The following is a 67,924-nucleotide window of genomic DNA, read 5'->3' on the forward strand; positions in this document are numbered from 1 at the left end:
ATCTATAAAAGGTGGGACATTTTTTTCCATCTCTAGGAGAAAAGGAAAACTTCTTGTGCTGGCAGCAGTTGTCAAAGGGATGTGCATGGCAACAGGCAAGAACAAAGATCTGGACTCCAGCTCAGAAACTGGAGGCCCTACACATCCTAAAGCCTGACATCTCAGTTAAAATGTAGCACAGCCAAATAAAATAAGTGACCAAGGTCTGATGGGTCCATTTAATGCAGCCAAGGAGAGGTGAAGAAGAGAGGAAGGACCCTGAGGTCCATCCCTTTGTCATATCGCACCAGCATCCAGCAGATGCCCTAAGCAGCAGATTGGGGCCGTGTTCAGTAGCCACAGATGGGCTGTTTTGAACCTGTTTGTCATCTCAGTCCCCACAATGGCCTGAAGCACTGAGTTCCAGTTTCACTGAGCATTGCAGGGCTAAGTATTACCTTTGGTTTGCCTGAAACCCACTTTCTGGCCATTGCACTGGGCTCTCCCCAGCTCCTGTGAGACGAGAGAAGGTGAATAATTGGATCCCACTCACCATTTCCACATTCTGATAATTTTCTGAATCTCTCTCCATCCCTCTTCTGTTTACAACCTGAACCTTACAGCTCATTCCTTGACACTCCCTGAATCACCAGCTGGGCTTAATGCTTCTTTGCATTTTTCAGCAGCGATCTGGGTGCATTTTGCAGCAGCAACAATGAACAGCCTGCCCCCAACATGGGGAAGTGCTGCTAGACACATTTCAGAGTGATTTGCCCAAGGTAATGCAGTGAGTCATTGCTGGAGCCAGGAATAACACCGGAGCAGGGCCCTGCTTCAGCTGCTGCACCCTGGCTCAAGCATCACTTGGCCCCATGGACATGGATGCAGGCTCTGCTGCACATCCCAACAGATCTGGCCTTCCAGCAAAGGCTGTACGCACATGCAGGCAGGGAAAACACGCAGGTAGGGGAGCTGGGGAGAGATTCCCTCCTCCTCTCTAGCTTCTTTGCACCCCACAGCTTCTCCTGCAGACCCCATTGCAGAGTTCACCTTCTCATTGGCCACCTTGCACTGAGAAATGGTGGTTTTGTGCCTGCTACAGTTTTTATAGATGTGTTTTACAGTGGGCACTGAACCCAACAGCCATATTGCCCAGAGAAAACCTTCCCCTCCCCCTCCAAACTGCTTGTGCTGGGTGCCAGTGGCAACTGGCTCTCCAAATCATCACTGCTCACCCAGGATCATCCCTGAATCAATGCTGGAAAACTGGAAATCTCCAAACAATCAAGCAGGGAAAGCAACAGCTTCCAGCCTTGCTTCACTGGAGGTTTCACCCCACTGCAGCGACCGGAGCAGATGCTCAGGGCACTGCAACGGGGTTGGAAGCTCTGCCAGGATCCTTCTGAATCACTGCTTGTGTTGAGTCTGCTCTTAAAACATACCCTTTTGACGAGCTGGTGGGATTTGCAGTATGGATCTGCCCCCTCCCAGCCCAAATCCATGCTTATTGCACACCGGCCTGGGTAGGAGCCATGAACTTGGATGACTGAAACACGGCGAGGGAGCTGGCTGCAGCCTTGCCTTCTCTTTTTGGCCGCTTGCTCGATCGCAGGAGGAGCTGGCATCCGCTTCACGGCTCCAAATCAAAGCAAATACGAAATGCCAGCAGAAAGTATTGCAAAATCAGGCACAGAAAGGAGAGAAGGGAGGAGGGGAATAGCAAACCCAGCACCTTTCACACTTCTAGAAGGAACAAGAGCAACAAAAGGCATTCACAGGGGAAAAAATAGCATAAGGCAAATAAGAGCCTGGGGAGATGTAAATCTGGAAGAACAGCAGCCCACGTCGGAGGGAAGCCAAAGCCCCAGTTCGTTGCTGTGGTGCAAGGGCCAGATCCGGAGGGGTGCCCAGCATCCCCCCAGCCCAGCCCAGCCGTGGGAACTGCAGGGACAAAGCTGAACCCGGCAGGCGGAGCGCAGGCTGCGTGCAGCTGCCTGTGCGGGCCAGCCTGTGCGCAGCCATGTGCAGGGGGTGCTGATGGAGGGGGTGCCGCGGGGGGCTGCGGGCAGGATGGCAAGGGGTGTGGGGGGGGTGCTGTGCACACACACACAGAGCAGCAGCCTCGGGGCCTGCAGCGGTTTCTTAAAAATATCGCGATTATTAGTTTAAAAGAGAGAGAAAAGGTGGGGGGAGAAAAACACAGAGGGAGAGAAAAGGGGGAGGGGAAGGGAGGGGGAGGGGGAGGGAGGGGGGCAGCGCGTCACGGGAGAGATTTCCTTATTGGGACTCCCTAGCCTACATCCTGAGTCCATATATGGGCATTTACGTCACGGCAGCCTCACTGGGGACTCCAGAAATGGCTGCGGCGGAAGGTCGGAGCAGCCCCGCTGCAGATATAAAAGAGGCGGCGGGGAGGGAGAGCCGGGTGTCCGCACGGGTTGCCGCTGCTGCCTGCCTCTGCCTGCCCCCGCCTGCCCCCCGAGGCACAGCACCCCCCGGGGCACAGCACGCCCCGGATCGCTCCCGGCACCCAGCTCGAGCATCCCCCGGATTGCCCCAAGCACTCCGCAGCAGCCCCCGAACGGCCCCTGGCACCTACCCCGAGCATACCCCGGCTCAGTCTGGGTACCCCGAGCATCCCCCGGCTCAGTCCGGTACTCCGCAGCATCTCTCGGCTCGCCCCGAGCATCCCCCGGCTCAGCCCGGTACCCCGCAGCATCCTTCGGCTCGCCCCGAGCATCCCCCGGCTTAGTCTGGGTACCCCGCAGCATCCCCCGGCTCGCCCTGAGCATCCCCCAGCTCGCCCCAGCCCGGCCCCTCCACTCCGGCCGTGCCTCCAGGGAAGATGCTCAACGTTATGGATTTCTCCTGCCCGGACCCGCTTTACTCCAAGTACGAGGAGAGCTGCGAGATGAAAACCGGAGACCTGCAGGGCTTGGGGCAGCCTGAGCAGCAACTTCTGGCAGAGGCCGATTTCCTCGGAGGTAAGGGCGCGGGGGGAGCCGGGCGGGGATGGAGGACCCTGCTGGGAGTGATAGCTGCAGCCAGGAATCGGGCATCTCGCTCTCCTCTGCCCCCAGCCTGCTCCCAGCCCGTGGCTGTGGGTCCAACAGTCCCCCGTAGCCGAGGGAGAGGGTCCTGCCGGGAAAGGGAGGTGAAGCCCAGGGCTCCCTCTGCGGTCCCGGGGACACGGCTAGGATGGGGACTTCGCAGTGACGCAACATCAGCCTCCCGCTGTTCCCCTGTATCCCGCCCCCCCCACCCCCCAACAAGCCCTGCATCCCTTCATCCCTCTAACCACTGTCCCCTCTGTGTCCCCAGGTGAGCTGCTGGACACCCCGATGAGCGAGGGGGCAGTGGATTACCCCCTCCTGGGCAGCCAGCCCTCCCCTTCGCTCAGCTACACCGGCAGCTTCTTCATCAAGGCAGTGCCAGAGCATCCCCAGGACCAGGAATCCCTCTTCAACCTGATGTCAGGGATCCTGGGCATCTCCCCCTTCACCTCCTCTGAGGGCCACCAAAGGCACCTGGATGCTCTTTACCCCTGTCCCGAGGTGGCTCAGAGCCAGCTGGACCTTTACACTGCCTGCCAGCCTGAAATGAATGGATCCACCCAAACACCCTTCCCGGAGCAGGGCTACAGCAGCTTCCCCACGGCAGAGGGTACTCCACCCCTCCAGGCACAACCCACCTTAGGAAACACCTCGCAGTGCTTCTTCCAGCCCAAGCTCCTGGACAACAAGCAGGACATCAAGCTGCCCTCTGGTTCCCCACCCCTGGACAAGTTTAAAGCCTCCTGCACCCAGTGGGAGCCCATCACCCAGCATCAGGCCTACTTGCCCGCTGGCTACCATTCTCCTGAAGCCTTCCTGGCTGGGGAGAGTGGCCAGGGGCTGTTCCACCCGCTGGGTTCCAAGATGGAGAGCGTCTTGTCCATCAGCTGCCAGTCAGAGCTCGGCAGCCTGGCAGAGGATGCTGCCTGCTTTGGCACCCATCTGGGCTTTGGCTGCGAGCCAGAAAACTTCCCGGCCCATGGGGACTTTGCCGACACCAAGATCCACAACCTCCCTCCTCCATTAATGCCGGAGTTCAATGCTTCCATGGCCCAGCCCGAAGTCCTGCCGGGTCTGATGAGCTCTGCCGAGCTCCTCCATCCTCACCCCTCACCCTCTGTCCCCACCACGGACTTTTTGGGCCACGCCACCGCTTCCTCCATCCCTCCCCTGCTGCCCACCAACCCTCCTGCCTTGGCTGAGCCCAAGAAGAAGACTCGCCGGACCAAGTGCTCTTCCAAATGCTTCTGCCCGAAACCCCATGAGAAGGCTTTCGCCTGCCCAGTGGAGAACTGTATCCGGAGCTTCGCCCGCTCGGATGAGCTCAACAGGCACCTCCGCATCCACACGGGCCACAAACCCTTCCAGTGCCGCATCTGCCTGAGGAACTTCAGCCGCAGCGACCACCTCACCACCCACATCCGCACCCACACTGGTGAGAAGCCCTTCTCCTGTGACACCTGCGGCCGCCGCTTTGCCAGGAGCGATGAGAAGAAACGCCACAGCAAGGTCCACCTGAAGCAGAAAGCCCGGACAGAGGAGAAGCTCAAAGGTTTGGGGTTCTTCTCAGTGGGTCTCTCCTTCGGGACACTGTGAAGCCACTGAACATTGGGAGACAGTGTTTCCCAAGGTCCCCTGAGCATCTCACGGGAGAGTCGGGGTGGGAATATCATTCTTCTGGGGTGGCCCCTGAGAAGATGACGACAGATCAGGCCATGCCGGGGAGGAGAGGGCCACACGGGAAGCAGAGGTGATGCTGTGGTGCTGGACTGCTCGCTGTGGAGGTGGGATGTGGCAGCTCTGGCCGCCTGGAGCCATCTCCAAACTGCAGGGACTGAGTCATTTTTATAGCTCCTGTTCCAAGGAGGGGAAAGAAAAAAACATGTACAGAAAGAAATCACCACTGAGGTGGGGTTTTTATATACCCAAACCCATGGACATCCTGCGTTTGTAGCAAGCTGACTGTGATTTCCCCTGCCAGCACTTTACACGATGCTCCCGACTGGTTATTTACCAGCCGGCACAGTCGGGGGCTGCGGCTGCACCGGTCCTTTCTCCCGAAGGAGAGAGATGCTGCCAGGCTTTGGCAGCTGGTGTGTAACGGTCCCTTTGGAAAGGTGATGTCATTATTATTATTATGATTATGATGATGATGATGATGATTATGATTATTATTATTATTATTATTTTCCTGTTTGTAAAAAGAAAAAGCCTCTATCGGGAATATTAGAAAATTGTGTCTATTTTTCTAATTAAAAATTTGAGCTTATCTAAGACCATGCTGGGGTTGCTCTCTGCCTTTCAATCCCGTGTAGCAGCCAACACCAGGAGTATTTCTGTTTGTGTTTTTGACCTCTAGCTGCCACGGATGGGGAAAAAGGTGCTTAAATAATGAGCAGGGAGAGAAAAATCAATCAGTGCAGCAAGGGGGTTGGCGATCCTCCTCCTGAGCATCCCCAAATCCCCAGGATGGGTGGCTCATTCTGGGAGAAGGGTCTTGTCCTGGGGCAGAGCAGGGAAGGGACACCTTCTACAAAAAGATGGATATTGCTCTGGGTTTATTCCAATGAGGCCAAGCCCTGGAAGGATCTGCCCTACTTGGATCCAGAGCTGTGGGGCCCACTGTGGGGACCCTGAAACTTAGCCCAGAGCCCCCACCCTCGGCTCCTGGTCCCCCATGGGGTGCAGATGCCTGGCATGCCCTCGGGCAAGCTTCACCCACAAGAAATGGGGTGAATTACAGCCCTGCTCCTCATTTTCAACCTGGCACATGCCCAGGGCGGGAGATCCAGGCACCATGAGGCAGAGGCAGCCAGGCAGGATACAGCCCCCTGCGAAGCCGAGGGGGGTTGTTTGCTTCCCTCCCTTTTGGTGATTTGAATGGTTGAGAAATGCCACTTCCCTTCTCCTGGGAACAACCAGTGGCCAGACGGCTCTGGAGAAGATGTTGCAGCCTAGAAGGTGCCACCAATAGCAGAGCCTCCCTCCTCTGGTGGTTAAAAATCAGTTAAAACCATACAACCCCAAAATCTCATCCTTCTGATAGGAGATGCTTGCTTGAATGGGGCTCACTGATCTTTGGTTTTAATTAATCAGGAGGAGAAGGTGCCTGTGGGAACAAGGGAGCTGGGCAGTGGGGATGGGCTGTCATATCCCTGGCTCAGGTCTCGGCAGCTGTCATCGATGCTTGGGCATTTTGGGGATGATCGGCCTTTTCTTGCAGAGGGAGAAACTGAGGCAGGAAAGGGGCATGGTTGCATGTCTGCTCTCTCTGACAGATTTTTCCCCCTCCACCTTGGAGAGCCTTGGAGAGAGGCGATATGTCCCCCAACCATGTTATGGAGGAAAGGGAGGGTCTCCCTACCTCACCCCCTCATGTCCGCCAGCCCTTTGCTGGCATGTGGACTGAAGCATCCCAGGGCTAAACCCCAGTTATACCACTGTCCCGGGAAAATCTACTGCCCCACACTGAGCTTGCTATGGGGTGGGAGGACCGCGTGGAGTTGGGTGGAAAGCTGGGCAGGGGACACGGGGTCCCCAAGGGCTGCTAGCAGAGATGGGATGAGGGAAGGAGCCAGAAGGAAACCTGTTGAGAGTGAAATCCTAAATGACTCCTTGGACCTGTTCCTAAGAGCTCAAACCTCTGATGGTACCCAAGGGTGCTCGTGTCCCTCAGGTGAGCACCCAGCAGCCCCAAGCACTGCTGGCCCCAGCAGCTGAACTATCCCATGTGTGTGGGAGCCAGATCCTGAGCAAGGACCACTCTGTGGGATGCAGATGACCCCAAGCACCAGAAAAAAAACCCACAGCTTTTCCAGGGGGACACCCCAGATATCATTAACAAGGAGCTCAGCACCCGTGTTTCCTTTGGAAAGAGCCATCTTTTGGGCACCTTTCAGTGGGACGTCAGCTCTCACCGGGCAGTAAACAGCCCTGCTTTCCCCTGCGCCGCTGGCCATGCATGATGCATGAGATCTTTATTAATACCCCTCTGAAAGTGCATCTATTATTGATGCTGAGCCTGAAAGCTCTGCGGAGACACCCGGGCTCGAGCCTTCACCCTCTGCTTCCCGGGCCACCACTGCCAAGCGAAGAGAGCACCTACCACAGCAGCTGGGTGCAGCTGCTTCTGGGGTGGGATGGGACTGAGCACGTTTATAGGAGGGGAGGATCAGTGGCACCCCAAACCCCAGGGCTACACTGGGGTGGGGACTTCTCCCAGGCCAGCAGCATCCTGGGCCAAATGCTGCCGTCTGCCCCCATGTCCCCATCAGAGACAAGAAAACATGTCAGTGCTGGATGGCTTTGACACTGGGGACTGAGCTGAGGGGCTCGGGGACCACATCAGGGCCAAGGCAGGGACCAAGCCAGGGTGCTCGAAGACTGGATCAGGACCCAGCCAGCACCAAGCCAAGGTACTCAGGGACCAGAACAGGATCAAGCCAGGGTGCTCAGGGATCAGATCAGGACTAAGCCAGGGACCAAACCAGGATTAATCGGGACCCAATCAGGACCAAGCCAGGGTGCTCAGGGAACGTCTCAGGACCAAGCCTGGGTCCTTGCAACCGTGGGTCTAGCCCAGTATGGGGAAGGATAGCGCAGGTGCCCAGGCTCAGCCACATACCCCATGCCAGCTGCTCTCCTGGCAGGGATGCTCTGGGATGATCCCAGCCAGGAGCCTGCCAGGGCCAGGGACTGCGCAGGGTGGGCTCGGGGGGCAGGGGGGCTGCAGGATGAGGCCGGCGGGCTGCCGCATGGCAGCAAGGCCCGGCGGAGGACCCGCGGTGTTCGTGGGGAGACAGGCAGAGGGAGCTGTGAAGGAGGAAAGCGGCAGAGAGAAGCAGTCCGGGCTCAGGCTGCAAAGGAGGAGGAGGCGGCTGCTAGCGCTTGCCCTCCCTCTTTCCATCCCTCCATCCCTCCCTCCCTCTCCCCTGCCTTCACCATGCATAGTCCCCCCTGAGCCCTGCAGCGCCCGGGGACCCTCCGTCCCCAGGGTGCCCAGCAGCCTTCACCCTCCCACCGCCCCACCAGGGCCTTCAGCCTCTGCTTCCTTCCTCCTCCTTCTACTCCTACTCCTCCTCCTCCTCCCATAGCCACCACCCTCCCTCCTTCCCCAGGGCCTGGCTGGCATGGAGGTGCTGGCTGCAGGGAGCCGGATGCTTCCCGCGGCTCTTGCCTCCTCCTTGGGCTGCATCCCTCCTGCCCAGCATCCTTCCTCCCCCACAAAGCCCTGAGCCGCTCAGCAGCCGCCTCCTTTGTGCACGGGAGCGAGTGTGCGTGCTCTGTCCCCCCAGCCCGGAGCCCCCCCGGTTCCTTGCCCGGTGGTTTGCCAGTGGGGAAGCCGGAGAGATGCTGCCCTCGCCGGAGGATCCAAACGCGGGAGGTCGGCGGCCAGAAGCAGGTATGGGGAGAAGCGGGATGCTGCGCTGGGGGCGGGGGCTTGTCCCCAGGCTGCTGCTCGCCCAGGGGCTCCGGTGAGCAAAGGGGACGCAGCAGGGACAAAGCCACTGCCAGAAGGTGAGGAGGGACCCGCTGCTCCTTGCGCCAGGTGCTGGGGGGCTAGGTGAACCCCGGCTTTTCATGCCCTCCTCCCACAAGCCCCCTGTGAGTCCTCCCCAGCCACTCTCACCCACCGCGGGGCCCCCACCCCGCTGCAGCCTCAGCCAGGGATGGATGGGGACCAGCAGGCACACGGCACCAGCAGCATCTGCCACCCTAGCAGCATCCACCACCGCCACCCCTCTTCTCCATCCCCCCTTCCCTCTTCAAACAGGCAGTGGAGCTGCCTGCTGGTTATTTTTTTTTAATTATTTTTTTTTATTATTTTTTTGGGAGGGGGGAAGGAAAAATGTTAAACAATGCGAAGAAAGGATCCATGATGAATCGCAGGTAGTGGCACTGAAACAGCCCAGGGATGGATTTCACCGGCTGCTGCAGTCTCCCGGCGGCCAGGAGCATTTCCCGGCTCCGGATGCCTGTGGGTTTTATTAGTGTGGCCGCCGTAGTAATGACTCCACTAATAATTTCCTTAAATCCTGGTCATTGCTGGGTGGGTGGGAGGAGAGGAGAGGTTTTGTGGTCAGGGTAGGACCTGCCCAGGATGGGGACTGGGCGATGTGTGTATTCGGACCCGCCTGGGCCAGATCCTGCCTTGGCTTATGGATAAGAAATACAGACTGAGGCTGATCGGGTACCCCAGGAGACATGGGCAGCGATCCAGGCCTGAGGGATCAGCGGCATGATGCTGTGGCCACATCCCTACGGTGGAAAAGCGCTTTCTCATCCCATCGGCAGCAGCCGAAGTTGCCAGCTGTGCTTTGTGTTCACCAGGTTTCATCCAAGCTGGCACCGGTGGTCGCCCAGGTGGGGTTGATGTGCAAGGGTGCATTTTGTAACGACCTCAAAACACCGCCAGGCAGTTCCAGAAATCCTCCCAGTCACACCTGATATATATTTTTTGCATGGATTTCTTGCCTTTACTGATTTTTCCCTAAGAAATGGTTTCCCAAACCTCATGACCTGGTTGTGCCCTCCGAGAGGGATGCTGAGCCATGGGGGATGCTGCCCTGGGGATGAGCGTGGATGGAGGGCTCAGTGCTGGTTTAGTGCTCACCAAGGCTGGTGGTTACGGGGCGCAGGGGGCCTCGGAGGGGTTTAGGGTGGTGGGAAGAGCCCTCTGTGAGGTATTGCAGAGGGATGAGCAAGGGATGCTCCCACCCATGGGTGCCCTCAGTGCTTTGGGGTGAAAGCATTGCAGCAATGTACCCTGACGCCTGCTCGTGCCTCACAGGCTGGAGACCATGGTGACCTCCCAGGCTGGATTTTTGCTGGCTTATCCCATTTCACAAGGGTGGGATTCCCAGCCCCCTGCGATGTCATGCGTGATAAAACCAGATCCTCATGGGGACCCTCCCTTGCCTGGCCACGGGACATCATGCATCAGACAGCGTAGGGGTCCCACAGCCCCAGAAGGGGACACTATTGAGACGTAACTCTTGGACATGAATCCTGCTGTGAGGCTGCATGGGCTGATCTAGTAGGAGTGGGTCATCCTTTGCTTGGAGAAGGTGGCTCCCAGCAACCCAGACACTGTGCCTGGGTTGTCCCCTGGAGACCCCTGGCACTGCAGAGGCTCGTTGCCTGGTGGTTGGGTAAGAAAGCACATGGGTCACCCTTCTGTGGCAAGCTCAGGGCACATGGGGAGAGACTGCCCATGGGTTGTCCACCTTCATGATGGCTGTGCTCCCAAATGCTTGTGCACCTTCCCAAGGCGGGGGGACCTTCCCAATGGTTATGGATCTTCCTAAGGGCTGCACACCTTTCCAAGTGTTGTGGATCCTCCCAAGGGCTGTGGAGCTTCCCAAAGATTGTGGATCCTCCCAATGGTTGTGCACATTCCCATGGACTGTGCAACTTCCTGAGCATTGTGCACCCTCCCAAGGGTCGTGCATCAGTGAGAGGAGCACAGGATGGTAGGATGGAGGCAGAAAGGGGACAAAGAAGAAGGATCAAGGAGGGACTTTTGGGGACCCACTGTCCCTATATCACTAACCCCCCTATCTCTTCCAGTGCCTGGCACCGGCCGATGTTGACATACCCCCCAGAATTGCCGGAGCCCCTACTTCCATCCCAGATCTCTCACCCCGCCATGCCCCAGCGGAGCCACGGCCCCACCTCCCGGGGCTCCCCAACCCATTCTGCCTGCCACCAGTCCATCCATCCCGCGCCATGAGCGGGGCTGTGCGGTTCCCCTGCATTGGGGCACATAGCTGAGGGATGGCCTCGCTGGACCTGCCCTACCGATGTCCGCGGTGTGGGGAGCACAAGCGCTTCCGCAGCCTCTCCTCGCTGCGGGCGCACCTGGAGTACAACCACACCTATGAGACTCTCTACGTCCTCTCCAAGACCAACAGCATCTGCGATGCTGCCGTCTTCCCCCTGGCCACCGATGGGGCCCTTCTGACACCAGCCGCCCGGCGGGACTACTTTGAGAGCACCTCCTTCCAAGGCAAGGACCAACGCTTCTCCTGCGACCTTGTCCCCGCTGAGGAGCTGGAGCCGGCCCCATCCTCCTCCCCCTCACCCCGCTATGTCCACGAGATTGAGATCCCACTGACAGAGATCTTCACCCGGGGAAAAGCCGTGGCACCAGCCCCCACACCGCCAGCCACTATGGACGCGGCCTATGAGGAAGGCTTGGCCCGCCTGAAGATCCGCGCCTTTGAGAAGCTGGAGGTGGACAAGAGGCTGGAGAAGCTGACGGAGGAGGTGGAGCAGAAGATTGCCTCTCAGGTGGGCCGGCTCCAGGTGGAGCTGGACCGCAAGAGCTCAGAGCTGGAGAAGGCTAAGCAGGAAAGCCTGCGGCTCAGCCGGGAGAAGCAGGAGCTAGAGGACCGGGCATCTGAACTGTCCCGCCAGGTGGACGTCAGTGTGGAGATGCTGGCCTCCCTCAAGCAGGACCTGGTGCAGAAGGAGCAGGAGCTCACCCGCAAGCAACAGTGAGTCCTTTGCCCCCTCTCCCAGCTGCAGGGTGGGGGGAAATTGGTCCCTGGTGGTGAGCCCTGATGAGTCCAACACCACCACCAAACCCTCAGATGAAGTGCTAGGGGACAATCCCCTTGGCAATGCCCAATGGCATCATCTTGCATCAGGTTTTGCATCTTCTCCCAGACCTTGTCCCAGAGCCACCGGTGCCCCCCAGGATGTGGTCAAGCTGGGGATGCACATGGCCATCGTGCTGTCCTGCCAAGGGAAGTGGTGGTGACCATGTTCTAGAGCCCATCTCTAGTACCAAAGAGTGTCCCCCCAACACCAGGGCTGGGCTCCACAGCCACATTGGCCAGCCCTATACAACCTGAGCCATCCCCTCAACCTGTCCATGGTCATAAATATGAGGGAGGCTACCTTGACCATGCCTGATTCCAGATTTTTCTCCCAGAAGGAGGGGGGATAGCCCAAGCAGTATGACCTCCATTTGCTGTTGGGATTGTGGCACTGTCATCTTCATTTTCATCCTATGTTCCCCACTCAACAACCCCTTCCCACCCCAGTGCTACTCCCAAGTTTCCCTCCAGTCAAGCACTGGGACATTTTGCCCATCAGTGTTGCTCAAGCAAACTAGACCTTGATCCTCAGGAGTTTCTTAGCAAAGCTGGAGGTCACCACAGGGTCCAGAAAGTCAGTGAGGAGAGGTTACTGGGGGACAGTCATGGCTGGGCTGAGCTGGGAGCACTGGTGGGACTCCTCAAGGGCTTGTCTTGATCCCCACCATTCTCAGCAAGTTCATTAATGCTTTTGACTCCAAAATGACTGTGGCTCAAAAATGAGGGTCACAGGATTTGCTGGTGGGGGTGATGGTCCTGGGGTGAGGAGTGGGATGATGCTGGAGCTGGGTAAGGGCAACACCTCTTGGTTTGGATGCATGCATATGGGACAGGCAATGGTGAGGATTGCGGGCTGCCATCAGCTGCCTCCTGGGCATCTTGGGGGTGCGTGGTGGCAGGATGAGGGCCCCCAGACTGGAGCAGAGCCTGGAGACATGTAAGACAGGGCAGAGAGGGTGACCATCGGGTCAAACATGTCTTGTTCGGCCCATGGTGGAGCTTGCACACTGCTACCACCTAAGAACTTGATTTTACACCCCAAAACTACCTCCTGACCTTTTCCTTAGAGAAACCCTCCTGCTTCTTCACTGTCCCCATCAGTCCTCAAACTCCTCCAGCCAGAGTGACAAAATCACTTGCCAGGCTGAAGACAGAGCAATGAACAGGGATGTGTTTTTCTTAGATGTGGGGAAATCATTGGAAATCATTTTCCTCAGCAAATCCAGTTTCACCCTTCCTCAAGAGCAGGGGTCCTCAAACTACGGCCCGCAGGCCAGATACGGCCCCCAGGGTCCTCAATCCGGCCCCCGGTATTTACAGACACCCCCCCCCCGCCGGGGGTTGGGGGGAGAAACCAAGCAGTCACAGATGACTGCCTGCCACTGCATCCGCGCGCCGGCCCCCTGGTTAAAAAGTTTGAGGACCCCTGCTCAAGAGCAAAACATTGCCCGAGACATTTTCCAGCCCTGCCAGCCCCACCACCATGAGGCCGTTGTCTCCATGGGGGGGCTTATTTGCTTCTGGGTTCCGTTTGCTTTGCCGGGGGTGTTTTTCCACCCAGTCCATGAAGATGAGAGAGATGCAGATGATAACCACCAGCATCACCTTACACTCACTGTGCCAGCACCCCATTTGCCTTCCAAATCTCCTGGGGCCTCTCGCCAGGAGCCTTCCCAAATCGTTACTGGGGAGCTCCCACTCTCACTCTGCAAATGACAGGTTGGGAGGCAATTAATTGGTAATTAAATGGCAATTAATAATCAGCAATGGGTATTATGTCGCTAAGGGCTGCCCCCTCCCTTTCCTTCATGCTCCTGTGCAGATCGGTGTGGCTGGGTGTGCGCAGTCGGGTGTGCACAGTTGGGTGTGCACATGACAGACATGCAGAGCTGTGTTGTGCATCTGCAGGGGTTCACGGATGCTGATGGAACGTGTGAGAGTGGTTGTGCCTGTGCGTGTGTGCACCATCAACCGTGCAAGTGTGCACGCAACCAACTGTAGGTGTGTCTGGGGGTGTATGCTCATGATGCTGCCGGTACTTGTGTGCCAGTTGTCTCTGGCTATGCGTGTGTGTCAGGGTGAACATCTGCATTTGTGTTTTCATGGTGTTTGTGCATGTAAGGGTGGCTTGTGCATGTGCGTGTGGTGCACTTGGGGGTGCGCACGACAGCTCCGTGTGTGTGTATACCTGGGTGCACACATGTGCGTTCATGTGGCACATTTTCAGGGGTGTGATGGCTACACATGTTTTCGGCACGTGTGTTTGCAGGGGTGCGAAGGCCACATGTGTTTTTGGGATGTGTGTGCCTGCAGGGGTGTGATGGCTGCATGTGCCCATGTTTTTGGGAAGTAGATGAGGTCAGTGGGTGGGTGCGTGCCTGGGTGCACGCGTGTGCAGGGCAAAATGGGGCCGCCTTGGGTCACTGGCATGGTCCATCCCAAAGCAGGCCACATTTTGGGGATAACATCTCAGTGCCTCAGCAGGGCAAACCCTGCCCATTCACAGGCTTGAAGCTCCCGAGCACCTGCTAATTAATATGTTAACGAAGGAGCCAGGGCCCTGCAGCCACTGGGCTTGACTTGGTATGGGGCTCAGCAGGGTTTAAGGACTTCAGGCTGCCCTTAGGATCTTTAAGTCTGCCCCAAATGAGGCAGGGTACCACTGCCATCCTCCTCCATCATCCCGCTGTACCATCATCATCATCATCCTCCCTCTTCTCCATCATGCTCAGGCATCACTGATGCCAGTCCTGGCAGTGATATACAGCCCAGCAAAGGTGCTGGGGATGTCGTCTCCCCCAAAACAAGGTGCTGACACCCACCCTGCATGTTGGGAGCATCCCTTGGCCACTGCTCTGCCCTGAACTATGCCGAGGAGCCATCTGGGCTGATCATCCCAGATCAGGCTGGTGATGGGAATGGTCTGGATGTGCACAAGCATCCCGGACCCCCAGCTTGCAGAAAGGGATGGAGGTGCTTAACAGGGGTAGGTGGGAAGTGATTGGAGTGTCACCTGCTGGTCCCTCCACGTAGGGAGGTGCTGCAGATCGACCAGTTCCTGAAGGAGACAGCCGCCCGTGAGGCCAACGCCAAGGTCCGCCTCCAACACTTCATCGAGGAGCTGCTGGACCGGGCAGACCGGGCCGAGAAGCAGCTCCAGATCATCAGCAGCAGCTGTGGCACCACCCCAAATGGCAGCTTGGGACGCTGTGGCACGCCGGGGGCCAAGGCTGCCGGCCGACTGGTACCTCCGCGAGCACAGGCACGAGCACCCCAACAGCTTTGGGCATGCACCCATGTGGCATCTCTGATGGTTGCAAAGGGTTCAGCGGGGAGGTGTAGGGCCCCGCATCTTGTTCCTGTGTGGGGAAATGGATAATCCTGGGTGGGGGGATCCCAAAAAGAAGTTGCTTTTTGGTGGGTCTGTGTTTCCATGGCAAGTGTGGGCAAGGCATTGGCATGATGCTGGAGATGCTCTCTGCATCCCACTTGGGTGTGGCCTCACTCCAAAACGCAGCTGGCACTGGGTGGGTTATCGGGGTCACCTTCCCCAGCTGCACAGCCCACATTTTGGGTTTTGCCATGTTGGCTTCTCTTGTTCCATCTCCCCACAGAGAGACCGGCACCCGGGGCCAGGGGCGGCCGTGCATGGTCCTTACGGCATATCCAACCAGCGCTCCTCCTCCAGCACCGGGTGAGTCCCCTCTCCGTGCTGTCCATTGGGGATTTTAGTGGGATGCTCATTTTTTGGTGGGCAAGGGGCTGATGAGAAGGAGACGCACACCCCGTCAAGCACTGAGGTTGGACATCCTTGTCCCCTAGGGCCTCAAGCCGGGCAAAAGCTGTGTCACAGAGCTCGGGCTGCTATGACAGTGACAGTGCAGAGCCGTGCCCCACCGATGACACCGCCGACGGGCATCCCTACCCAGCGCGGGATGGCACCCGGGGCTCAGGGCTGCGCCGGCAAGCCATCCAAAACTGGCACCGCCGGCCCTACCGCAACAGCACTGAGGGCGAGGAGGGTGACGTCTCCGATGTGGGCTCCCGCACCACCGAGTCGGAGGCTGAGGGCTGGGAGCCGGAGGCACCTGGATCCGCTGGATCCCGACCTGCCGGCAGCTGCCGGCTGACAGGTGAGATGGCACCTGGCTCTTCTGGTGGGGTGGGAGGGTGGGGAGGCTGGGAGGTGGGGGATGGGATGGCTCCTGGGCTCTGCGGGGAGCATTCCTTCCCCTCCTGTCTTCCCCGGCCACCAGTGGCAACTGACAGTGCGTGTCCCACAGCCAGGACCGAGGGGGCCGGGGGCAAGGGGGTCCGTCTGGACAGGGGCAGCCCAGGCCACTCCAGCGAGGTGATCAGCCCTGAGATCCTCAAGATGCGGGCGGCTCTTTTCTGCATCTTCACCTACCTGGACACAAAGACCCTGCTGCGGGCGGCTGAGGTGTGCAAGGACTGGAAGTTCGTGGCCCGGCACCCGGCTGTGTGGACACGGGTTCTGTTGGAGAATGCCAGGGTGTCCTCCAAGGTACCGGGGATGGGGGTGGCACCACTAGGGGTGACAGCTTTCTTCCAGAAAGGTGAAAATGCACAAGCATCTCACTTGTGTGGATTGTCATAGAATCATAGAATTGCTTAGGTCGGCAAAGATCTTTAAGATCATTGAGTCCAAGTGTTAACCCAGCACTGCCAAGGCCACCACTGAACCATGTCCCCAAGCACCACAGCCACATGGTTTTTGAACACCCCCAGGGATGATGACACCCCCGTCCCCGGGCAGCCTGTGCCAGCGCCTGCCAGCCCTCTCGGTGCAGAATGTTCCCTCACACCCAATCTCACCCTCCCCTGGCGCAACGTGAGGCCGTTTGCTCTCGTCCTGTCGCTGGTTCCTGGGGAGCAGAGACCGACCCCCCTGGCTACAGCCTCCTGCCAGGCCGTTGCAGAGCCACCGGGTCCCCCCCAGCCCCCTTCTCTCCAGGCTGACCCCCCCGCCCCCCCAGGCTGGTGCCCCAGCCCCTGCCCCAGCCCCTGCCCGGCTCTGGACACGCTCCAGCCCCTCAGTGTCTGTCTGGCCGTGAGGGGCCCAACGCTGAGCCCAGGCCCCGCGGGGCGGCCCCACCAGTGCCCAGGGCAGGGGGACAGGCGCTGCCCCGGCCCTGCCGGCCACACCGTTTCGGACACCGGCCGGGACGCTGCTGGCCTCCTGGGCCACCTGGGCACGCTGGGGGCTCATGCCCAGCCGCTGCCGCCCAGCCCCCCCGGGCCCTGTCCCGCCGGGCAGTTCCCAGCCCCCTGCCCCCAGCCCGCAGCTGCCGGGGGCTGGTGTGACCCAGGGGCAGGGCCCGGCACTCGGCCCTGGGGACCCCCACACCACCGGCCCCGGCCCCTCGGCCCGGCCTGCCCGGAGCCTCTGGAATGTCACGCCATTATGGCCATGGGAACACAGGTGCTCACAGCTGCGGGCACGGGTGGCTGGATGCGTTACACTTCGCATGTGCGTGTTTGTGGGTGTGAGCTCACGTGCACACATTGTCAAGTGCTTTTGTGGTGACACTTGTGATTTTGTTGCACACACTCCTGTGTGACCTCATATGTGCATTTTCACATATTTATGGGAGGGGAGGTATGCAGAAATGCATATGTGTGTGCACAGATCTGCCCAAAAAGAGCTGAGTATGGGTGGCACAGGGCATGCTGAGGGTGTCCCCCTCAGTGATGGTCACTCCTGTCCCTCCAGTTCCTGGCCATGTTGTCTCAGTGGTGCACCCAGATGCATTCCCTCACCCTCCAAAACCTCAAGCCACGCCAGCGAGGGAAGAAGGAGAGCAAGGAGGACTACATGAAGAGCACGAGGTGAGTCCCCGCATCCCAGGCACCCTCCCACAGCAGGAGCTGCTGGTCCTCAGAGATGACAATGCTCCATGAGCCCCAATGTCCTGTTTCCACTGATGGACATTCATCGCACACCAGCTCCTGCTGTGGATTTTGGGCATCCTGGAGCCACAGATCCCCATGGGACATGTCACCTTCCTGGGGTGACCCCAGGGCAGCCATAAGGGAGTGTGAGCGTGGGTGCCCATGCCTGACCCTGCTTCCATCCCCCGGCAGGGGCTGCCTGGAAGCCGGGCTGGAGTCCCTGCTGAAGGCAACAGGCAGCAACCTGCTCATCCTCCGCATCTCGCACTGCCCCAACGTGCTGACGGACCGCTCGCTCTGGCTTGCCAGCTGCTACTGCCGGGCCCTGCAGGCTGTCACATACCGGTAAGGATGGCCACCAGCATCCCCACCTTGCCCATGGGGACCATGGGGTTCCCTGGCTGGGAGAAGGCTGGGAACATCCATGGGATGTGCTGGAACTCCTCTGATGCCCATCCCCATTCCCTGTCAGAACACAGTCCATCCAGCCAGATGCAAAGGATCCACCTTTCCATGTCCCCAGCCCAAGCAGCAACCCCAGTATCCAGTGTCCCCAGTGCAAGGTGTCCTTGCAGCTCTCATCCTCTACTGGCCTGTTCCCATGCAGATATTTCCCTTCCAGCTCTATTCCCATCGTTCTGATACCGATCTCATCCCAGCTGGAGGTGTGACCAGGGTCTTGATATGGGGACACTGTTTTATGTTAGAGAAGGGTGAAGAAGAGGTGCACCAACACCGGGGCCCAGTGAGGTCCCACGTGACTGTCATGCCCTGATGAAGCTTTCTAATGGGGAGAAGAGACCTCAGGATCCCTCTGCCCTGAGAGGGAGGAACAGCTGTGCCATGGGACCGCTAAGACCCAACTGGGAGACCTAGCTGAAGGTCAAGGACACATGATGGTGTAGGTTCTGGAGGAGGCCACAGGTCCTGGAGGAGATCACTGGCTGCTCCTTGGTTTTGGCCACCTTCTGAAGAGGCTCTGCCTCCTGTGGAGACAGGATTTACCTTTCCTACATACTCAAAGAGGATGATTCTTCCTCTGCTGCACCCTGCAGATGACCGTTTCAGCCTTGGTGGCCATTTCACCTGCATCCCATGGGTGTCCCCATCCAGCCCAGGATGGAGTCCTTCAGGTGGGAAAGCACACCCAGCTGGCTCCTCTGTTGTGGACCAAGTGAGCTTAGGCATGGCTCTGATCTGGGGATCCTACACCATGAGGCAGCCCAATGCTGCTAGGTTTAACCCAAAGACTCCTCCATTGACCCTTCCAAGGGTGTTACAGCAAGCCCAAGCGCTCCTGGTGCGTTGCTAACCTGTGACTCTGACTCATGCTCTAATTAACCCGCCACACTCGCAAGGGGCTCTTGGCAGACTTCTTCAGTGGAGATGTGTGAAACACTGACAGTAACACACATCACTTATTTTTAGGCTTGCCTGAAGTTTTGAAGTAGGTAATTTAGAGTGAGGAAGCACGGCCTCAGTCTTCAGGAGGCAGCCTGGTGCAGTGAAAAGGCCAGGGTCCTCTGTTTGGTCTGGTGGCATCACAACATCTCTTCTCCATTGACTTGGTGCTGGGAGCTGATGGCATTAGCGAAAGCTCCTCTGAACCAGCAGCACAAATGCCAGGTGGGCGGGCAGTGTGACTCGTGACAAACCTCCACCTCCACCATGCCCCTGCATGAATCCAGCAGCATTCCATGAGGACTTACCTCCCAAAACACCAAGGAGGAGCCCACAACAGTGACATGTGGCCAACAGCCACCTACAGTTGTGGTGGCACAATTGCAGAGCTGGTACAAAGGCCATGGAGAAGACGCTGCCCTTGGCTGGAAGTTACCACCCATCAGCTGAAAGGTCCTTACCTGGCATCTTCCCCAGGCTGGGCAGGTGGCAGGTGAAACCAATCCAGTGGGATCTGCAGGGATGTTGTATTTGCTCTGCAAGGGTACACGGCCTGGCAATCTCAGTTCAATCACTTGCCACCTTTGCATCTGGAAGACTTCTGCCTTCACCTCCAACCTCACCTTCAACCACCAACCTCACCTTCAGCCTTGCTTCATCTTCAGTCTCACTTTCAACCTCACCTTCTTCCATTTTTCTTGACATTGCACATCCGTAGGCACAACTCCAAATAGAAATGCCTTCAGCCTACCTGCATGGGTTGGTGTTGGGACCGTCTGTTTCATGGACAGGTGGTGGGTTATCAGTAATGACCAGATTTGTCTGCACCCCGAGGTGCAGAGAGATGTAGTGGCATGGAGGCTGCTGACATAGCCCCCGGGGTGGCATCACTGCTGCTGGGGGCCACCACATGTCCTCTGTGTTGTTCCAGGAGCTCTACGGACCCCGTGGGTCATGAAGTCATCTGGGCCCTTGGAGCAGGTTGCAGGGACATCATCTCCCTCCAGGTCGCACCTCTGCATCCGTGGTAAGAATCATGTCAGGATGAGTGTGAGGGGCACCACTGGGCTGGAAAGAAATTGAGTGCCAGATCCAGATTTGCTTGGGGAGTGGGGAGGTCTTTGTGGGATGAGGCTGGTTTGAGAGACCAGGAGCTTAGCCCCATCTCTCCCTGTGAAGGCTGGGAGCTGTTGGGTGTAGGCACGTATGGGCCGAGTGAGGAATGTTTCCAGGGAGGCTGCTAACACCAGAGATGAAAGAGGAGCCGTGATGGGTCTGGTAGGCGACACTGAACATCAAAGGCTTGTCTGAGCTCCTCACTGCTCATACAACAGCAGCCGTGAAGGGCCTGGATGTTTTTAAAAGGATGTTGAGTCGCTGCTTAGGGAGATGACTGCAGATGCTCTTGCTTTGGAAAAGCATTCTGGGGGCGTGAAGGTGCTGGTGGATCTCCGCCCCACAATGTCAGGGTGCTCAGGAGTTCGTGGCTCACAGAGCAGGTCACCTGGCTCCTCACCTCCGTGCCATGGGGCTGCCTCCTGGGCATTTCTTCTTGTCCTGGGATGTTTGTTGCAATGTCATGTCCCTTGTCAGCCTAGATCAAGATGTACAGAGGGGGATGTCTCTTAGGAAGAGAAGATGTCAAGTCCCTGATGACTCGTTTCATCCCTGGGGGAAACACCATATGGCGTGTAGGGTTCTCCACCTGAGCCAGAGGTGCAGGCTCCTGCTGCTGATTTGATCACTGCAAGTAACAGAGTTCAGGGCCTGATTCAGACCTCCAGAGGTGGAGGGTTTGGGGCAGAGGGACTCAGAATGCATGAACGTGCTCTGTCCTGATTGCAGCAGAGCCCAGGGTGGTTGCTCAGATGGAGACACCTGCTCTGAAGACACCTCCTTACAGTGTCATGACCCCCAGGCTGGTGAGGTGGGAAATGTCCCCATCCCACGCCACTTGCAGGAGTGTTCATGGGGTGAGGGGCCAAGCTTTTCTGCCAGCCCTCCCCAGCTCTTTCTTCTTCATCTCCCCAGCCAGCAGCCGACACGTTTCAGCAACCGCTGCCTTCAGATGATCGGCCGGTGCTGGCCGCACCTGCGGGCACTGGGCGTTGGAGGGGCAGGCTGCGGCGTCCAGGGACTGGCATCCTTAGGTAGGCAGCTCTCCTCGGATGGGACAGGGAGAAGGGGACCTTGCTGGAGGCAGGGTATACCCCTAGGAGGTGCCCTATGGGGAGCATCTCAATGGAGAAGCCCCCACCCCAAGGACCATGGGTGCACCCTGCCCCTCCTTGCTGCCACCCATCCCTCCTACCACCCCTTTCCCATCGGCTGTCCTTATCTCTTCCCTGTGGGGCATTGATGGCGGGTGCTCTGTCCTTCCAGCCCGAAACTGCATGCGGCTTCAGGTCCTGGAGCTGGACCACGTGGCAGAGATCAACCAGGAGGTTGCAGCAGAGGTGTGTCGAGAGGGGCTGAAGGGACTGGAGATGCTGGTACTGACATCCACTCCGGTCACCCCCAAAGCCCTGCTGCACTTCAACAGTGAGTAGCAATGCATTCCATCGTCCATTGGCCATAAGGCCACCAAATATTCAGATCCATGAACCAGACCCTGCCTTCCAGCCGCTCCCACAGGAACCCACTGCCAATACTGGAAGGTGCTGGGAGCTCTGTGGTGGAAGGTTTCTAAGAGGGGTTCCAACAGCACCCTGCCAAGGATGGGTTAAGAAGAGCTGATCTTGCCTTGGGCCATAGGGAGGATGGAGACACTCCTTCCATGCTCCCCTGCTGTGTAATCGAGGTCTCAATGTCTGTGGCACAGCTGAGTATGGGGTCACGTCATTTGCCAGGACAGGAGCTCCTGGGGGAAAGAGGTCTGCAGCCAGCTGGAGGGTCTATTTGAAGTGCTGTTCCTGGTGGTCGTGGCACATGGGACTGTGGTTGGACTTGCAGGGAACCCATCCCTCTGGGTAGAAGCCTAAGGGTTTCCCAAGGAAAAGGCAAGACTGCTGATTTGGGATAGGACAATCAGAGATCATCACATAAACCATCATCCTCCCTACAGAGGCCTTGGTCACCAAAAGCAGGCCTCCTCCATCTTCAGGGTGAGGTATCCCCAAATGCCTAAGGCCTTGAGGAGCACTGGGTGGGTGTTAGGCTCCATGCCAGCTGTGGGGAGTCTGCCTGCCCCCAGGTATGGAGAAGCCAGAAGGTATCTCTGCCCCCAGGTGTGTGCCGGAACCTCAAGTCCATCGTCGTGCAGGTAGGCATCGTAGACTATTTCAAGGAACCCCACAGCCCTGAAGCCAAGAAGATGTTTGAAGAAATGGTGAACAAACTCCAGGTATGCCAGTCCCAGAGGTAACCCATGTGTCACCAGCCCCACGTCCCTGTGGAGTTTGGGGAGAAATTCTTGTCCACTGCTGTAGTCCCTCAGTAGAGAATATTTTAGCTCACTAGGGACATCCTGAAGGCTCTCTCCCCTTCAGACACACATGCCCCAGAGGCTAAACCAATATCTAACATGCTGTAATTCCTTCCCATTGCTTTAACCAGGACTTTCTTCCCTGTGGGTCTGTTCTCCAGGGACAGAAAAGGGCTGTTGCCTCCCTCACAGGGCAACTTACTTGCTGAACTCTGTGAAGTGACTTAAAGTCCACCCATGAAAGCAGAAATAGGGTTAATTTTAGTTAAAGCTGAGTTGCAGACGTTGCTTGGCTTGCCGTGCTCATCAGGGCTTGGGCAGTCCTTGATCTGTTCCCGGTCTCCAAGGCAGATGTCTCCATCTGCGTCCAAGGGGAGAAATAGATGTCTCCATTTCACTTTATCCTACTTTTAACTTCATCCTGCAGCAGGTTGGGCTCCCATCGGGTTGTAAGGTGAAACTCTGATGAGATGCAGAGCAGGACGTGGGGATGGAGACCCACCAGTGCAGTCAGATGGGGTCAGTGAGATTCCTGCTCCACCACCAAGACCTGACATGGGAATAACAACAGGCAGCGAGACCCACCCACAACCACCCCAGGCTGGGGGGCACCTTCAGACACAAGCCCTTTTGGAGGGGCTCTCCTTGTGTGGCTGCCCACCACCACGCTGTGCAAATCCCATGTGTTGATGTTGTCTGCCCCAAACTACTACCGTGCCCTGGAAACTGTGGTTTTAACTGAACAGAAACCAAATCCAGAGCTGACTTCAAGGGCATGGAACTAGGAAGTGTTGAGCCAGTCCTGCAAGGAAGCCAAGGAGGGTTGGGACCAGGGTGGACCCCTTCCCATGGCAGGGATTTGAGATGTTCTCCCCTCTCCCTCACCCACCCCATGGGGCAGTGGGACGGCTGGGTCCAACCCACCAACCCCACTCTCTGCTCCTTTTCCAGGCCCTGAGGAAGAGACCCGGCTTCTCCAAGATTTTACACATCAAAGTGGAAGGAGGCTGTTAGACCTTCAGGGAACCACAAAGCACATTCCCTCCTCTGCCCGGTGGAGCCCAAGGCCCCGTGAAACCAAACCCACTGTCCGCTGCTCACCCGCTGCTGGACCTGGAGCATGGAGACACCGGCTCATGCACAAAGAAACCCCAAAACTCTTGCAGGCCTTAGTGACTGGCAGCCAGCGCTTGTCCCCGGTGCCAGCTTGCGGGCGAGAAGGTGCTACTTAAGGAAATTTTTTGGCTGCCCAAAGAGGCAGGGCTACGCTCTTCCCTGGGAGGGAAAATGGCTTCAACATCCCCCCACCCCCACTGTGGCTGCTTATTGCCAAGGATCCTTGTTTGGGGAATGTCTTTTTCTTCAAACATTGTTTCTGGGGGAGTAGGGGTTGGCCTTTTGATGGCATGGGAGCTGAGGATGGCTCAGCCCATCCCCATGGGCTTCATGCAGACCGCTGGGCTTGGCGCCGCTGTGTCACAGCTGGACCATCCCCATCCCCTCCATGGGATGTTGGAGGTGGGAAGGGGACATTCCTCCAGAGGAAACAGCGCCTAGCATTCTGGCACGGTTTCGGCTCATTTTCATTTCATTTGTTGAACAGAGGGACACCTAAACCTGGGTAAATACTGCCCAGAAACCAGCAGCCACGACAGCACAAGCCTGGATGGCAGAGCTGCATCTCGGGGGCTGTAAGAGCCAGAGGACACCAGGAGAGTTGATCACTCTTCCAGACGTCTCCAGCCTCACCTCCTCTCCACCCAAACCTTCCTGCCAAGGCAATAAACCATCTCCAAAATCCTCATCCACCAGGAAACATGGGTCATGCTTCTGTCTCCACCACCATCCCTCAGAGCAAGTTGCCCCATGTGGAGAGAGCGACTGGCATGGGACACCTACATTTGCCATCTCATCGCCTTCTTGAGCAACTTGGAGAAACCCTGGCCAAAATGTCCTGAAATCCAAAGCTGCTGGTGAAAGCACCAACCCAGCTGCCCTGGTAGAACCCTTATCTATGGCCACGGCTGGTTTTTAATTCTGCTTTTTTCTTCTGTCTGTCTTCTGCCTGCAAGGACATCATAGCCCCTAAAACACCCTTCTTTTTCCAAAGGAAAAGGCCTTTGAAAGGCATCCAGCAGGGTCAGGCATCTCCATTCTCCACCCTGGGGAGAAGGTGCCAGGAGGTGCCCACACCATGGGGGACACCCATCACAGACAGCACTGCCAGCAGCAGGGACACACCAGCCTTAACGGCAGCCCCCTGCCACCTCCAGCCCCACCCAGGCGTGCTTGGACCCATTGTGCTGAGCTGAGAGGAGCCAACTGGGAAAAGCAGATCTAGGCAGTTTGTCCTCTTCTCTGGACCTTCGTCAGAGGTTTTGGTGCATGTTGGCCAGCATAGCCATGAGGAGACAGCCCTTCCCATGGCATCTCCCCTTCCTTCAGCCCTTCCGGGGGTTGATGGGCTGCCATGGAGCATCCCCCCTGGAGAGAGAAGGCCACAGACCCATCCTGGTGCCATCTTCCTCACCTATGACACGAGAGCTGCAGACCTCAGCCAATGGCTCCCAGCATGCCAGCAGCCTGTGGGGACCCTGACAGAAAATAAAATTGATTCCAAATCGCTGAAGCTGGCGGTGGGCCAGAGGCAGCTCCTGGGTCTCCAGCCCCAGAAAGCACCTCAGGAGACCATTTCATCCACCCCTCATCCCGTCTGTGCTGTCTCCTCTGAAACACGGTAGGGTTTTTTGGCCATAACCCCTGGGCTGAAGCACCTCCGTTCCCCCACTGACTGCAGCTTTCCAGGAGGAGGCTGCTCCCTGTATGCACAAAATGTGGGACCCCAAAAAAAAAAGCCTGTGAGAAACTACCACGTCCCACCGTGCCCCCATGGGCAGCACTGGATGAGCTCTCTGGCACCAGGGGTGAGCTCGCTGCCATGCCCACCACGGGTTTACCTCCGCCACGGGGAGGCTGGGACACATGTAATCCAGGGGCAAGAGGAGCAAGGGATGCCCCAACCAGCAAAAAAACCCCACCCAGCAAAGCCACAACCCACTGGGGACCACCCAGCCCCATCCCACGAGCGTGGTCCCAGCAGATATGTCACCATTCCAAACAGTGCAGAGACTTGCAAAATTCCTTTAAAAAAAAAAAAAAAAAAGAAGGAAAAAAAAAGTAAGTATTTATTTCTATAAAGAAGGAGAGAAAAAAAAGATTTTAAAGGAAAATTATATACTCAGCATGTTTATACACTCTATGCTTAAAGACTATTGTGTTGGAGAGTCATGTCTGAAGACTGAAGGTGGCTGCTCCAGATTTGCTGCATGTGCCTGGCCCCTCACCCAGCTCTTCCGGGTCACGGGGACGGTGAGGATGAGGTGATGGAAAGCAGGGGGAGATGCTGAGGACTCATGGAGAAACCTTCTGTGCTCGCCTTTGAGGCCGGAGTGGCTGCTGGTGCTGTCGGTGGCATGGAGCATGGGTGGGTCTGTGACATCCCCTTCCTCCCACCGCCGTGAGGGTTTCGTAAGTCATGACAGGACAACCTCACCTGAATTTGGTGCTTTGGGATGTCACCGAGACCAGACCAAACCATCTGCCTCCCCTTGGGGCATTCCCAAGAAGTCAAATTTCTGGCTTAGCAAAGCCACATTTTTACAAAAATCCTGTGATGACACAAGACCTTGAGCAGGTTCGAGGATTAGAAGATGGAAAGTGAGGGGGGTTTCCCCATTTTTCCTGGGTTTGGATGAGTTCCTTTCTCCTGCTCCTCCTCTTCCTCCTCCTCAGCTGGGGATGATGGTGGCTGGCACTGTGGCACAGGCTTGGTGGTAACGAGAGCCCTGCGTCTCCCTGGCTCTCCCGGTGGCTCCTAATTGGCCAGGTTGTTCATGGCAACAAGCTCATTAACGGCTCCGTATCCCTTCCACTGCGAAGTCATATTGATGGTTTCCCTGCTGCTTTCCCTCCCCATCCCGCTGGCACATGGCCCCGTTGGCTTCCCCACAAACCCCCATCACGCACCCCCATCCCTACGGGATGCTCAGGCCATAGGATTCACCACATCGGCCGTGGGGTTTCAACCCGATTTCCTCTGATAATGGAGATGTGCAGAAATACCAAAGCCCCTGGGAACGCCTTGAAATCACACAATGTATTTGGGTGCTGGTAGGGAAGGGACTGCTGCAGCATGAGCTCAACCCCATACTAGACCCTAGAGAAGCCCCAGAGGGGCTCTGCGATGACAATCCTCAGCAAAAGCCAGGGCACAGCCACCTGACCCAGGGTCAGCATCAGCGGCAAGCTTTTACTCAGAGGTCATGGTGGTGGCCAGATCTGGCAGGGGCTGGATGGATAGTGCTGCCAGTTCCTGCCACAGCTGGCTCCCACAGGACCAGTTTTGGGGAGATTTATTCCTTTTCTAGGGGATTTGCCCAAAATTTCCCCATGGCCAGCGCTCACGGCATTCCCCTTCACTTGAATTTGGCTGCTGGTCAGGGATCTGAAGAGGAACACCACCAGCAAAACCCGCTCAGGGGCCAAATTTATCCCAAATCCCTGATTTTCTGTTTCATTATGTATTGGATTTTGCTCGACATCCATCGCTCTGAGCCCCCAGGAGCTGGGGATGCTCCGGGGACCAGCTGCCTCCTCCTGCTTTCATCCCCACGCCCCCAGTCTGGGGGGGGTCAAGGGGTGTAAGGGCCTGAGGCAAATGGGAACCCCAGGCTGGTGCTGTCCAAGGAGGTTTTTTAAACCTCTTTATCAAGCAAAGGCAAGAAAAACATACACCACCTCTTGCCGGGGTGTCGTGGCCCCAGCTGCCACCCAAGGCACAGTCATGGCTGGGTCTTGGACAGCTCGTTTGAATCCTCCAAAAGGCTCTGAATTTGGTAAAAACAGAACAAAAACCAGAAAAAGGAAAAGTGTTGATAAAGGCTCTTGAAGCAGTTGACAAACGTTTTCTCTCAGCATTTAGAGGAGCCCCCACCGCAGGAGAGAGCGCATCGCTTCAGCCTCTCATTTTGGGTTAAAAATCAGCAGGCTGGGGTGGAGCAAAAGTATTTGGGAATCGGTGCCAAAAAAAACCCAAAAAAAATACAAACCCAAACCAGGGAGCGGGTTGATTTCAGCAGCTGGAGGCAGTGTGCTGTGACCAAAGCACCGCGCGGTGTTGTTGCAAGGTGAGCAGTGGCGAAGCACCACCTTCCCCATCGGGGGAGGCAAAATAATCCCCGCAGTGGTTGCAAGCGCCCCTCCTGCCCCGAGGAAAAGCCGCTGCACGTCCTTCCCCAGTGTGCAGCAGCAAGAAGAGGAGGGAAAACTGCCCGAAAGCAGGAAAAATTTTCTAATCCAGCCTCGGGATTGAGCTCTGTGGAGTCGGGGTGGGGAGGAAGAATGAAGCAGGTGCGATGGTGCAGGGGGGTGGGATGGCTTTTGGGAAGCGAGCACAGTGATGCACACTTGCTTAGAGATAATCAGAGGATGCACTCCCCATGGGGAGAGAAAAAAAAAAAAAATATATATATATATATACAGGAATTGCAATCGTTTCCCTCAAGCGCTTCCCAGCAGTGTTTGCTTGGGTACAAGCTCAGCCCCAGTGGGCGATTTCCAAGGGGCCCTGTACAGCAACCTCCCCCCTCCCAAAAGGTAGCCAGTTTGCCTCCTAAGTTATTTTTTTAAATCTATATAAATTTAGGTCTATTTTAGTCTTTTGCAGCGATGTGCCAGTGTCTGGAAGAACCAAACACCCCTTTCCCCTCCCCCTCCCCGCCCCAGCCCCACAGTCCCTTGATGCTAAAGCAGGTCCTCAACGCTCCACCTGCCGGAGGAGGACGCTGCCCTGGAGGAGGGGGAAGCAGCGGGGTGGGGGTGCAGCCCGAGCTGGGGGTCAGGGGGAGGCTCCGGGTGCTTTTGTCGGCAGCAGGGTCCAACGGTGGCCGGGGAGAGCGGGCGAGGCAGGAGCTGCTGCCCATCGGCCGTGGGAGACTGTGTTTTTAGCACTTTGGTTGGTACTATCACCTGTAGACGCACTTTGATGTTGTTGCTTTGAAACTTTGCCGAGTGTAAACAATGTGTATTTAAAGAATTACAAACAAACAAACAAACCCCCAAGGTGTGTAAAGAGCTATTTTATGATTCAGTGTTGAATAAAGACTCTTGAGATTCAGGTGGGGTTTTCACTCCCCCGGGGACCACGCTAAACCCAGGCCAGTGCCGGCCAGCTCCAGCATGAAACCAGTGAGACCAGGTGCTTTTTGGGGCTTACTGGGAACACCCCTTTCTCCTACCCCCCTCTCCCTGCAGGCAGAGGGGTCTTGGTTGGGGCAGCCCCACAGGGCACTGGGCCAAAGCAGGGGACAGGGACAGCATATAGGGCACAAACATCGCCAGATTAGCTAGGGGGCAAAAAAATCTATTTCTGAATGGTCCTGGGAAGGAAAGGAAAAGAAAAAAGGGGGTGAATTTCTAGTGGAGAGGCCTGGCAGCTGGAGGATTCCCAGTTCCCTGTTTACAACCAAGCAGTTAGGAATCGGTTTTACAGGTTGGAGATTATCAGAGCAAGAGCTGGAAACCAGCTCCCCACCTGGCTGGGGAGGGCAGGGTGGCCCTGGGTGCAGGGAGGTGGGACCTGGCTTCAGGGAAGATGGGGTGGGACACCCAGGACAGGCAGACTGGACCTTGCTCTATGAAGGAAGAATATTCAAGGGAAACGCAAAGAAAATGTTCTGGAAACCCAGCTGGAGTGCTGGGTCCAGCTCTGGGGCCCCAGCGTAAGGATGTGGAGCTGTTGGAGCGGGGCCAGAGGGGACCACGGGGATGGTCAGAGGCTGGAGCAGCTCTGCTGTGGGGACGGGCTGGGAGAGTTGGGGGGGTTCAGCCTGGAGAAGGGAAGGCTCCAGGGGGACCTTAGAGCAGCCTCCAAGTGCCTAAAGGGGCCTCCAAAAAAGCTGGAGAGGGGCTTTTTACAGGGGTGTGTAGTGGTAGGACAAGGGGGAATGGCTTTACACTGAAAGAGGGGAGACTTAGATCAGATATAAGGGTGAAATTCCTCCCTGTGAGGGTGGCGAGGCGCTGGCACGGGCTGCCCAGAGCAGCTGTGGATGCCCCATCCCTGGCAGCGTCCCAGGCCAGGCTGGATGGGGCTTGGAGCAACCTGGGCTGGTGGGAGGTGTCCCTGCCCGTGGCAGGGGGTGGGACTGGATGATCTTCAAGGTCCCTTCCAACCCAAACCGTGCTGTGATTCTGTGATGAATATTCCAGGGAAACACAAAGAAAAAAACCAAACAAAACCTCCAGCCAGGCAGAAGGAAACACTGTCCTCTGTGACAGAACATGCCTCGAATACCTGCACAGAGGGACACAGGATCAGCCCCCACCAGCCCGGCTGTTATCCCTCCCCAGCCGCAGAGCAGTGTTCTCCCATGGTGTTTTCACATTTAAATGCCACCACTAAGAAACACAAAGAGGGCTTTTACACAGAAGCTGTAACTGTACTCACGTTTCACTACAACCGCTCACATGCTGCCAAAACACGCTTCAGCCACGAGGAACAGCCACAAGGGTCTCGTTACGGGACACATCGGCTGCCTCGACGCCTCTAACAGGGCTGGCAGTGGCTGTCGCGTGGCAGCACTTTATGAACGGGGCAGAAGTAACACATTTTGTGGTGTAATGGACCATCAACTCACCTAATTAACTGAGAGCTGCCGCCCTGAACTGCCTTCCAGGAAGCGAGAGGAGAGTTGTAAATGGCCCATTAAACAAAAGCAAGTAGAAATGTCACTGAGCAGTATCGGAGAGGGGTAACGCACAGAGGCAATCTGTCTCAAGGCTGGGGCATGCTCAGAGCCAGTCCTGCTTCCCAGCACAGCGCCTGCTTTTAAACAGGGCAAAAACCAGTTTAAAAGGTTAATCCAACTCTTAACCACAAGCTACCACCCTGCAGAGTGAAGCAAGCAGCAGAAAACAGAGGAACAACCCAGTTTGCCACCGAAAGAAAGTCACTTTTTTATTGTGTTTGAGCCTGGGTTCAAAACCCCCAGCAGGGGGGGGAGGAGGGGGAAGTATAAATATGAACAAACCCCACACTCGCTGCACTGCCTGCCAGCATTGAAGAGGGCTCCGCTCACACAGCTTCCAAGCGGAAGGACAAGGCGAGCCTAAGGGGATCAGTGCTGCGTAGGAAATGTTGGGGCAGGACACCTCGCAGGAGGCTGCCGCTACCGAGGCCAAGATTTACTCTAATTAAACAAGGCCAGTGGTTGCCTGTAAGCCCTCAAAACGACCATCTGGTAAACAGCCCGTTAATTAAACTAGAAATCAATTCTTTTTCACAATGGAGGAGAGCGCCAGCCCCTGTCACAACACTGACGGGGAGCGGGGTTTCAGTGGTTGTGGGGCCTGCCTCGCCCCCGGCCCCGTCCGCTGGGCGCAGCGTCTACGGTGGAACGGGGGTTCTTGATGGTTTCGTCCACTGAGACAATAAGGCAGGCGGCCTCCGAGGCTGCCGTCAGCGCATTAATGCGCACGATGGCTGGCTCCCACACACAGGCCTCGAAGTTATCGGCAATGTCCTCGTTGTTGACATCCACACCATACCACATACCTCCCTGGTGGGAGAGAAGCAGAGACAAACATTCAGGGAGAGGCAGCGACTGGACCTTGCTGAATGAAGAATACTCGAGGGAAACACAAAGAAAAATAAAAAACCAAAAAGCCTTTGTTGTCAGCAAACAGCGCCAGTGAAGCCTTGTAAAACAGGAGGCATGCTCCATTTCAGACAGAAGCTGTAGACGCCTTACAGGACTGACTTCCACTGCACTGCTGTCTTGCTCCCCCACCCACAGCCCTAGTTTTTGCAGCCCAAGATACAGCCGCACATTTTGGGGCATTCCCCCTAACCCCACAATCATCAGAAGGGCAACACATGGTGGGAGTGACTCCCTCCAAAGCAGCAGAAGCAGAGAGAAGCCAAGGGGCCACCTCTAACTGCCTGAATCAGGACTGCACGTGCATGCACATGTGTGCCACTCAAGACCCAAAATGATCAGCGGTCAGGACCTTCAGTCTGCAGCTCCTCAGGCAAACACGTGGCTCAGCCAACTTCTGTACTCTAATCACTTTAATGTTTAATATAGAAGCCTCCCTCCTGACAAACAATGCATTTTTAAAAAGCAAATCAGAACTCCCAGCTATAGAAGTCACCCGACAGCCGTGATCAAAGGGAAAACCAGATCACCTCCTTTTATAGAAAACTGCACCAAGCCCATACTTGATCCAAAAAACAAAATGCTGCATGCAATCAAAGAGGACACAAGCCTAACACGGGCTTAGCTGAACTGAGCCTGACTGATCCAGGCTCAAGAAATATAAAGAAAAGAAATCACACACACTACCGGTTCACACATGCAGCCCTTGGCTCAAAAGTGGGCACCAACCTGCGCGTGCTTGGCTCGGAGCTTGTTCAGTATGTTCGTGGCATCAAAGCCAGCGTTGTCACAGAGTTGACGGGGAATGATCTCGAGGGCTTTAGCATAAGCACCTATCAGCAGCTGCTGCTTGCCTGGAATGGTCCTGGAATAGTCCCGGAGGTATTTGGAAAGCTCCATCTCTATCGCACCACCACCAGCAACCACCGAGTCATTCTGAAAGAAAAGGAGACGCTCTCACTGCAAGGGGAAAAGCAGCAAAACCTCCTCTCCTGCGACTGCTGCACATCAGGGTGGTGCAGACACACTAGACCCAGGGGAATCTACAGCCCAGGCTGCTGCCATCCCTGGGGGCACCTGCCAGCTTTGCCAGGAGCTTCCAAAACAGGTCACAAACCTCGAGTGGCAGCTACCTGCAGCTCTCCCCAGCTACACACAAGATAAAGGGATGGTCTGAAGACACCATACCAGGGGAGGGAGGGGAGGGAAGACCACACTCTCCTTGTGCTGGGCACATTTCCCTCTTTTTTTTTTTTTTTTTTTTTTTTTTCCAGTAGGGAGATCAGGATGTTCTTTCTAGAAGCAAAACAGCTCCAAAAAATCCTGGCATGCTTCTTCCTATCCCCTCAGGGCACTCGGCCTCAAAGCTGTTTTTAACTAGAAAACACCACTTTAACACATTATTATGCATAACCCAGAAACACCTGCAGACAGGCGGCATCTATCACACAGGACCAGCAACTCCACAAGCAGAGCACACACATTCATACCAGCATCAGACTTCCCTCTCAGTGCTCCCAGCCTACTACCTTCACAGCCAGGGGACAGCTACCCCCTCAGACTGGGCACCAAGAGAGGGAACAAGTGGCTTTAATGGGCACTGACACGCATGCATGCCATCGAGACGAAATCAGTCCTGCTATTCAAATCTACCACAGATTTACCCAACGCACCCAGACTGCGTTCCCTTTAGGATGGGGCTGTTTCCAGAACATGCCACAACCCAGCAAGCCCAAGTTACAGCTGTACTGAAGAGAAAGCCAAAACCCAGGCGTGCCTGAAAAGCATCTGGCAACATTGCAGAGAGAACGCTGCTTTGGCTGAGGAACAGCACTTGAGTTAATCAATCAGATGCTGGCCGTCTGCGCTGAGGTCCTAGTCTCTCCATGGAGACCTTAGTCAAATGCTGGCGTGTGAAAAGGTTTCTAGGAGTTACAGCTGTGCCAGGTCTGATCAATAAACCTCCCTGCTGGCTTGGCACTGGGAATCTCCACTGGTCCTTACCTTGATTGCTCTCCTGACTATCATGATAGCATCATGCAGGGACCGTTCCGTCTCTTCCATGAACTGCTCTGCACCCCCTCGCAGGATTATCGTGCAAGTCTTTGCCTTTGGGCAGCCTGTGAAGAAGTTGTACCTGCCAATGGCACAATGCAAGAAAGATTACAGCAACAGAGAAGCAGGGCTGCTGCTGAACAGGCTTTGCACCAATATGACAGTATGGGAACAGACAAGCTCTTTACAAGCCTGACGCGTGACTGAAGCCATTTCACCCTACGCAGAACCCCTATCAGATCTTGAACTAAGAAGGAGCAGAGCCAGGCAACACACAAGTGAAATTTAAGCTGACCCAGGAAAATCCACTCTCTTCCAGTTGCTAAGGCTTTGCCCCAAACCCATGTTCTCATTTTCACTTGGCAGGAACAGAGCAGATATTAGCAGACAGCTCCAAAGAGGATTTCTCCTCTAGCGACGGGAAGAACCCCATTATATTGTACCCAGCTTCACTTCCGCTGATAGTCAAGTGTCACTGTGGGATATCAGACGAGTGCCACAATCAACCTCAAAAGGCACTGCTTTTAAGTTACAAGTGAAAGAATACCACTATGCTTTCTACAAGGCACTAGGGAATAATAAATATGTATTTTTAAAAGCATATAAAAGAGGTAAGATTTCAGTGAAAGCTTACTCCTGTGCCCCCCCTCAGACTCATAAAAAGCAGGAGTAACACAATCTTGTTTTCACACCATCACCTTGAGAGATACTCAAACTGCCAGTGCTTAGAACTCAACTTTTCAAACTAATACCAGAGCGTTTACACAGGACTACAGGTTCACAGCTGGTGTTACTTACCTCTCTCCTCCAATCTGAGTCTCCTCAAAGAGCTCGCATCGGCCCAGGACATCATCCGATAGGGCATTGACACTGGTCTGAATGGAACCACCACAGGCCTGCACAGGAAGGAGATAAAGCACAGCATTACCGACCCTGACAAACAAGACAAATTTCCCCAGCAGGCTCCCACTCTTCAGAGACAGTCCAGTCTGTTAGCTGATGCAAAAACCACCCTGCAAGCCAGATTCAGGGAAAAAAAATCCTCTTCTACTTCCCCTCCCATCTCACACATCTAGCCAGGCTACCAACACCAGAAATAATCCTCAACAGCAAAATAAGATTAAGGTTCTTTTAAGTGCTGACTCACAGGCTCTAGAGTCCAACAGCTACACAAAGCAAGCTTAGGAAAAATCCACTCACAAAGGAACAGTCAAGAAGTAGGGAAAATAAACCCCCTACCGATGCAATGTACAGACCCCAATATGTCACAACAGCAGAGAAACAAAAAAAAGCAGTGCAGATACAATTAGTGTGTGATTGTTCATTCCATCAAGGCACAGCTTCATCAGTATATGGCAGCTCTACCCAATAACTGCACTGGCAAAAATTATGCCATTTTAATTTTAAGTCTTTGTTAGGAACACTACGTTCAGTCATCAGTCACTGCCCTGTTTTGGGAACAACCAGCTGGGCACTGTTAAAACTAAATCAGAAGTCTGTTCCAAAACAAGGTAGCTCACCATCATAGTTCGCTTGAGATCTTCTTCTGGGACACGGCCAGCACAAAACATGTCTCTGTCTGCAAAGTACTGGGTAGCCACATCACCGATAGGAAGTTTGGACAGGACAACCTTGGCTCCCGACTTGTGGATTTTGTCTAGTTTGTCATACAAGATGTTCCACTCAGCATCCACAATGGCCTGGTAATCCTAGCAGGGAGAAAAGGGACAAGCACTCATGTCATGAAGCACTGCAAATGCCATCCCGCCACCATACCGCAGCGCCTGCGAAGGGAGAGCTCTTCTAAAACAACGGCAGTGGTGACACTGCTCCATGCAGCCCTGGCAGACAACTGCTTTCTAAGACTCATAGGTGATTTTAGGTCACCCAATTTTATGCCAAAGAGCCATGTCTTAAAATGCTTCCAGCAGCAGAACTGAGTCAATAAAGGGGCTGGATGAACTGAGAGAGAGAGGCAGCGACAGCTCAAGACAGAACACGAGGAAGAAGGGATTATACTGATGTCCGAGAGGCGCTTACAGAACACGGACGTTGGGGTGGAGAAACTTACAGTATCTATCACAGAGGAAAAACACAGATCCTGAGAAACCTCATGCTTTACCAGCATGCTCAGGTTTCACAAGCCTGTTGTGCTCCAGCTGTCAGTGAAATGCAGCCATAAACAGCTGGGAAATCTTACAAAAGCATGCGGCAACATCACATGCAGCAGCTGACTACAACAGAAAAGACCACCATCTTCACCAAGGCAGAGAGACTAACTGGAAGGGAACAGTTACTAAGATCACAGTGGGGTCAAGACCCCAAAAGCAAAGCCCCCAGAGATCTTTAAATACCACAATTATGCAGCAACCAAATACACGCAACTTTCCAAGAAGCTGTCCCAGAATGACTGTGTTTCATAGAGGTATTTTAACAAGATGGAAAGAGAACTAGTGTCCAAATGGCTACCTTGTTTGCTTAAATACGAAGCGGCTCTTTCAGCATTTAAAGCACTGCTAAATAAGCTTGCCCTGGAAGGCCACTTGTTAGGCATAAAGAAGCCACCCCACAGCCCACAGCTTATCACAGCATAGCAGAGACACAATGACTGAGCAGAAACAGACCCTAAACCTGCTGTAATACGAAGTCTGCCATACCCTTCTCCCAAACGAGGCAGCATAACCCACCAGCTATTTTGGGGGGGGGGGGGGAAGGACAACCAGAAGGCAATCCAATTTATCCCACCGGCTCTCTCAAGTAGCCACCACATCTTGCAGGCATGAGAAAGCGCGACAAGCTCCCCTTCCGGCTCTTACCTCCACTGTGTTTACTCTGACTTCAGCATTGTCCTTCTCGGCCTTGAGCTCCAGCTCCACGTTCAGCAAGGCTATCTTGGGAGACTGATACTTCTTGGGCTGCATTTCAAACCCAGCATAGGAGAATGTCTTCTTAAAGGCAACTCCGGCCACCAGCTGCGAGTCCTTGAAGACAGGGATTTGTGTTAGGCTCAGCCTCCCAAGGTTTTCTCAACAGGGTTAATAACTCCCACAGGAAACTCCCTGCTTTCAGAGTCCTCATTTACAAAGCATTCACCAACAGCTGTCTCCTTTGATTAACCCACTTTTAGAGAAAACAAGCAGCAAGTATTTTCTTCTCTCTGTTCACAAAATCAGCTTCTATCACTGCCTTTCTACCCCTCAAGACACCGCAGCAGAAGACGCTATACACAATCTGAAGATCAAGGGATGGAGCAATCTGTTCCCTCTCTGATGTCTTTCCCATTTCTACCCTTTGAAGATGGATACTTCTCATTCACAGCCCCATGCTCGGGGTTTGGGGTTGGGCGTTTTTTTTGCCCTGGTTTGTTTTTCCAAGCTCCATCACCACCTCTGGGATTGTTTTGCAGCAGGACTGCCCTGCCCCACACTGCAGTCCCCTGAAGTTAACTTCTTGACTTCACAGATGGTAGAGGAATCAACATCTACGTCTCCCACTCCAGAAGTATCCAACCACACGGCAGACGTGGCCCTGCCCAGCCACTGCAGCCCAGAGGATCCCTGTCCCTCCTAAACTAGGACAATCACAGACCACCTCTGCTCCAGCTGACAGGGCAAGACAACCCCGGATCTCTCACAAACCCTGGAGAATAGCATGTTAAATTCTTTGCCCCATCCTCATAGGTCTCCAAGGAGACCTACAGCAGAATAAAGGAGTCTAACAGCAGAATACAAGGGTCAAACAACCCTGACCATGGCGAGCTGCTTTTAGCCAGAACGGGAGACACCACCCTCCCCAGGGGACCAATTTCTGCAAGCCTCAGAACACCAGCAGGCCCAGACACCACAAAAACAGATGCTGAATTGTTCCCAATTCACTAAATTAGTTGTCTGGGCAAGATAATAGCATGATTATAATGTCTCTTCTCAAAAAAAAATGCTTATGAGGAGTGTTTACAGACAGTAACAGCCACAGAATAATAATTCAGAGAGACTGTGGTGAGCTTTACTTTCCAGCAGAAGGGTCCCAAGCAATGGGCCAAACCTATACAGGACACAGGCACGAGAGAGCACAGACACACCAGCTGTCCACAGCCCAAGAAAAACTCCCTGCCACATACCTGCATGCAGTCCCAGGCACAACAGGTATATTTCAGCACTGCAGTATAAACCACACAGCCCATCTACCCTGCCCACCACTAGATCAGCTCATTCACAGCATTTTCTTTGCTTTTTCTCCTCCAACCCAGTAGTCAAGCATACAACCAGGACTGTATGGCTATTGGTTCCTATTAACAAAGACTTCCCACACACAAAAAAATTAATTTACAGAGATATAAATTAAATTCGTACCAGTAACAACATTCACTACAGACAGCAGTGAGATAAGAGTGTATTTGGCTCAAAAACCCCAGATTCTCTACCTACAGAAAAGAAATCAAGTCCTACTCACTAAGCTTTTTCCTCACATCAACAGCTTGCTTTTGCTTTGGTAATTCCTGAACAGGCACCATCAACCTGGGCTGCATTTCTGCTAGTCAACTTATCAAAGGAGCCATGATCACCATCTCCTATCCTTTCAGGACAGGCTCCAACAGAACTTACTTCTAAAGCACCTCCTTGCACCTTCTTTATTCCAATCATTTTAAGTTGTAATAAGTCATCTAACATCATGACAGCATCTACAACCATCTTGGAGAAAAACTCCTTGCTCTGGGAGATCAGCTTAGAGCTCAGGGCTGTGGCTGCACACTTCTCGAGCAGGCTTCTCTGTTCACTGCAAGAGATAAAAACAAGGTCTTGTTCACTTGCAGATTCTTTTCACAAGCTCACAGAACATCATGTATGACATGATTAATCCACTCAGGAGAGGCAAAAGATCAGCTCCCTTCTATCCATGTGGAAAGCAAGACACACACATCAAAGCCCAGACTGTCGAAGTACAATTCTGCCTATCTGAGCCCAAGTACTGACCAGGTCGGCTGGCTACTAGACACCACAAGCCTGAGCAAAACAGCAGGGCTCAGCATCATCTCCTTCAACCAAAGGCAGTAAGAAGTTTCTGAAATCCTCTGAAGGTGGCATCTTCTAAGTATTAACTCAGGTAACATGCCACAACAGAGTGGATGACACAAGGGACACTAGGGAAATATGGCTCCAGCTCCCAGGCTCTTACCACCCGAGTTATTGCTGACCATGAGAACTGCTGTATTTCACATCACAGGACAGCGGGAAGGATATTATGATTTAAGATGGTTATGCAGTTGAACTTGAAATTTTACTGCAGGTATTAGTAAGGTCAGATCAAGCAGACAAGAGCTTAAAATGCAGGGAGAAAACGAACTCTAGCATTCTCCCCTCAGATGAAGGGATCATTTCCTTACTGCTATTAGCTGTCTAAGTTCACGTATTCAACAGCTAAGAAGCGATCCGATTTTCAGAGAAGCACTGAGCATTCAATACTGCCACCAATTACAGCAAAAGCCGTAAATCACCACCACCACTGGAAATAAAGGAATCAGGCCGCTTATTTTGGTACCTAGCTTCCTCCATGTGCACTGGAAGACACTGACCTACATACTTCAGTGCAGCCCAAGTGATGGCATGGCATCTCCCCCAGAGGAGCAGGAAATTCCAAAAAATTCAACAATAAACCTGGTGTGAGGCTGTAGCTGTTTGGCCTGACCTCGAGACCTCAGCCAGAGCCAAAGTATAAGTCAGAAACACCCTCACACCAGCTACCTGAAGCCCAGCTACACGCAGCCAGGTTGTTTGTAAGGGAAACTTACTCTTTATCTTCCTTCTTCACTGCAACAGCAATGTCTTTTATCTTGTTTACAGCCTGTCAAAACACAAGCCAACAGCTGGATTAATGATTCATGCACTTAAGCTGACAAGATCTCCAACTTCGCTTTGTATTTTATGTCATCTTCTATTTCCTACTTCAACATCACTTGAAGTTTCAGGCATTTAAGCTATTCCACCCCTTCTACCACAGTAATTCTAAGAAACACACCAGCATAGAGGACTGGGAAGAGGCTCAGAGCTGCTCCGCAGTTTTAAGCTGAGAACTGGGGAACCAAAGGGCTGTTGAGGGAGTTAACCTCCTGAGAAGATTCAGTTTAATGGAACTGATGGGTGTCATTAGATGTAAGGTTTCCTAAGCATCAGTAAATTACAAGAGAATGGGAAACAATTTTTCTCATTTATTTATTCTTTCTTGGAAAAAACACAAAGCAATAGCACTCCAGAGGTACTAACCGCTAATAACAGCTCACTGACACCACAAAAGGCAGCTGATGTTTGCAGTAGGATGACATGATATCACTACTGTCACTCCCCACGCCCATTCATTACTGAGTTCTGCCTGGAAGTGTGTTATTTTCCCTCTTTGGCACAGACCTCCTCTCCCCAGACACTGTGGAGGAGCCCAATACAACCCTCAGCTCTGCAGCAGCAGCTGAGCCCTCCCTCAGCTATAAGCGGCGCCACCTTACCAGCTGCGTCGCCGTGCGGAAGGCGCGGATGATGATTTGAGGATGGAGGCCTTCCTCCACGTAGGGTTTCACTTGTTTCAGGAACTCTGCAGCAAGCAGAGTTACAGACGTGGTACCATCACCAACCTGCATGGAGAGGAAATGCTCTCTGTCATCCACACACTGCAGGGCCACCATGACAGCAGCTTCATAAACCACACAAGGGCTTCCAGAGAAAAACAGATTTTGTAATTTTCTCCGCTCACAGATTTGCACTTGAATTCTTCAGTGATTAAGAAGAGCTGGGTTCACACTACATCCCATTTGAGCACAAAGTCTCATTTCCCAGTCACCTATGTTCATAAAACATGAACTTTGTATCTTTGAGGTTTCAAACTACCCATCAGATCTAGCTGAAACAGTGTATAAGATCTGAAAGTTACCACAGAAGAGAAGGCATCAATGAAGAAACCAGCATAAATGCCAGCACTCCCCAAGCAATTCCCATCAGTTAACACAAAGCCCACAGAATCACCACCGCGAGGCAAGCTTGCTGCTGCATGTTATGCTTCTGAGCGCAGCCAGGTTACCCTCCTACCTCTGCATCTTGAGATTTGGCAATGTCCACTAACGTCTTTGCAGCCGGATGGACAACATCAAGGAGCTTCAGGATAGTGGCACCATCGTTAGAGATCGTGGCTTTGCCTAGGATTGATGCAGAAAAGGAAGTCAAGCTCAACTGCTGCGAGTAAAGCCCTGTCACTGTGAAAGGGCACCCAACATGCAAGGGAGCTCCTCAGACCTCAGGGAGACATTAATACGATAGTAATTTCAGAGCAGCCAGTCTCACTGTGCTTCACCATTTCGCCTTTCAGGTCAAATGTGGCCTCAACCCATTACTGCACTACAGAGCATCCCAATCAAGCACCGGTCCTGCATCGTTGTGATTTCCGTCATGTCTAAACAACCACAGGATCTCACTCCGAATTTCCACTTAACAGTAATTTTTCTTCAGCTAAATGACTTGTGTTTATCTCCTACGTGATTTGAAACATGATCACCACAATATTTTAATGCACTCCTACAGCCAGACGCACAACTACAAATTGGCTGAAAAGGAAAGTGAAGTGATCACCTTCATGGGTAAGGGTGTTTCACAGAGGGTGTCTCAGCAGGTACCTCCATTCCCTATCAACAGCATCTTTTTAGTCCATTTTTGGAGCAGATTAAGTGAAGTTAGTCTGAGTGCAGAAAAACTCTCGGCATCAATTAATAGGAGCTTTAAATTCATTTGTCTCTTACTTCTCAATAGCCTCTCCAGACAGACATAACCAGATATTCTAGTCTGACACTCACATGAAGAAAAAGACTAGAAATCAATCATACCAGTTATTAGGTGAATTTAAATCTAATGATCCTTTTTAATAAAAGTTATTACAGTTCCCATTTGTAAAAACTATTTAAAGACAGTACTAAGACCTTCCACCCCACCCTCCAGTAACACCAACTGTAAAAAGTAACAAATAATACACTAGTTTGGTGACTTCATACAAGTCTTTTCAGAGTAGGGGCAAGCCTCACCACTAAATCACACCCAAAAAAAAAAAAAGTCTACCCAGTAACATCCACTGACCTCACACTCAGCCACAACAAGTGCCGAGTAACTCCACAGATATGAGCCTCATTTAAAAAAATAAAATAACACAGATGGTTGGGATACCTGAAGACCAGGCTCTGGTCTTTCCTGAAACACACTGTTTCTCCTTTCTGGGGTGGACTCTCTTGTATCTAGTCCCACTAACCCTGGATCTACTCGATCTCAAAACAAAGGCCACAGCTGCTTTAACTCAGGCTAGTAGGCAACAAACACGGACTTCCTCAGGTAGGTCTGACAATTATCTTCTCTGCAACAGTGGAAGCCAGAGCCAAGGTATGAAACTGAACATTGAGACATAACCTGAACCTCTATCATGAGAGTTAAGTTTAGTATGGAGTGAGGAAGTTCAAGTCTGCATATATGCAAAAACTGGGTTTAATTGATACGACCACATATCAATTAAGTATGTAAATATGTACGCTGCCAGCATGCACTACACTTAAGAGATTATTTTTCCAAGTCACGTTTCTACATAGCTGTGGAATGTCACTGCCCAGTGCTTACCCCGGTCATCCACGATGAGCTTGTCCATGCCCCGAGGTCCCAGGGTAGTGCGTACTGCTTCTGCGATAACCTGGCAGGCATTGATGTTGCTGACAAGCTGAGGGATCCCCTGTGAGGTATCCGTCCCCTCCTTCAGCAGGATAACCGGCGTTGGCTGAAGAGAGAACCCACAGAAAAGTCATTACTCTGATCCAAACAGCCTGCAGGCAACCTGGAGCTAACTCCTCACACAGTGCAGCAAGCTACAATCATGCAAAAAAGACTAAGACCAAAACCTCCAGCCTCTTTAACATTCTTCTGACTTGACACAATCCGACCACCTTCCATCTCTCGCTGCTTCCACAGTGTAACTGGAATTCACCCAACTGTCCCCAGTAAACGCTCTGGGACATAACAGTCCCAAAATCAGTGGCTTCCCCTGTACAGCATAGCCCAGCAAAGTTCTGATTCTGGTGCTAGACTGGAGAAGACAGTACATGTAGTAGTTACTAAGACCGCAGAGAACTGCAGGAACGCTGTGCCTGAATCAGCGACTTTTTTTTTATTACAGCACCAGCAAGATGTCCAGCAGAACAGGCACAAAGGCCTTTTGCCTGTCACACCTCAAATCAGTGTCCCAGCTGCCCCAAGGATGGCAACTGTTGAAAGATGCTGTCACAGAGAAGATGAAGTAGACCAGCACAATTTAAGGGATTACTCCTGTCTGACAGTAAACTGTGCTGGAGATAGCTTAGAGGATATCAAGATGCCAGAGCAGACAAAAGCTTCTCACTGCTCTGAGAGCACACCAGCCCTTTTCAGAAAGCAAACCAAAGATGCATTCCAGGCAAAGCTCAAACAAAGTTTCAACACAGCCAATGGTTGCAAGGTTTTAAACAGTTTTAAACAGCCACCTGTGGGCAGACAGCAAAATTATACGACTGTTGCACAATAAGACTGACAAGGCTGGGGCCAAGGGTCTGATGTGTGAGTAGAAGAGGGGGGTGAGGATCACAGCCAGGGCTCTCTAAATCCTGGCAAGATTCTGTGAAAGAAAACGTACCAGATTCTTCCACATCCACCAGAGCTAAGACAGTAACGGAACGCAAACGCTTGCACCCCCAAGAAAAGCAAGGCTTTTGTGCCACAAGCCTACCTGCTCCCGAGCAACAGCAACGGGGCTCGGAGCTGGGGAGCGCCGCAGCCCAGGGGGACCCGCAAAGGAGGGAGGAGCTGGGCCGGGCGGCCGAGGGAACGCAGCTATGAGGCTGGGGTGGAGGCCGCGGGCCGGGGCCCCGGCAGCCCCACGCACCGGGCTGCAGGCCTACAACTCCCAGCACGCACCGCTCCCACCCAGACCCTCCCCACCGGGCCCAGGAGCCCAGCAGGAACGGGGGGCCGACCTGCCCCCCCCACCCCGGCTAGCGGCAGGCCTCTGCGACAAGGCGGCCTCTGCCATCCGCACCCCTCCACCGACCCAAGCGCGCCCCAGCCCCTCCACAGCCCCGCCAAACAAGGCCCCTGGAGCGTAGCGGAGCCCCGGCAAGCCGCGCCCAGGCAGCGAGGCGCGGCAGCGGCGACGATGGCGGCGGATGACACTCACCATCATCCCGGCGGCGCTCCTCACTCTCGCTGCCCGCGTCTCAGACAGACCCCACCCCACAATGCACTGCGCCCGCCGAGAAGCTTCCCCGCGGCCGGAAGGGAAGGGAAGCTAGGCGACCACTTCCGGCCGCTATCTATGGTACGGGCGGACAGAGCGGCTCCGGCGACCGCCCCTCCCTCCCGAACAGCCATAGAGAGGCAGGGAGTCCAAACCGGCCTGGGAAAACGGCTCGCTGTTTGCCGGACAAGGCAGCGGGCACAAGGCCGGAGGCGAGCAGGGCTGGAGAGTGGAGCTTTACGTGGCAGAGCTGGTGAGGGGACACCGGGGCCCCACCGCTGACACCGTGCTGACAGGGCCGGAGAGCGCAGCGCTGGCCCCAGGCCGCGCAGGCCTCCGTGCCGGGCCTCCCGGTCTCTCAGGAGATTGATGGCAGCGTAAACCAATAGAAAGGCGCGGGGCGGGAGCGCCGCCAATGGGCGCGGGGCGGGGGCGCGCTGGGCGGGGCACTGGGCGGTGCCGGGCGCAGCCATGCTCTGCCGCTCGCTCTGGCTCTGCCTCTGCCTCTGCTCCTGCCCGGCCCGCGGTGAGTGCAAGCGGCCGGCCCGGCCCCTCTTCCCCTCGCACACCGGCCTGGCTGCCTTTCCCCTCTGTACACCCCGATCCGGGTGCATTTCCCTTTCCTGCACCCCAGTCCGGGTGCATTTCCCTTGATGCACCCCGACCTAATTGCATTTCCCCATCCAGCGCACGCGTTCTGGGTGCATTTCCCCTCCGTGCACAGACAGTAAGGTGCCTGTCCCCTCTCTGCACCCTGGCCCTGCTGCATTTTTCCCCCCCTGCACCCCAATCCGAGTCCATTTCCCCTCGGTGCAGCCCGGCCCCGATGCATTTCCCCCTCCAGCACCCCAATCCGGGTGTATTTCCCCCTCCAGCACCCCAGTCCGGGTGTATTTCCCCTCTGTGCACCTTGGCACCACTGCATTTCCCCACTCCAGCACCCCAATCCGGGTGCATTTCCCCTTAGTACACCCCAGCCCCGTTGCATTTCCCCCTCCAGCACCCCAGTCTGGGTGCATTTTGCCTTGGTGCACCCCATCCCCATGGCATTTCCCCCCCAGCACCCCATCCCGGGTGCATTTCTTTTCAAGGTGCCCCTGCCCTGAGATGGTGTTTCCCTGCTGCGCCTCTCAATCTGTGTGCATGTCATCCCTATCGCCTCTGCGGTCCGGCTGTGTTTTCCCCTTCCCCTTGTGCACCTCAGTCCCAGTGCCTTTTCCCCCATCTCTGTGCTCCTGGGTGCTGGTGCATCTCCCCTCGCAGAGCTCCAGGGCCTGGCCAGGAGGGTGTGTTCCCTTCAGCGTGGTGCAGTTCAGGAGCCATAGCTGGGTATTTTCCCATTTTTCAGGAATTTCCCCTTTTGTTTTCTCTGCCTCTCACCTCTCTCCATGCACACACAGGTTTACGCCTCCATGAATACTTATATTTCCAAGTGCTGAGCCCCGGAGACATCCGCTACATCTTCACTGCCACTCCAGCCAAGGATTTTGGTGGTGTGTTTGTAAGTATTAAGAACTGAATCTGTCAGTTTGCGTCCCTCCATCCTAATATTTCTCCATTGCAGGGCCCAGTCATTTGAACCTTTTCTAAAAATGGAGACAATTATTCTTCCATGAGTCTGCCCTTATGAAGGAGGCACGTGCTGGTCGCTGCCTTCAGCCTCAGCAGGCTTTCAGAGGGGGAGTGTGGCCCCTGTGTGTTCAGGGAGCCCTGGTCTTTCCTTCTCCAAGAGCTGAGACAGGCACAGCCCCAGGATGGCTGGGCTGAGATAAATCGACTGCTCTGCAGATGTAAGACCTTTCCCTCAATAAACCCGGAGTCAGGATGTGGGTGCAGGAGCAGATCTGCTAGGAAGCATGTGGGACATCAAGGACCAGAGGAAAAGACACTTTCTGGCTCTGCACACGTTCCCCAGGAGCACTTGTATGGGTGGATGGTGCCGTGCCTTTGTTTCCCCTCCCCATGGTGGCAGCAAGATATAGGCGAGCTGGTGAGTGAGGTCAGGATGGCTCTGCAGGGGCTGGAATGGGGCAACCAGCCTCCCTGCCCCTGGGAGCCCTAGATCTCCCCAAAAGCACACCCCACACAGAGACGAGCAGGGCACGGGACAGCAGGGACAGCTGCGGAGGGGCTGGGGGTGGGAAACAGCCCTGATCACCCCCCTTGCTCACCCCTGCCTGTCTCCTTGGAGAACACAAGGTACGACCAGATCCACCTGGTCCCGGCGGATCCCCCTGAAGCCTGCGGAGAGCTGAATAATGGTGTCTTCATCCAGGACCAGATCGCCTTGGTGGAGAGGGGGTATGTCTGGCGCCACGGGAGTGTTTGAGGGGGACCCTTGGGCAGGAGGGGAGCTGCCAGTGGCACAGAGGGTGACAGTGCCATGGCTACGTTTTACTGTCACCTCCAGCTTCTTCCTGTGACTTATGCCACGTGGGTATATGAGGAAAATGCGAGGGTGTTCCCACCCCAGATTGTTCCATGTTGCATCTCTTAGAAACAGCCTGTGCTAAGGTGGAAAAAAACCCTATTTGATTTTATATTTATTTAGGAGAAAATGGCTGAGTGTGGGCAGCTGCTGCCTAAAATACAGACTCAAAGAGGAGCAGGGTTTGGGGGAGGCGTGGGGCCAGGGAGACAGCCCCTGCTTTGGGCATCTGCAGGCAAGCTCTGGCGCTTGCAGGTTTCGTACCTGCCGAGGATCTGCCTGTGGTCACCCAGGGTTTTATCACTCTCTGCCCCAGGGGTTGCTCATTCCTGTCGAAGACACGAGTGATCCAGGAGCATGGAGGGCGGGCAGTGATCATCGCAGATAACGCCTATGATAACGACAGCTTCTACATCGAGATGATCCAGGACAGCACCAGGCGGACAGCCGACATCCCCGCACTTTTCCTGCTGGGCAGGGATGGGTAGGTGCCTTGGCCAAGGGACATCTCATCTTCGCAGGTGCAGAATGTCTCACAGGAAGGGCCAAGCAACAGCCTTGTTCCCACAAACAGGGAGGTCCCAGTGATCAGCATGTCCTAGCTGAGCTTTATGAGCCAAATTTTTAGTGGATTCAGTCATAATTAATCCACAGAGTTTCTCTTTGAGCTGGTTTATGGTTTATGCTCACATCTGGGCTCTGCTCTCCCAACTCCAGTGGCTCAGGCACACTTGTCGCCTCTTTGTCCTTCCAGGTACATGATCAGACGCTCGCTGGAGCAGCACGGGCTCCCCTGGGCTATCATCTCCATTCCCGTCAATGTCACCAGCATCCCCACGTACGAAATGATGCAGCCCCCCTGGACCTTCTGGTAGCAGTGGGGGGCTGCAGCGGATCAAGGACTTCTCGGTGGATCCCAGGAGCTTGCCCCGGGGACCAGGTTTGAGGAAAAGGATCCCAACGAACTCAAGAGATCCTACCACACAGCCTCACCCGATTCAGCAACAAGGAGATCTCTGCTGCCACCGGCATGTGGCTGAAGGGCAAACACCAGTGCCAGCAGTGGGAACTCTGAGCCTGGCACCGACCACTCTTTGTAGTGACTTTCTGGAGGGAGGCGATGGCCCGGACCAGGCCAGCACTTCCCCAAGAAACATTTTAACAATGTGTAAGATGCCACCAGTAATTACTGCTGCTAATTTAGAAGGATGCAGGAGTGGTGCAGTCTGACAGAGAGGGGAGGGAGAGTGAGATACAGGCTTGGTCTCTACTAGCAGGACTCGCCCAACATCTGTATTTTTGTCTGAGTTAATGAAGTCTGAACAAGTTTTAGAGAAAGGGAAGTTTCTCTTATTTTTTTCCAGCAGTCAGGATGAAGGGACAAATCTCATCCCCCCAATTTTCCTAGGAAACTTCCCAAGGTGCCTTCTGCAAACGGGGGCCAGGCTCACATCAGGGCCCTGTGCGACACAGATCAGTCATGCACTGGGGCAGAAACAGCCCCACGGGACAACATAGCGTCCAGCACCCATCCCCAAGGGGGGACTGGTCACAGATCCAGAGCCCAAACATCAGCAGGCACCTATTCTCTCATCCCCAGATCTCTGTGTCCCCACCGGGACCAGCCTCTGGAGTGTAGCCCTCATCTCTGCACTCACTAGCCTCCAGTTTACCAGTACAAACAACACAGCCCTGCTTCTAACCAGTCTCGGTTTATTACGAACACTGAAGGGGACATGGCCCCGGGACGGCTGGGGACAAGCAGCGGGGTGTGGGGCTGGCGGTGACGGCAGTGTCAGAGGTGCCCATCTACAGTGTCGCCCTCGCTCCCACAATCCAGCTGCCACGGGTTGGAAGGAAGCGGCAGCAGAAAAAGCTCCCCAGAATGCAAATGGGGAGGAAAATAGGCCGGGCACATCCCCAACCTGCTGCCTGTCTGTCGCACAGAGCAGTCTTCTCCCTCCGGCCGTGTGGTCCGCAGACTGGGACAGCGCAGACAGCAGTGTGGCCTCATCGGTGGCTGGCAGCATGGGATGGATGACAACGCGCAGCTGCCGGTGATGTCTGGGTGTGGGGAAGCACCACGCTGAGTCCCTGGCACAGTGGATCCCAATAGGGCGCATCCTCCTCCCGCAGCTGGACAGCCCAGCGGGATGGCTTGCACACTGCAAAACCCAAAACTTTTGGGTTTTGGATGGTGAGTTTGCTCTGGGCTAGCAGCAGCCTGGCCGTTCCCCCTCCCTGAGGAGCCTGGCAATCACTGCGTGGGGCTCTGCATCGTGTGAGGGATGGGACCGAGGTGGGAGGGATCTGTCTTCCAGGGTCGGCTCCACTCTCCCTGCTGGACTTGGGCATCTGAGCCACCCTCTAAGGTGTCTCTGTCCCACCTGCAAAATCATTTTGACCCTTGCTGCTCACCAAGCCAAGGCATGGAATGGAGTATATATACGGACCCCAGCTCCTTAGTGTGTAGATAGTGCTAATATAGACATTAAATAGTACCCCTCGTGCACAAACACACGTACACACACACATGCACACACGTTCCCCTCGTCCCTGCAAAGTAAGATAGGACACGCTCCTCCGCATCCACGGCCGGCACAGATGTGGTGGAGCCACCTTGCAGGTGGTCACAAGGTGACCAGCATGATGACCCAGGGGCTGGCTGGACCCTGCTCTCCTCCAACCTCCTCTGCAAGCACCAGCCAGCATGGTGGGGGGCCACCAGCTCACAGCCTGTCCTCACAGGGAGGATGGCGACAGCCTGACATGCACATGCGCGCGCGCACACACACACACAGACAGAGCACACAACAAGGACAGGCAGGAGCAGGGCCTGCCTCCGGCTCCCCTGCTGTCCCACTCCACCAGACCTCTGCCACTGGCATGTGGCCTCCCACCCGACCCCACAACACAACCCTGTTTGTAGTATTAAAGCTGCTGCCTTTCGGAGGACCCTCTCATCCCTTCCCTCTCCTCTCGCCCGGGGCCAGGATCAAACGTCAGTCATCTCATCCTCCAGCTCAGCATCATCCGTCTCCCCTTCACCCTCCTCCTCTTCATCCGACGTCACGTCGGCATCATCAGCTTGCGCTAGGCACTTGGGACATGAGCAGGTAAACAAGTAGTTCTCCCTGGAAGAAGGGAAGGAAGAAGGAGAAAGAGTGATGGCATTGAGACTGGCACAACCCCAACACTGCTCTGTCCCTGAGCCACTGCCCAGCAGCAGCCAGAAAGGGGATAAATATGTTTGTTTTATTTATTTATATATTAATATAAATATTTATATAAAAAATATAACATATAACCCGTGGAGGAGGACGCGGGTTTGATCACGCTGGGCTCAGGAGAGCTGGAGGCAGTCTGGGTGGACAGGGGGATTCTGCAGCCCTGCAGGGGTGACGGGACATGGGGACAGAGACCATCAGTGCGAACACCCACCCTTGAAGGGTGGACAAGAGAAGAAGGTGGGGGGGGGACAGCAACGGTTTGCAGGAGCGAACTACAGAGTGTTGCAGGCCTGCAGAGAGAGAGGCGGCAGGGAACCAAATCCTCAGTCCCTGTGCCTACAACACATAAGAAAGGACTGCAAAGAGCCTGAAGCACTGAAAGCACTACATGCACACCCTTACCACAAACACGCTGGCTGGCACATCAGCCCATGCACAGCCACACATCAAGGCCCCGAGGTGGGGATGCAGCCCAGACAGACTGACTGGGGGTGCACACGGGTGCTGTGTCCCCCCGGGTCCCTCCAAGCAGCCCTACCTGAGTATCTTGTTGCGGCTGTGTCTGCTGCGCTCCCTCTGACAGCAGTCTAAATAACTGATGCAGATTTCCTGTGAGCAAAGACAAACAGGTTGGGCTGAGAATCGCTTCTCGCGAATCCAAAGCAACACAATTTGTAGCAGTCCCTCTCAGGCAGAAATATGGGCTCTGGTAGCCCCTACATGTGAAGAGGCATGAATTCCCTTGCCAGGCTCACACAAGAGACAGGAGGTACAGGCCTGGGGTCCACGGGGGATGTAGGGGATACAGGGACCCGATGCCACTCCGGGTTCATCCAGGCCCTGCTGCCTCACCTCTCCTGCTTTGATGTCCTCCAGAGCCGTCAGATGCAGGAGGAAGTTGTTTTCTGGGAAGGATGTCTCAGCATTGGGAATGCAGCTGTGGTTACCTACGAGCAGGATGGGACAGAGCTGTGAGGACATCTCCAGAGGACGGGGAAGACAGAGGCAGGGTGGGAGACCCCACAGAGCCCACAGGACTTGTGCCTGCCCTTCTGTGTGCCCCAGGCAGGTGGCAACCAGTGCCACAGCCTGGCTAAGGATGAGGCAGCACAATGCTGCAGCCACCCCATCCACCTCAGGGACACCAGCACGACACCTTCCATTCACATTGGGGACTACAGCGTTTGGCAGGGCAGGATGCAGGGCCAGGGCTCTCCCTTAGACCCACCAAAAACCACTTAGAGAGAGCAAGCTGTCCTGGATCAACCCCAAGGAGGCACAGCATCATCTCTGCCTCCAGGTGCTGGGGAAAGGATGAATGGGGCAGCGCTTTTTCCATGTTTTGCAGCATTCACAGCAGTCAGCTTCCAGGCCCTGCTTGGCCCTGCTCTGCCATTAACACTTGGGAGTGAAAGATGACAGCTCTGGTGCTGGGACATGCTCTCCTACATCCCCACGGGCCAGCCAAAAAACACTCCCTTCCATAACAGTTTGTTTAGCTCCATTTTGCTCAGGCAAGGTTGGAGACAGTCTCTTTACTAACTGTATACATGGCTCCCAGAGACTACATTGCATCCAAGTCCATTCAAGCCAGGACTGACTATTTCATAGTTAGGTGAAATGCCAGAAGACCCGTGAGAGAGCAGCCAGGCCCCGGGGCAGCACCCATCCAATCCCATCGATGGATGGAAAGCACAAACTCCTTTCTCCAGAGGCTTTTAGGAAGAGATAAGCCAGTCTAACACAGGACAATTCCCTCCTCACTGCTAGTTTTCCTCCCAGTCCTTGCATTACTTACAGCAGCTCTGGAGCACGTAGAGACCTGATCCCTCGCAGTTGAGGAACTCTCCTGACTCTGCAGCACAGAAAGGGGGGTTAAGAGCTTTGCATGGGCTGTTCTGACCCTTCCAAACACACAGCTCAGCATGAGCACAAAGGGATGTCCAGCAATCCTGAACGCACACAGCCAGTGCTGGTTTGGGGGCCAGGTGTTGGAGGGTGATTTCCAAAGCATCCTTCCCTCCCCTCTGGGAAGGGATGGAGGACACAAAGATTTACACCCTCGGGCTCTCTGGCCTATGCCTGTACTCACACAGCTGCACCAGTCAAGTAAGTGATAAACAGGTCTTTTGACTGTTCAGCGTAGATGGGTCTTTCAGGCACAGGATTCCTCCAGCCACCCGTGACCTGCCACAGTTCACCTGGGCCACACTGCCCACTAGCTTGGACTTGCCCTATCCACGCAGCAAGCCAAAGGCAGCAGGCATGGCTCACATGGACTGGGGGAAGTGGGATGTCCCAGCCCCTAGTGGGAAGCTCACTTGGTCCCTGAATGCTACGAAGTCTCCAGCAGTCTCCTGCAAACGACACTGCCCACAGCCATGTCAGGGCCTCACCCTTCTCAATGTCCTTGTAGAGCTGGTCGATGAAGGCGTCCAGCTCCTCTCGTTGCAGCATGGGGAGATCCAGTGCATCACAAGCGTGCACCCACTGGCTCAGAGAGCTGTCAGGAAGCAGAGGGACACCGTTACAGTCCCGCAGTGCTGTTGGCACATGGTGGGACCTCGCAGGGAGGATCTAAGGGTTCAACTCGGTGGCTCTGAGAAGCCAAGGTCTGGCAGAGGGGCACGAAAGGGTTGGACACAGCCAAGATGAAGTACTGCTTTCAAGTTTGCCTCTCCATTCCCCTAAGTCTGAACCCAGCCATTACCCAGGCCAGCATGAATTTACAGACAGTACATCCCCTCCATGCCACACCCCTGCTGCTCTGCAAGGAGCACCCAGAATGCGCCATTACCTTGTTCCTATGCCTTGGCCATTGGTCCCAACGAGGGCAAAGAGGGATCGAAAGCCTTCTGGAGTGAACCACTGCAGAAGGGAGATGAGAAAGCAGCTGAGGCCAGGCCAGCCTGCAGCAGCACCCCACTCCGCAAGTGCCTCAGATCCCACAGGGAGCTTTGGGGGAAGCAAGGAATGGGCAGAGTCCCAGGGGAAGCCCTAACCAACCGGAGGGTCCCGCCACGCTCCTGGGCTATTCGGGAGGCAGCTCAACTCACTCTGCTGAGATGTTCGTCATAAAGGGCTTCCGTGAAGAGCAACCGCAGCAGCTCCAGCTGGCCCTGGCAGGACATGGCAACACCATCAGGGTGGGGAGATGCTGCTGCGTGTCAGACCCAGGCTGACGGCCAAGCCCAGCACAGGCCAGAAGGCTCAGGAGTCAGGCTCCTCATCCTTCCCTGCAAGGCTGGAGGCTGCTGCCCTCAGAGCAGCAAAAGCCATTCATTTTAGCAGTAAAAGCCACCTATTCAGCAGCTAAATATCACCCTGTCCCATCCCACAGCAGAAGTATCTCCGGCACAGGAACGAGCAGCACGTCCCACTGAAGCACCACAAGCCCAAAGCCCTCTCTCTAAGCAACCCATTTCCTTTCTGTCAGGTCAGCTATCTCCTAATGGGGGGCTTTGTGCCCCCACTTTGAGCCTGGGATTTCCAGGGTCTCCTATCCTAGCTGTAGTGGGGCTTCTGCACCCACGGGCTCACAGACACAAGCAGGGAGAAACAGGCTCAGGGATTCAACACATCCAGGAACTGCCAGAGTCTTACCTTAAATTTGTCCCCCAGAAGCTTGTGCACAATCTCTTCTTCTTCATTTGCTGTCTTGTTGCAGAACTGGGAGAAGGCCTTAATCCACCACTCCTTGTCTTTAGCCTGACAAAGGAATCAAGCAAAGGCACTGCACCACTACTGCTTTCCTGCCCAACAAGGGGAGGGGAGGGGGGAGAGGACAAACACCACTGAGCTCAGAGGTATCCAGCCTGCTATCAAGAACCACCAGAAGCAACTGCATGGCGGTAGTTTATTGTCAGAACAAACGCTGAGAAAGCCAGGCCAAAGAAACAGAGCCAAAGGAAAGTTTCAGTTCTGACTAACTATTTTGGTACAGAAAAAAAGACCTGCTTGGCTCAGGACATAGGAACCTCCTTTGCTGCCTGCTGTCTCCAATACCAGGGACCACTAGATGTTGGTATCTATTCAAGCAGGACCTTGCCAGTTGCCTGAGAAAAGATCAGTCCTTGGGAGTAACAGCCACAATAGGATGAGGAAACCACACATCAGCAGCTGTGGCTGCAAAATGCAGATGTACCTGTTTGATGGTGGCGACCATCCGGGCCATCAACATGATGCTGGAAGTCTCTGGTGGATAATGCATGTTTCTGGGGAATAAGAACAAAGAAAAGAGATGAGCAGATCAGTGCTGGTACAGAAATAAAAAGCTGGAGGGAGGCAGAGACAGCTGCCATCCATGTGGTCAGGCCCGCACTCATCCATCACGCCAAAGCAGCCAGCACAGCATCACTGCTTGGGGATCCAGCGCCACTCAGGGCAAGGAGAAGCCTGCACCCGCCTGCCTACCCTAACCATACAAATAATTCCCTACCATCCTGTTAAAACTAGAGCCCAGGTCCCCTACAAAGCCTAGGACTGCAGCAAGAGCTTGGGTTTGTAATGAGCTTTGGGCCAGGGATGTCGCTTCTTCCCTCTGTGCCCATTTTGTCACCTACAAGCAGGGACAGCAATTTATGTACCCACAGGGGTGCTATAAGGAGGATCTCCCCAAGGCTGGAGATCTGCGGGAGTGCTATAAAATTGCAGGAGTGAGGGATGCACAGCACAGTGCTTTGTAGCTCTTTACTGGAAGAAAAAATAAGAACTGCTCAGCCGTGTGTCCAAACCCTTGCACTGCCAAAACAAATTCACAAGGCTGCCCAACCAGCAGGTAAAGCTGGGCAGCATCCCACAGCCATCACCACCCTCCAGCCGCCCCATGCAAAAATGCAAAGCAAGAATGGTCCTCAGCCCTGGTCCCAGGCAGCGTCACCCAGCCCAGGAGAGCCACCTCCTCTGCCCATGGAGCAACAGGCAGGTTGGACTCCTACCTCCATGCCTCCTGCAGCTTGTTGAGGGGGTGCGTGGGGTCATCACGGGATGGGCCAAGGCAGAGGACCTGGTGGTACTGCTCCAAAGCGGCTTGCCTGCACTCAGCACTGCAGTATGTCACCTAGAGGAGCGAGGGGCACAGCACCCAGCATTGGCTACAGCAGCAGGAAAAGGGGGTCCTAGGCCCAGCTGTGCCCCCTCCCTGACCATCCGAGCCCCAGCTCTCCAGCCATCGCAATGCAGAAGGGAAAGGCAGACACCCATCTTGGAACAGCACAAGTGCTTGGCTAGATGCTGTAAAGGAGTCAGTGACCCCAACAGGACAAGAGTCCCTCCCAGCAGGCCCATACCTGGCATCGAGGACACTGCTGGTGCAGATCTTTCCGGATGCTGCACTGCTCCGGGTGAGGCAGCACCAGTGAGCTCTTCCCCAGCAGTCGCTGGGCATTTTCCTCTGCTGTCTCCAAAGCCCGCAGGCAGTGATCGCAGGCTGTGGGGAGACAAGATGGAAAGATGCCACAGTGAGACCACAGCCTTCAACAAGGAAAGGGACCTGAGCCCCGGGCAAGTCAGTGCAGCTGGTACAAGCATCATCAGACAGGACCATCTCCAAGCCGGAGGCACCAGTCTCTTACAGCTCCCTCCATAGGAAAGACCGTTTCTGCTGCAATTTAACCGCCCCACCCACCCCCCCCAGACATCAACTGCTGCCCTGTAACGCTGGGAAGTGTTTAAGGGCTGTATGATGGTAAGTGTCTCCATGTCACTGACCTGTGACGGAGCTCAGCACACAGCAGGGTCTAGGTAGGATGAAAAAGTTTTAAATCCTGCTCTTGGAACCCTCATTTTTGTTCTGGCACCTCCAGAGAACACCAGCACCTTTGAGGCTGTACTCTGCAGTGGTGTGATCAGGATTTACACCCACACCACTAAAAAACTGGGGTTCCTACGCAAGACGGTGCCTGACAGTGGCACGTGGTGCTTGCCCCCAGGGTTGATGGAAGTCAGCTCCCCTCAAATGACCCCGTGTTCAACTTGCCCACAGTTCATTTAGCAGAGGCAGAAATGGCAGCAGGGCCACTTTCCTAGCAGCACTCAGACAAACCCAAACCCTTTCCTTGAAAATGGGGCTGCTCCTGTGGGACCCCGCCGGGGCAGCTGACAGGGACATGCCACCAGCGCCGGCCGCTCACCTCGGTAGTTGTACAGGGCATTCCAGAGGAACTGGGATGACACCACCGGCCTCTCCACGAAGACGGTCTCCCCTTTGCGGATGTTCTTGGTGGCGAACAAGCCTTTCCCCTGCCGAGGGAGAGGCCTGGGTCAGGGACGCCCCCGAGGCCGAAACCCACCCGGGGGCTGAGGGCCCACCGCCCACCCTGAGGGGACGCCGTCGGGTTTTTACCCCTTTTCCCCCTCAAAATCTCTTCTCTGCCGCAGCCTGAGGGAAGGGAAGGAGCCCCGTGGTGAGGGGACAACCGGGCTCACCTTGGCGCTGCTGATGAACCGCGCCTCCGCTGCAGCCCCAGCTCCGGCGCGGCCGCCCGCCACGGAGCCACACACGTCCCCGGCCGCGGCGGCCATCTTCGGGCGGCGACTTCCCCGCTCTGACCCGCCGGGGGCGGGCTGCGCCTCTTCCTCTTCCCCTTCCTCCTCCTCCTGCTCCTCCCGCGCGAAGATGGCCGCTGGCTCCCCATCAGGGGTCCGCAGCCGCCATCGCCCCCGCTCAGCCCCAGGGCGGCCGGGGGTCGGCGGCCATCTTAGCCCTCCCCTCAGCCCACCGCCACCCGCCAAAAAGCCACGAACTGGGGCTGAGGTGCCTCCACGGCCGCCCGGCAATCAGGCAGTTTTGCTGCCTCTCCCTTATTATTATTACATTTTAACCGTACAGCCAGGGGAGGAATAGCCTTCATATCTCTATCAGGCTGCAGCACAAGGTATCCCCTCACAGGGTGAGGAGGCATCGCTAGCTGCCCCGGCGCACCCAAAACTGACAGGAATTCCCCCCAAAAAACCAACACATGCTAATGCGGTCCCCGCGCCCTCGCTACCTCCTACTAGGCTGTCTGCGAACGCCTAAACTCCACGCAAATGCGGGTTTAGTTGTATTTACTAATTCCCATCGGCACTGCCAGTGACTGTCCTGCTCTTCATCAACCAGGCAGCTGTGGCGGGTTTGGGAATAGGGGACGACTTCATATTTGGGGCCATTGGGGATGTTTTGGAGTCACTAGATGTCACTGTCGGCCCGCGGCGGGGACACGGCACCGGCGGTCTGGCTGCCCGCCTGGACCCTGTCACCTCCGTGCCCAGGCCAGCAGCCCTGCCAGGAGCATGGCCGCAGAGCAGGACACCTCCCCAGCCACCCGGCTGGCGACAAGGGACGGACAAACAGCCTGGGACACCTTCCCCATCTGTATTTTGAGGTCTGGCCCCGGTGAGGCCAGCAGCAGGCTGTGTGGGGCACTGCTCCACCGCACAACGACCATTTCAGGGGCCTACAAAGAGCTAGGCACCGGTGAGCAATGCTACCATCCGACTATTTCAATTACATCTTCATATTAATAGCAGGAAGACCAGCCATTATTGTAGTAACAGCATTACACGTCCTGTTTATCTGAAGTTTCTGTGCTAAGTGGCAGGGTGTTTTGCACAGAGCATCAGCTTGACTCATGATCCAGCCAGCAACTTAAAAATATCCTTCAACACTTCAAAGCATCCTGTGTCTCTGAACGTGGTGCTCACGTTAATTAGAAGTATTTGTGAAGCTGGGCCAGGATTCCTTCTGCTTCTGTGCTTGCAGAGCAGGGGGATCCTGCTTCTGGACCTCAGTTTGCTGAAGCATCAGCTGGGCAGAGCAGGGGCTGCACAGGTTGCGCTGCATCCACCCACAGATCGAGGTCCTGGTTCTCCAGGAGCAGCAGCCCAAACCTGAGCATCCCCTGCTAAACAGCTGCTACATTTCTTACTGTAAATTTAGTCCTCTCTCTGCAGGAACTGGCCCAGACATAACCTGTGTTACCTACTTTCACCCATGATATGGGTTCATCAATCAATTTCCAAAAAAAATTCTTAAGTGTATATATTTTATCCAAGTTTATTAAGAAAAAAACCTCAGACTTTTGGGAAGGATGAAAATGTTGGGGTTTTTGGTTTTTTTATTAATAATTTCAACTGAAAATTATAAAGAGAATAGTTGGAAATGTGTTTTCCTCCTGTTTTTATGACACTTGCAGGTTTTTAGCTGATCTGCTGAAAAGCTGTTCTTGCTCCATTCCAAATGTTCAAGCTTGAGACCAGTGCACAGTTTTACCAGCAAAAACACAAGCATGAGGGAAAAAAAACCCTGCTTTCATATTTGTATTGGCCTGTCGAGGACTGTGTAAAGAACTGTGACTTCTTTTGGAAAGATGTTACTTTCTGATAACAGGGGTCTTATTAGGATGAGGAAAAGATGAGTTTCTTTTCTGGCAGGTTTGTTTTTTTTTTTACTCCATTTCCTCAGAAACACAGATAAAACTGTACACAGCTAAAAGGATGGGTAACCCATCCCTGGCAACTGTGGAGCAAGAAGCCACTGAGGCACTGCTGCCTGCTCAGAAACCAAGGAGCTGCCCAATCCCACCTCAACTCATCCAGACCCCTCTCTCTTTCTAAAATACTAATTTTTATTAAGAAGCAAAGCAAATAAATAAGTGACGGTTATTAAAGAAAAAAAAGTTATTTCTATAAATAACAATATAAGAGTAAAGTGATATACAGTGTTCTTGGTCAGAAAGCTACAGAATAAATTATCCTGGGCTGACAGGATGTCATACCTGGTACCCTGGGCTGAGCAAGGTGACAGCCTGAGCGCCGACAGCCTGGCCTAAGAGCACTTAGCTGCTAACACACAGACGGAGAGAGTCAAGTACTTAGTCTTGACCCCTCAAAGCCCTCCCACCCACCAGAAATACAACTGCTAACTGCAGCAGGCGGTTACAGACGTGCTCGCTGAGCACTCCAGGTGCATTTCCCATGGCACCTGGATGTATAATGAGGAGAGAACAGGGCCACTGCCGTCTGGGCCAGAATCAGCACATCTGGACGAGGGGCAGGGGGTCGTCTGAAGCACCAGAGGTGTTGGAAAATCTTTTTATAACAGCTCAAATCCCTGCAGCTCGGCCAGCCCCAGTGCCTTAGTCCCTGCTGCAGCAGCATACACAATGCCTTGGTGAAGTAAGGCAATGCCAGAAGACAGAGAGACCCACCAGGTTCTGCCCTCCAGGGCTGGGAAGCCAAAATAAAGGCACAAATACACCAAGGCACACAACAAAAGGAGGCACTTCTATTCCAGGGGCATGATCAGACTCTGTTCATCTTATTGCAAGAGTAATGATAGTCTGTGGGTGGGAGCAAAGGGCTTTCCAATTTTCTTTGTTGTTGTTGTAATCTAAGCATCAAACGTGTGAGTCAAATTACCAAGGAAAACCAATCAGGGCTGATTCTCCTCCTCCCAGCACAGGTCTCCCTCCTAGGAGCACACAGCCACATGCAATGCAAGTGACCCCGTGTTCAAATGCCCTTATGTTCACAGCCATCCGAGACACCACCTGATTGTCACCCCAGCCTCCCTGCTGGAAACTGTTTGTGTGTCCTGGTGCTTCAAGAGCAAACAGGAGATCACATGTCTTGCCAGAGCTATGGCACCATCAAAGTACAACCAGCCTGGTAATGAACCCCCAAAATTATGGCACATGGCTACCAAAAAGCAGCCAAACAATATTCAGGGGGTTCCTCCCAGCCAGCTGCAGTTTAGTTCTCTAGCTCCAGCTCTCAGATCAAGACATAATGTCTCACTTGGACTAAAGAAGACAGATGTGCCTGCATCCCCAGTATCTCCATCAAGCAGACACAGCTCAGAAAACAACAGTGGCAGCTGAATCTCATCAGCTGTTCAAAGCTCAACATCCACAGTGTCTTCCTCATGATCCTTGATGTCTGTTGAGTCTGCAGTGGCAGGCTGTATCACCCCAAACTGTGACAGCTTTGCTGCCTTCTGCTCCATGCTCTGCTTCCTCCATTTGATCCTCCGGTTCTGGAACCAGACTTTTACCTAGCAGGAAAACGGCACAACAGTTTCACCCAAGGTCTCCAGGAGCCCCTTTCCAATGGGGGCCATTGCCACGTGCTTCCAAGGTAGATGTCCCCAAAAAGCAGAGCTCCTTGAAGAGGGGGACATGCCCTTTCCTGTCTCAGGGCACAGTGCATGCGAGCAGGAGGAGGTGATGCTATGGAGGGCACACTGGTGCTGGGAGAAAGGACCAGGGGAGGGAGGACACGCAGCTGCATAGAGGCAGCCCTGGCTAGGGGGGAGTGGAGGAAGCACCTCCCCAAGCTCTTCGGAGCCACTGAACCCATCCCCAGGACTATGGCTGTTAGAGTGCACGATCAGACACCCACCTGCCCCTGCCCCCAGCACTGTTCATACCCACCCTGTCCCCCCCAGAACCGCCCTTGCTCTGCTTTCCCTTTTCCCCAGCTGAATTTGGATCCCACCACAGAGGGTCACGTGGCTACTCCTTTCCACAATAAATAAGCAGTTTGCAGTAGGAGAAGCAGAAACTTACTGGGAAGAGCAGAAAAAAAAACTTAGATCCAGTGTCATAGAAGGACACAAAGCATAAACTGTCTCCAGAGGATCATAACAATGTAGATATGTTAGTCCAACCCAGCTTGAACTCTAAAGCAAGCAGGTTTGTGCTCCCGAATGCTTTTTGTTCCACTTCATGGATTAAGAGGATGTTCTTAATCATAAACCATCTACACCTGTCTTGCATTCCTCCAGGCACATGGCTTCAATGTCACCTTGCAGCAGGGAGTACCATGGGTCATTCTGCATCATGTCCTCCTCCCACCACAATTCACAGCAAGGAAATTGCCACAGACCACACCCAGACCCAGGATCTATGCTGCCATCCCCAGCTCCCCTGTTTCTTACCTGAGTCTCTGTGAGATGCAGAGTTGCAGCCAGGTCTACTCGCTCCGTGCCCACCATGTACTGCTGTTTGAGGAACTCTTGCTCCAGCCGCTCCAGCTGCTCTGGTTTGAAGACAGTGCGGACTCTCTTCATCTTGCAGGGCCCCCCAGACCTCCAAGGCACAGCAGGACCCAACGAGTTGGCCCCTACACAGTGAGATAACTCCAGACCTGCAAGAAAGAAGCAGCAGTTGAAGAGGTCTGCGTGCTTGAGGCCATTCCTCCAGCCCCACTGAAGTGCCAAGCTGTAGCTGAAATCCAAACACAGCTGCTCTACAACACACCGCACTAAAAGCAGCTGGGAGAAAGTAGCACCAAAGAGAAAAGCAGAGATATCCCTACCTAGATCATCTCATCTAGGCTTCCTTTCCCCTGAAAGGTTGGATCAGATGATCTTTTGAAGTCCCTTCCGACCTATTCTATGATTTTGCCCACAGGTACAACCTAGGACAGTCCTGGACATGCAGCCAGACCCAAGGAAGTCAGCGCTCAATGAGGTGAGCAGGGTTTGACCTCCATTTTTACAGGATCTTCGTAACAGAATAATAAAGTCCATCACGAACTGCTGAACACAAAAATCCCATCTCTGTCTCAAGAAGCCCCTAATCACAAATGTCTAAAGGTTGGGCAAGTTTACCCTGTGCTGGCCCCTGCTTTTACCCTTCCCTTGGCACCCATGGTCAGCCAGCATCCAGAAGAAGATACTGAAGCTGGCAGGCTGGCCTGCTGAAGCCAAGAGTCACCAGCCCTCATGCAGGTCCTCATCCTGGACCTTAGTCTGGTCTGAGTAGACTGAACAACTCATTAAGTTCCTAAGCATTAGCAGGGCTAACAAATAGATTTGGTCTCAGTCTCCTATCTAGTTGTGGCCTGATGATAACCATAATTACCTAATTAACATACAATACAACACCAGCTCTGTCACAGAACCAGCTGGCGCCAGCCTAGGAGCAGTGCTGTCTCTCCTTTCTAAAGCCCTCCTCCTGCAGGCACAGACTTGTGATTCACATGCATCTCCCATGTACAAAAGGAGCATGTGACTGCTACCCCTGACCATCTCCCAGGAGCCACAGGGCTCGTGCCAGCCAGTTGTCCTGCTGAAGAACCTTCACATGAGCCACACCTCACTGCCAGGAGCACTGCAGGGTGCAGAGACCACAGTCTGAGCAAAGAGAGCTGCAGCTGTCAAGGAAAATAAAAAATCCTGCACCCAAGGTGCTGGTTCTGGAGTCACGGCATGCACAGGAACATTAGCATGAACTTTGCAGGTCTGACCGTGGAGCACTGGAGAGGGACAGTCGAGCCCCTCCTGCTCAATGCCAAAAGCTGCTGGACTGGGGACTCTGCTCCTGTTCTGAATCCCAGAAAGGGACAGTGGGACCTGCCTGCACAGGCGAGACCACTGGGTGCCATGAGAACACCTCCAAATACAGTCCTGCAGGTATTGGGAACCAGAGGAGGCCAGCACTGATAACAAAATCTGTCAGATGGTACCACAGCTTCTGTCCTGCCAACACCCAAGCACATGCTTAATTTGAAGACAACCCACACGGGACTTTTCTGGGTGTACATTTGCGGGAACAGGCCATTAATGCTCCCCACCAGCGCTGTTGTGAAATCTCAGCCCCCGGGCAATGCGATCTGGCTTTGAGATCAGCCCCGCTTGAGCAGAGGTTGGAATTCAACAACTCACAGAGGACCCGGGGTCCACCAACAGCAGCCACCAGGCACGCTGGACTGGTGCAATGTATCTTTATCCTGGCAAACCAAATTTCTTTAACTTTTATGGAAATACTGTGCATAATGACACCGATTCACACCTGCTACTTATCTCTCCTTTAATAACTGATTGTTGTCATGTTCTGCAGGCACAAATGGGTGCCTTGACCCACTTAGTTGCATTAATTGGGTGTAAATTCTGTGGGTGTTTAAGGATTTGTAGGCTGGAGACCCAACAGCTTAACAGCTGTAATTGCACTTAAAACTATTTTCATCATCAAAATAATTTCACCTGTCACATTTTTTTTCTATTTTAATACTGGGATAATAGCAAGTGTGATTTCAAACATGAAATCCTTTGTGCAAATAGCTTTGCAAGTAGTTTTAAACTGTATTTTCATACCTGTATACTTGATATAATACATAGATTGACACAAGTATGCAAATGCTGTCTTGTAAAAAAGAAACTCTATTAAATAGTTATAAAAAAAGATCAAGAGTAGCAAATACTTTTGGTATCTGAATAGTGCAGCTATCAGGATCAAATCAAGAGTTCCTCATACAAGCACATAGGTGCTTGGCTGCAGGTTTTTCCTGGGCAACGACGAGATCAGGCTCTGAATGCTAAAGAGATACTTAATTTCAAGAAAAATATTCTGACTAGAGGTACTTCATTAAAACAAATTAGTCGTCTTGCTTATCCAGAGTTACAGTACCCTTTAGTGAAAATACAGGGAGCCTGATGGATTAGCCACTACCATCTGTCACCACCATCTAAAATTTACCCACAGATCAACAGCAAAAACCTTCTTCCTCAGGTGCTTTTCCACTAAAAATATGAACAGTTTTGGGGGGCCAGATGCTACGGAACACCCAGCAGTTTCATTTCTGAGAGTGAAAAGTTGCTGGGAGAGCAAAAATACAGACGGCCAAGGGCAGCTTTGGGAGGAGAGGGGACCCCACACAGCAGCAGAGAGGTGCTGGCACGGTGGGGAAATTACTTTCAGGGATGAGGCTTTGGGAAGCTTTTGGGAAAGCTGGTAGCTGCAGGCACGATGAAAGCGCAGGTATTGTGGTGCTTTTCTGTTACAGAAAAAGAGAAATAAATGCCCGTGTGTGCAAAGACACCCTTGAAATGCAGGTGGGGGGCTCATGCCAGACATGGGGGACTGTCCCCGATCTGAGACCTGCCACTGAAGGCAAGCCTGAAGGATGTAAATCGTGTCATCTGGGTCTCACCTCACCCAGTATTTAAGGCTGGCTGGGGCTAAGTGGCTAATATTAATTATCGATCATTACAGAGGGGGAAAAAAATTAATTGGAAATTTTTCCCTCTCCCTCCTTCATTTCCCACAGCCCCACGTCAACTCTTCACCTTGGGGCTGGTCGAGAGGTTGCAGGAACGAAACGACAGCCAGGGAGCGGAGGAGTCAAAAAACCCAAGGACCTTCTGATGACCCAAAGCCCCTTATTTTGCAGCGCGGCTGAAGCCAGCCCAGCGGCCGGCTGGAAGTGCGTGCCGAGCCCCCCGCCCGCCCGCTCCGCCCGCAGCACCCCCGCTCCCACGCGCCCCCCGTGACACGGGAACACGCCGCTCACCTGCACCGCCCCGGCCAGCCGCGGCACAGCCCCAGCGCCAGCCCCAGCCCCAGCCGCCGGGCAGCGGGCCCGGGCCCGGGGCGGGCCAGCGCGGGGGCGCCGGGGCGGGGGGGCTGCGGCGCGGCGGCTCCCGGGCGAGGAGCGCTTCGATGTGGAAGGGGGTCTTGGGGGGCGCCGGGCCGGGCCGGGGTCGCGGCGGGCTGCGCAGCATGGCCGGGCCGCTGGGTTTGCCGCCGGCCCCGCCGGCTTATATGGAGGGAGCGGTGGGCTGGGATGAGCCGCGCTCCTATGCAAAGTGGCGGCGGGGGGGCTGCCCTCACCCCTCTGGCCTGCAGCGGCATCCCCACGGGCACCCCTCCTTCCCAGCCGACACCTCTCTTTCCTGACACTCCCACAGACATCCCTCCTTTCACACCGATACCCCCATGGACACCCCTCTTTCCTCACTGACACCCCAACATACATCCCTCCTTCCACACCAATACCCCCATGGACACTGCTCCTTCCCCACCAACATCCCCACAGACACCCCACTTCCCATATCAATACCCCCATGGACACCCTTCCTTCCACACCGATACCGATACCCCTCCTTCCACACCAATACCCGCATGGGCACCGCTCCCTCCCCACAGACACAACCCCCTTCCCCACCTGTACCCCCATGAACACCCCTCCCTGCACACTGACACCCCTACAGACACCCCTCCTTCCACGCCAACACCCCACAGACATCTGTCCTTCTCCAAGGACACCCCTCGTTCCCCACTGACCCCCCCATGCCAACACGCCCCATGGACACCCCTCCTTCCCTGCCAATACCCCCATGGACACCCCTCCTTCCCTGCTGACACCTCCACTGACACACACCTGGACGCCTGTTTTCTTGCCCCTGCAGGGCACCTGCACGCCTTCCCCACAGACCCTCACACTAATGCCCACTCCTTCCCCACAGACACCCCCACTGACACCAGTTCCTTCCCCACAGACCCCCGCACTGGCACCCACTCCTTCCTCACTCCTCCCACACCTTCTCCTACTCCACAGACACCCACAACAACACCCACTCCAGACAAACACCCATGTGCCCGCTGTGGACACCTCCTCCCTTCCTCACGCCCACCTACACCTTCCCCCCACAACCTTGCTGACACCCTCACCTTGCCCCACAGACACCCACATGCTCCCCACCCTGCCTGCCCCGCCCCCCCCGACAACCAAACCCCCCTGACACCCAACCCATACCAACACCCACACCTTCTCTCCAGGCCTCACAAGTGCACCCGCAGCATCCGTGCCCCAGGACCAGAGGGGAACTTGTCTGTGTGTATCTGCCCAGCTATGCTGGGGGGGGTTTGGACCCCTGGGATGTGGGATACAGAGCTCACACAAGCTATGAGGTGACTATGCTGTGGAAATTTAACTGTTCGTCTGGTTTGGGTGCTGTCCCCACGTGTCACCCCCAGATAGATGCGTGGTCCTGTGGAGAGCTGTGCATGGCACAGGTGCCAGCATGCTCGGCAAATGCAGATTCCTGCTCAAATCTCCAGTTTTCACACTGAAAATTCACTCTGGAATATGTAAACACAAATCCCCAGATCAGAGTCTCCAGGTTAATAAACACAGACAAAAAATTCCCCGCGGCTTAATAACCCAGCATTAAACAACTCGGTGTGTGCGGGCTAGCTGTCCGTATCCAGTAAATCCTGCCTTAAATCAGGGATTTGTGCCATTCAAATTTCTTTTCCCTGCCCAAGCTGTAGAAATAGATGTTATAAATGAGCATCTCTATATTTTTGAGCATTTCAAAGCAAATGGAAATTATGGGAATGCATGGGCAGGATTATCCTGCTCACGAGGAAGCACCCTGGTGATGGCTAGAGGAACCTTAGGGAAGAGGATGCCCGCAGGAGACAAAAGAGTCCCTCAAGTTTGCCTTTAAAACACTTTTTTTCCCCTGCCTTTTAGCATCCTGTCTTCCACAGCAGCTTCAAAATAAGTGAATAAATACAGCTGCTGCTTTATTGCTCCTTATCCAAACAGCCAGCCCCAATCCTGCTGCCGTGTAACTATGTGCTTAATTGAAATCACACGTTCAAAGCTGGGCAAGTGCTGAAGCCTCTTCCCCCCTCGCCCCCCCACCTCCCAAAAAAAAAGCTGCCACCAAGAAAAAAAATAGGCAGAGATTCGCAGCTTCTGACTTTGCTTGCACAGAGGTTGTGTGGATTAAAATACAGGTGTCCCTATACAAGTTTTTTATTTGTTTTATTAAAAATCTTTAATATCTTCATTATTTTTCCTTTTTACAAGTTGTGACTGCCACTGTCATTCCCGTAGAAGGAGGTGTTGGAGATGCTCTGGGTTATGGATGGAGTGGTTTGACATTGCAGTTGTTGGGGTGGGCAAGCGGCTGGCAGAGCAGGGGGTTACGGTGCAGTGCTGCTGGATGGACAGACGGATGGACAGACGGGCAACCAGCACAAGCACTGGCTGCCTTTTCCCTTCAGCTTCACTGGCTTGGCCGAATTCACTGCCTAATGACGTGTCCTGTTTCCCATTAGTACTGTGTGCTCAGCTAATGCATGTCAGTTCGAAAGCTGGAAATTTTCACTCTCTGGTAATGACTTGGGAAATATAGCACCCAGCAGCCAGGCCGAGCCGGGGCTCGGGAGCCCCCGCCTCCCCTCACCCACATCAGGCTGAACTACCTCCTCCATCCCCATCTGCCCCCCAGCAAAGGCTCTTGCAGGAGTTGGGCAGGGGAGATGAAAGGATGGACTCTGATCCTCTTCTTTTGTTGTAATTATTATTTGGTGGTGGTGGTGCGGTGTTTTTTTTATTATTTATTTATTTTGGTTTATTCCAGTTTTGTTTTTCAAGAGCGTAGAAAATAAAAGGGGAGGGGGAGTTTCTTAAGGGGATAAAAAAAAAAATCCCAACAACAAAACAACAACAAAAAAAAAGCCCCCAGCCCTTTGTAAACACCCCCCCTGAGCAAGGGAAGGAGGTGAAAAGCATTTCCTGATAACTCCATTAAAGAATGAGGCTGCATTAACATTCCAAGTACCTCGACAAGAGATGAAAGTGGGGAACTTGAGTTCAGCCTCTCCTTGCTCCAGATGTTATTATGGGCTCCCTGAAAGGTTTTTTTATTTCTTTTTTTGCAAAGAGACAAAGATGTTGCCTACTTCAAACGGGGCTAATTGATGCTAATGACTATCAGATAGAGTGGGGGCCCTTATTCCCCCCTGCAAAGGGGAAAGAGAGAGTGCATTTTACAATCCCTTCATAGAAAACGCCCCACTCTTCAAACCAGGTTGCTGCTTTGGGGATTTTTGTTCTTCTCTGGCTGCTGCTTTCTCTCCTCCTCCGCTCCCCCCTGCCTTCATCTTTTCTGTCCCCCTTCTTCTGGGCACCCCGCAGCTCTCACTTGTTTGCCCATGAGAAATTTCACACCTCGCCTCCGTCGGTGGGGAGAGCCTGGCTCCATTTCCATCCCTCTCCCAGCCGCAAAACCATCCCAGCGGGCAAAAGAAGTGGCGGAAATTTCCCCAAACCCACAGCAAGCACACGTGAAAACGTGAGGGGGATTTTGTGCATCTATAATCCAGGGCGTGAGTCCTCCTGTAAGTGAGAAAACATCTTCTCCACCCAGAGCATCCTTTCAGTCACATCTATTAGAGAGAAGATGGATCCTAGGGCTCATGTTAGGCAGGCGTGTGCTTGTGCTCATTAGGATAACCAGCCCAGCACCGCCAACCTAGTCTGCAATCACGAGTTCATGCCTTTTACTCTTAAAAAAAAAAACCACCCAAACTGGCTTTAAAATGGGATTCCGAACACCAACTTCAGCTTTTAGCCTTGTGTCAGATATTTGCAGCCATTTCTGCTATGATAATCCACAGTAATAATAATAAATCACAATCAATAATCCAATAATAAAAAGGCAACGAGGAACATCCCAAAATCACGTGGCTCCTGGAGGTGGTGATTTGCCCCTTTCCAAGCCGGATCCCACTGAATCCTATAGTGAGAGGGGAACGGGGATTCATCTTTACTGTGGAAGAGGAGCATGGGGTTTCTCCCCGGAGGGTAACTCGTGCACGTTCATTCCTTCATTGTAAAGTCTAGAAAAGAGAAATCCCTCAGGCTAACAACAACTCCTGTGTGTGCTCTCGGCTCCAGGAGCACCCAGCCCTGCCGGGTGCTGGGGTGTCACCCTGCCTTGGCTTTGCCGCCTTCAGCCAGGTGCTAGGGAGCTGCAGAGAGCTCCAGAACAAGGTTCTGGTGTTGACAGCTCTTGGCAGAGGCCATCCCTCCCTTTTGCAGCAGGATCTGGCGACTGTTCGCTTTGCTGTCTGGATCCTCGGTGCTTTGCAGGCTCCCATTAACAGACCCAAACTGGAGTGAGGACTGGAATGATGGCACGATGCTGTCTGCACTTTGAGGGTGTTATACAGTAATGGGAGCCCAGGTTGTGGGTGACAAGAGCATGGCCAGCCCCATACGTCCCCCTGAGAGAGTCCAAGGCGGGGACAGCCACCGGCTCGGGGGAAACACTTCTGAGATCAT

The 67,924-nt window shown here is 54.3% G+C and overlaps 6 protein-coding genes across 9 annotated transcripts; 3 read left to right on the forward strand and 3 right to left on the reverse strand.

Annotated features, from left to right (window-relative positions):
- The first annotated feature begins 3,306 nt into the window (after positions 1-3,306).
- EGR4 (early growth response 4) lies at positions 3,307-5,140 on the forward strand. Its single transcript, XM_056360631.1, has one exon. The coding sequence runs from the start codon at positions 3,321-3,323 to the stop codon at positions 4,626-4,628; it is 1,308 nt and encodes a 435-aa protein (XP_056216606.1). The 5' UTR covers positions 3,307-3,320; the 3' UTR covers positions 4,629-5,140.
- A 2,831-nt stretch (positions 5,141-7,971) lies between these two features.
- Positions 7,972-29,758, forward strand: FBXO41 (F-box protein 41). Its single transcript, XM_056344685.1, has 13 exons — positions 7,972-8,433; positions 10,602-11,530; positions 14,669-14,897; positions 15,250-15,329; positions 15,458-15,768; positions 15,919-16,160; positions 17,370-17,485; positions 17,741-17,893; positions 19,881-19,976; positions 20,981-21,099; positions 21,332-21,490; positions 22,177-22,292; positions 23,325-29,758. The coding sequence occupies exons 2-13, from the start codon at positions 10,809-10,811 to the stop codon at positions 23,385-23,387; spliced, it is 2,406 nt and encodes an 801-aa protein (XP_056200660.1). The 5' UTR covers positions 7,972-8,433; positions 10,602-10,808; the 3' UTR covers positions 23,388-29,758.
- Positions 29,759-30,364: 606 nt separating this feature from the next.
- CCT7 (chaperonin containing TCP1 subunit 7) lies at positions 30,365-43,501 on the reverse strand. Its single transcript, XM_056344637.1, has 12 exons — positions 43,361-43,501; positions 41,779-41,932; positions 40,216-40,322; positions 39,639-39,764; positions 38,931-38,983; positions 37,747-37,918; positions 35,962-36,126; positions 34,666-34,854; positions 33,944-34,041; positions 33,095-33,227; positions 31,820-32,026; positions 30,365-30,991 (listed from the first exon to the last, which is right to left on the reverse strand). Exons 1-12 carry the CDS (start codon positions 43,364-43,366, stop codon positions 30,767-30,769), a joined length of 1,635 nt encoding a protein of 544 aa, XP_056200612.1. The 5' UTR covers positions 43,367-43,501; the 3' UTR covers positions 30,365-30,766.
- Positions 43,484-47,191, forward strand: PRADC1 (protease associated domain containing 1). 2 transcript variants are annotated; one of them, XM_056344665.1, is made up of 5 exons: positions 43,484-43,673; positions 44,821-44,921; positions 45,612-45,721; positions 46,165-46,332; positions 46,603-47,191. In XM_056344665.1, the coding sequence occupies exons 1-5, from the start codon at positions 43,499-43,501 to the stop codon at positions 46,721-46,723; spliced, it is 675 nt and encodes a 224-aa protein (XP_056200640.1). In that variant the 5' UTR covers positions 43,484-43,498; the 3' UTR covers positions 46,724-47,191. The 2 variants fall into 2 exon arrangements, with proteins under 2 accessions (XP_056200640.1, XP_056200650.1); XM_056344675.1 differs by lacking the exon at positions 43,484-43,673 and adding an exon at positions 43,805-43,946.
- A 353-nt stretch (positions 47,192-47,544) lies between these two features.
- On the reverse strand, positions 47,545-56,152 carry SMYD5 (SMYD family member 5). Of its 3 annotated transcripts, XM_056344658.1 has the most exons (14): positions 55,505-55,710; positions 55,210-55,318; positions 54,367-54,506; positions 54,016-54,137; positions 53,223-53,292; positions 52,682-52,786; positions 52,135-52,197; positions 51,876-51,946; positions 51,475-51,581; positions 50,877-50,933; positions 49,931-50,025; positions 49,617-49,687; positions 49,157-49,238; positions 48,854-48,982 (listed from the first exon to the last, which is right to left on the reverse strand). In XM_056344658.1, exons 1-13 carry the CDS (start codon positions 55,598-55,600, stop codon positions 49,181-49,183), a joined length of 1,164 nt encoding a protein of 387 aa, XP_056200633.1. In that variant the 5' UTR covers positions 55,601-55,710; the 3' UTR covers positions 48,854-48,982; positions 49,157-49,180. The 3 variants fall into 3 exon arrangements, with proteins under 3 accessions (XP_056200621.1, XP_056200627.1, XP_056200633.1); XM_056344646.1 differs by lacking the exon at positions 49,157-49,238 and having other exon boundaries at positions 47,545-48,982; positions 55,505-55,660; XM_056344652.1 differs by lacking the exons at positions 49,157-49,238; positions 54,016-54,137 and having other exon boundaries at positions 47,545-48,982; positions 55,505-56,152.
- Positions 56,153-58,952: 2,800 nt separating this feature from the next.
- LOC130143807 (homeobox protein not2-like) lies at positions 58,953-60,429 on the reverse strand. The gene is made up of 2 exons (XM_056326702.1): positions 59,997-60,429; positions 58,953-59,111 (listed from the first exon to the last, which is right to left on the reverse strand). The coding sequence occupies exons 1-2, from the start codon at positions 60,126-60,128 to the stop codon at positions 58,953-58,955; spliced, it is 291 nt and encodes a 96-aa protein (XP_056182677.1). The 5' UTR covers positions 60,129-60,429.
- Between the last annotated feature and the right edge of the window lie 7,495 nt (positions 60,430-67,924).

The sequence above is a fragment of the Falco biarmicus genome, chromosome 1 (assembly GCF_023638135.1).
Source record: "Falco biarmicus isolate bFalBia1 chromosome 1, bFalBia1.pri, whole genome shotgun sequence".
Classification (NCBI taxonomy): Eukaryota; Metazoa; Chordata; class Aves; order Falconiformes; family Falconidae; genus Falco; species Falco biarmicus.

Excerpts from the sequence above, each read along its gene's own strand:
- CCT7 (XM_056344637.1), bottom strand. Across the intron at positions 34,855-35,961 it reads TCAGAGTAAACACAGTGGAG|GATTACCAGGCCATTGTGGA; the intron begins GTAAGAGCCGGA and ends TCTCCCTGCTAG. Across the intron at positions 30,992-31,819 it reads TCCGAGCCAAGCACGCGCAG|GGAGGTATGTGGTATGGTGT; the intron begins GTTGGTGCCCAC and ends CTCTCCCACCAG.
- EGR4 (XM_056360631.1), top strand. The coding sequence starts at position 3,321 with ATGAGCGAGGGGGCAGTGGATTACCCCCTCCTGGGCAGCCAGCCCTCC.
- FBXO41 (XM_056344685.1), top strand. The coding sequence starts at position 10,809 with ATGGCCTCGCTGGACCTGCCCTACCGATGTCCGCGGTGTGGGGAGCAC. Across the intron at positions 14,898-15,249 it reads TGGTACCTCCGCGAGCACAG|AGAGACCGGCACCCGGGGCC; the intron begins GCACGAGCACCC and ends ATCTCCCCACAG. Across the intron at positions 15,330-15,457 it reads CGCTCCTCCTCCAGCACCGG|GGCCTCAAGCCGGGCAAAAG; the intron begins GTGAGTCCCCTC and ends CTTGTCCCCTAG.
- PRADC1 (XM_056344665.1), top strand. The coding sequence starts at position 43,499 with ATGGTACGGGCGGACAGAGCGGCTCCGGCGACCGCCCCTCCCTCCCGA. Across the intron at positions 43,674-44,820 it reads AGCTTTACGTGGCAGAGCTG|GTTTACGCCTCCATGAATAC; the intron begins GTGAGGGGACAC and ends ATGCACACACAG. Across the intron at positions 45,722-46,164 it reads ATCGCCTTGGTGGAGAGGGG|GGGTTGCTCATTCCTGTCGA; the intron begins GTATGTCTGGCG and ends TCTCTGCCCCAG.
- SMYD5 (XM_056344646.1), bottom strand. The coding sequence starts at position 55,600 with ATGGCCGCCGCGGCCGGGGACGTGTGTGGCTCCGTGGCGGGCGGCCGC. Across the intron at positions 53,293-54,015 it reads AAGCTGCAGGAGGCATGGAG|AAACATGCATTATCCACCAG; the intron begins GTAGGAGTCCAA and ends CTTATTCCCCAG. Across the intron at positions 51,947-52,134 it reads ATGACGAACATCTCAGCAGA|TGGTTCACTCCAGAAGGCTT; the intron begins GTGAGTTGAGCT and ends TCCCTTCTGCAG.
- LOC130143807 (XM_056326702.1), bottom strand. The coding sequence starts at position 60,128 with ATGAAGAGAGTCCGCACTGTCTTCAAACCAGAGCAGCTGGAGCGGCTG. Across the intron at positions 59,112-59,996 it reads TGCATCTCACAGAGACTCAG|GTAAAAGTCTGGTTCCAGAA; the intron begins GTAAGAAACAGG and ends TTTTCCTGCTAG.